The following is a 72,089-nucleotide window of genomic DNA, read 5'->3' on the forward strand; positions in this document are numbered from 1 at the left end:
AGTTAATTTAGTGTTGGATTATTAGATAAGCCTTTATTGATCCCCAGATGGGAAATTCAGTTGTTGCAGGATCACAAGGACAGAAATAAGTAGGCCTACAGATAAATAGAGAAATTAAAATAAGAAGAATATAAAACTAAAATAAGAATAAAAGTAAAAAAAAATAGAAACTATATATGAACAATTAAAGACAGAATCACAAGGTCAGCAGTCTGGTGTAGCAGCGTACCAGACTCGTGGTTGTATAAGGGTTTCAGTCATTTTTGGGATGCTTTTATCATTGGTCTCATTTTAACTCGCCATTTTAATTTAACTTACTGTATAATTGATTAATGTATCCAGTTATACGTTTGACTCGTATTACCTTTTACTGCCTTTTGTTGGTTACAGGCTTCCATAGATTTTGGTCAAGTCCTCCAAAGCCATACAACCATGGTTGCTTGTTCCTACCATAGACCGTATGAAATAGGGTTACTACCCTTTAATACGACCTAGGAGCGTTTCATAAATTAGAGCCCCTAGCAGTGGCATGAAGTCTCTCCTCATAATAACGGTCACGGTTTTAAACAACGTCGTTACCTTTGTGAAGCATTTGCAGTTGGTTACGTTTATGCACCAAAACTAGTTAGGTTTAGAAAAAGATTGTGGTTTGGGTTAAAACCAGTGCATTTGTTATGTTACTTTAATACCGTGAATACGTATGCGACGTCATTACACACGTGACATAAAATGTGATGTAGTTTGTTCCGTAAAGTTAAATTAATCCTCCATTTACTTTTATTTTCAAACAGAAACTCCCAAGTGAAAGACCTGTCATTGTTTGGCTCTCTTATTCTTCATCACCTTACTTTCTACTTTGCTCTCATCATACTTATTAAGGCCACTATAGAGGGCGCCTCCTAACAATAAACGTAATATAGCCTACGGGGCATAATTGCTGCTTGTAAAACTGACCTATGGGGTAGTTTTTCGGGGCAGGACAGTCTTGTTTTGGTGTTGTTATTGATAAGCACACTTCATGTTTAGATATATAAAACCATATTTAGATTTTTTCTTCCTTAATATAAGAAGGAATTCACCAGTATGTTTTCCTTCTTCTTTCCTCATCGGTGTGTAATATTATTTGAAGCAGTATTTTACTCACCTGAGGGCCATCAAACCAGGTAACATTAACTGCTTTTCTATCATACAAACAGTAACATTAATGACACACAGTGATGAAATGTCTGCTCATTGTTTATTGCTGCCAGTACGGCAGGTTAGTAGCACCAACGTTGGTACCACACATGTAGGTGTGGGTGAAGAAGTGAGATTCAGCCGTTTAAGGAAGTGGTTTGAATTTTGCACTTGAGAAATCCCAGAGCCGCTGCTCCTGTCCTCTTACATCACTGGGAAATTTGTTTGTCAAACTGGTTTTGCAGGATGTTAGCGAGTCATCAACAAGTGATACGGCGAGAGAAAAATATGGACATAATTTAGTATTAATTACACCGGATCTGATGAAACTTCCTTTTGTTTATGTATCTAGGGCCAGTACAATGTAGAAACCTGCTGTTAGAAAACAGAAAAGGTTTTATCTTGGGGTTCATTACTGTAATTCGACATCTCTCATCATATTGTTCTTATTGTATTAAATTACATTCACCACAACTCCCTGAAAGGGCTCAGCAGAGGATTTAGGGTGCCAGGGAACCACCACGCCCTCCAGTGCTCCAGCTCAGCTCACCCACACCGACGTTTGTATCGAGCCATAGGTTTTACTGTGATAGATATCCTTACAGTTACCCCAAATCGAACATTCATGTAGTCACAGATGACTGAAGAGATGTTGAGATCCAGTAGCAATACCTCAGTGTAAAAATATTCCTGCATTCATAATTTTACTTTCAGTAGAAGTTTTACCAGTAAAATGTACATAAATTGGACCAGTGAGGCTGTGGAGGATCTCCAGTCGTGTTTGGATTCTACTGACTGGGATGTGTTCAGGACTGCTGCCAACAGTCTGGATGAGTACACAGAGGCTGTGACGTCATACATCAGCTTCTGTGAGGACTGCTGTGTTCCATCAAGCACCAGGGTGAGCAACAATGACAAAACCCTGGTTCACAGCCAAACTCAGAAGGTTAAGGCTGGCTAAGGAAGAGGCGTTCAGGAGTGGGGACAAAGACAGATTTAAAGAGTCAAAGTACAAGTTTAGCAAGGCAGTGAAGGAGGCTAAACATCGGTACTCTGAGAAGCTCCAACGCCAGTTCTCAGCTAACGACTCTGTGACTGTCTGGAAAGGACTATAAGATCACCACCTATAAGCCTAAAACCCCCCACTCCTTCAATGACCGACACCTAGCCAACGACCTGAACGAGTTCTACTGTCGATTTGAAAGACAAAAGGACAGTCCTGACACCATCCCCCACGACACCTCCCTACAGCTACAGCCACTGTGCATCACCTCCACCTCCCCCACCTAAACAGGGTCCTGGGCCCCCCCACCAATGCCCTCCTTAAAGGTCCCCCCCTCCACCTCCATCCCCCTATCCACCTCAGTGACGACTCTCTCCATCCACGAGAGGGACATCAACAGACTCTTCAGGAGACAGAACCCCCGCAAAGCTGCTGGACCGGACGCTGTCTCCCCATCCAGCTTGAAGCACTGCGCTGACCAGCTGTCTCCAGTGTTCACAGACATTTTTAACACCTCACTGGAGACATGCCACGTGCCAGCCTGCTTCAAGACCTCAACCATAATCCCTGTCCCCAAGAAGCCAAGGACCACAGGACTTAATGACTTCAGACCCGTCGCCCTGACCTCTGTGGTTATGAAGTCCTTTGAGCGCCTTGTGCTTTCACACCTCAAAGCCATCACTGACCCCCTCCTGGACCCCCTGCAGTTTGCCTACAGAGCCAATAGGTCTGTAGACGATGCAGTCAACCTGGCCCTCCACTACATCCTCCGGCACCTGGACTCCGCAGGAATCTACGCCAGGATCCTGTTTGTGGACTTCAGCTCTGCCTTCAATACCATCATCCCGGCTCTGCTTCAGGAGAAACTCTCCCAGCTTGGTGTGCCTGACTCCACCTGCAGGTGGGTCACTGACTTCCTGTCTGACAGGAAGCAGCATGTAAAGCTGGGGAAAGATGTCTCCGACTCACAGTCCATCAGCACCGGATCGCCCCAGGGCTGTGTTCTTTCCCCCCCGCTCTTCTCCCTGTACACCAACAGCTGCACCTCCAGTCACCAGTCCATCAAGCTTCTGAAGTTCGCGGACGACACCTCCCTCATCGGACTCATCTCCGGACTCCTCAGCTCAGGCTGACCACCTGGTGACCTGGTGCAAGCAAAACAATCTAGAGCTCAACGCTCTAAAGACAGTGGAAATGGTTGTGGACTTCAGGAAGAACCCAGCCCCACCTGCCCCCATCACCCTCTGTGGCTCCACAATTGACACTGTGGAGTCTTTCCGCTTCCTAACTATCATCTCCCAGGATCTCAAGTGGGAGCTGAACATCAGCTCCCTCGTGAAGAAAGCACAACAGAGGATGTACTTCCTGCGACAGCTGAAGAAATTCAACCTGCCAAAGACAATGATGGTGTACTTCTACACAGCCATCATTGAGTCCATCCTCACTTCCTCCATCACCATCTGGTACGCTGCTAGCACAGTCAAGGACAAGGGCAGGCTGCAGCGTGTCATTTGGTCTGCAGAGAAGGTGATTGGCTGCAATCTGCCGCCACTCCAGGACCTATACGCCACCAGGACTCTGAAGCGAGCTGGAAAGATTGTGGCTGACCCCTCCCACCCCGGACACAAGCTCTTTGAGCCACTCCCCTCTGGCAGGAGGCTGAGGTCCATCAGGACCAAAACCTCACGTCACATGAACAGCTTTTTCCCCTCCGCCACTAGCCTTCTAAACAAAGCCCGGAAACCACCCTGGCTCTCCACCCCTGGCTCTTCATGCCACTGTTCTCTCTCTGCTGTAATGTTCTTTATTTTTTATTTATATCTTTATTTTTAATTTAATACATACTGTGTACATATACTTATACTTATATTGTTTATACATATACTTATATTGTTTAATATTCCATCTAGAGAAAGTGTGACGTGCACCAACAACACCAAAACAAATTCCTTGTATGTGTTTAAAAACGTACTTGGCAATAAAACCCTTTCTGATTCTGATTCTGAATTACCGAATGTTAAGTACTCAGACATCAGAATGGCCTCTGTCAAAGTGTTATATTATTGGATTATTAGATAACCAAAATTGAGTCATCCAAAATGTCTCACTTGCATCAATGAGTTCCTCTTTATTCTGTGGCTTGGCTTCACTTCGCATGAAGTTCTTCAGGGAATGACAGACCAGTTAAATTTAGTTCAGATCAGGCAACCTACAATAATTGGGCTCATGCTTGTGCATATGTTCTTATTCTGTATACTCTGATGCTCATTCAATTCTATATATATGTCACTTGTCATCTTCAAGAAATCCACAATATGACATGCAAAATTAGCCATAATAAGAAATTATTATTATATATTATATAATAAGTTTTCACACAAAAATGTCCCTGAATAAACTAAAGTTTGAACAGTCCAATCTAACTCAGAGATTCTCAATTTTCTTTCAGCTAAGGCCTCCTTACAACATCATGTATGTTCCTTGGAATAATATACCATATTACATTACATTACATGTCATTTAGCTGACGCTTTTATCCAAAGCGACTTACAATTAAGTGCTTTCAACTGTGAAGGTTCAAACTCCAGACCACAAGTAGTAAGTGCAAATACAGTAGCTTTAAATAGGCAAAGCTACAAAGAGACAAATGAAAGTGCAGGTTCGAAAGTGCAAGTTCAAGAATTTTTTTTTATCCGAGGTGTAGTCGGAAGAGATGCGTTTTTAGCCTTCGGCGGAAGATGTGTAGGCTTTCGGCCATCCTGATATCGATGGGGAGCTCGTTCCACCATTTGGGAGCCAGGACAGTGAACAGTCGGGATTTCGTTGAGTGATTAGTTCTCCCTCGCTGTGAGGGAGCAGCCAGCAGTTTGGCTGATGCAGAATGAAGTGGGCGGGTTGGGGTATATGGTTTGACCATGTTCTGGATGTAAGCGGGTGCTGATCCGTTCGTGGCCCTGTAGGTAAGTACTAGTGTCTTGAAGCGGATGCGGGCCGCAATTGGTAACCAGTGAAGAGAGCGGAGGAGCGGTGTAGTGTGAGAGAACTTGGGGAGGTTGAAGACAAGTCGAGCCGCTGCATTCTGAATGAGCTGCAGGGGTTGGATGGCACATGCAGGCAGGCCAATCAGGAGGGAGTTGCAATAGTCTAGACGTGAGATGACTAGAGCCTGAACCAGAACCTGAGCCGCCTTCTGCGTTAGAAGGGGACGTATCCTTCTGATGTTATGCAGCATGTATCTACACGATCGGGTGGTTGCAGCAATGTTAGCAGTGAAGGAGAGTTGGTCGTCAAGTGTTACACCCAGGTTTCTAGCAGTCTTGGTGGGGACTACTATAGAGTTGTCAATTGTTATAGTCAGGTCTTGGGTAGGAGAGCCCTTCCCTGGAAGGAAAAGGAGCTCAGTCTTGTCGAGGTTGAGTTTCAGATGGTGTGTGGACATCCAAGAAGAAATGTCAGTCAGACAGGCCGAGATACGTGCTGCTACCTGAGTTTCAGACTCAGGAAAGGAGAGAATTAGTTGGGTGTCATCTGCGTAGCTGTGATAAGAAAAGCCGTGCGACTGAATGACAGATCCGAGAGAGTTGGTGTACAGAGAGAAGAGGAGGGGACCCAGGACTGATCCCTGAGGAACCCCAGTTTTAAGTGGGCAAGGTTCTGAGCTAGACCCTCTCCAGGTTACCCGGTAGGTTCGGTCTGCCAGGTAAGATGTGAGTAATGAGAGCGCAGAGCCTGAGACACCCAGATTTCGGAGTGTCGAAATGAGGATCTGGTGGTTCACTGTGTCAAAGGCAGCAGAAAGATCCAGAAGGATGATGATGGACGAGAGAGAGGTTGTTCTAGCGATGTGAAGCTGCTCAGTGACAGCAAGGAGGGCAGTTTCTGTTGAGTGGCCAGCCTTGAAGCCAGACTGGTGGGGATCAAGAAGGTTGTTCTGGTGGAGATAGGTAGAGAGTTGATTATAAATGGCACGCTCAAGAGTTTTAGATAGGAATGGAAGAAGGGAGACGGGTCTATAGTTATTTACATCAGAGGAGTCGAGTGTTGGTTTTTTGAGCAGTGGGGTCACTCTTGCCTCTTTGAGAGCATCGGGGAAACAGCCAGTTGACATGGAGATGTTAATGAGATGGGTGAGGAAAGGAAGGAGGTCTGGAGCAATGGACTGGAGAAGGTGAGAAGGGATAGGATCCAGGGGGCAGGTGGTTGGGCGGGCAGAGGTAATCAAAGTAAGAATTTGGTTTGGAGATAAAGGGGTGAAAGAGGAAAGAGTACTGGAAGTGATGGATGGTAAGGTGATTTCAGGAGGTGTGGTTGAGAATGAAGAGCGTATGTCATCTATCTTTTTTACAAAGTAGTTGACAAAGTGGGTTGGTAGGAGGGAGGAGGGAGGAGGTGGACTGGGGGAATCTAGGAGGTTAGAGAAGATGGAAAAAAGTTTTTTGGGGTTCGAGAAAGAGGATTCAATTTTGGTTTGATAAAAAGAGCTTTTGGCTGCAGAAATAGAGGCAGTGAAGGAGGAAAGAAGAGACTGATAGGTAAGCAGATCATCTGGGTGTTTGGATTTCTGCCATTTCCTTTCCACTGCCCGTATAGTTGATCTTTCAGCACGTACTGAGTCAGATAACCACGGAGCTGGGGAGGATTTGCGAGCCTGTCGTGAAGTAAGAGGGCAGAGAGAGTCGAGAGAGGAGGATAGAGTAGAGAAGAGAGTGTCTGTGGCATCATTGGGAGACATGAGTAAGAAAGAGTCGGATGGAGGGAGGGTTGATAAAGTACATGCCGCCAGAGAAGAAGGAGAGAGTGAACGAATATTACGGTGGACAGGTATGGTGTCTCTTGAGATATGGTTGTGAGCTTGGGAGAGCGGGAGAGAGTAAGAGATGAAGAAATGGTCTGAGGTATGGAGTGGAGTAACAGTGAGGTTGGCTGTAGTGCAGTTTCTGGTGAATATGAGATCTAAGTGGTTGCCAGCTTTGTGAGTGGGTGGTGAAGGAGAGAGTGAGAGGGCAAAAGAAGAGAGAAGGTGAGAAAAGGCAGCTAACTTCTCTGTCTGGATGTTGAAGTCGCCCAGAAGTACCAGCGGAGGGCCAGTTTCAGGGATGTTTGAAAGAAGGACATCCAGCTCCTCCAAAAACTCTCCCAGAGGACCTGGTGGGCGGTAGATAACAATGATGACTAGTTGTACCGGATGGGTTATGGTGACAGCATGAAGTTCAAAAGATTGTGGAGTGAACTGTGGCAATGGGTAGAGAGAAAATCTCCACTTGGGGTTAATGAGTAGGCCTGTCCCCCCGCCTCTCCCAGTGGGTCTTTGTGTGTGGGTGAAAGAGTAGGCAGAAGAAAAGGCAGCAGGGGTGGATGTGTTGGTCGGTGTAATCCAGGTCTCAGTGAGAGCAAGGAAGTCAAGGGATTTCAGGCTGGCAAAGCCAGAAATGAACTCAGTCTTGCGAGTGGCAGACTGGCAGTTCCACAGGTCACCTGCAACAAGGTGTTGAATGTGTGTGGAACGGGTGGGATAGGTAAGAGAGGTGGGGTTGCGGAAATGTTGCGAGCTAATGCGTGGTTTGTAGTATCTCCGAGAGGAAACACGGACAGGAATGGAGAAGCAGCATATTTCCAGATGAAGACACCGAGCAGTTAAGTGAGATAAAGATAAGGTTAAGCCCACTTAGCCTCCCACGAAGACTCCCGCGTAGACTCCTTTTTTCTTTGTCCTCCGAGTCTTCGTCCGATGAGGCTGCCGCTTCACGCAAATACCCTTCATTAAATACAAGGAGGTGATTGGTGTTGGCTACAAGTGGGGAGGCCGCACCCTGGCTAATCAGTCAAAAGCACCTGAGAGTCGTTCCTGCGACAGCTGAAGAAATTCAACCTGCCAAAGACAATGATGGTGCACTTCTACACAGCCATCATTGAGTCCATCCTCACTTCCTCCATCACCATCTGGTACGCTGCTAGCACAGTCAAGGACAAGGGCAGGCTGCAGCGTGTCATTTGGTCTGCAGAGAAGGTGATTGGCTGCAATCTGCCGCCACTCCAGGACCTATACGCCACCAGGACTCTGAAGCGAGCTGGAAAGATTGTGGCTGACCCCTCCCACCCCGGACACAAGCTCTTTGAGCCACTCCCCTCTGGCAGGAGGCTGAGGTCCATCAGGACCAAAACCTCACGTCACATGAACAGCTTTTTCCCCTCCGCCACTAGCCTTCTAAACAAAGCCCGGAAACCACCCTGGCTCTCCACCCCTGGCTCTTCATGCCACTGTTCTCTCTCTGCTGTAATGTTCTTTATTTTTTATTTATATCTTTATTTTTAATTTAATACATACTGTGTACATATACTTATACTTATATTGTTTATACATATACTTATATTGTTTAATATTCCATCTAGAGAAAGTGTGACGTGCACCAACAACACCAAAACAAATTCCTTGTATGTGTTTAAAAACGTACTTGGCAATAAAACCCTTTCTGATTCTGATTCTGAATTACCGAATGTTAAGTACTCAGACATCAGAATGGCCTCTGTCAAAGTGTTATATTATTGGATTATTAGATAACCAAAATTGAGTCATCCAAAATGTCTCACTTGCATCAATGAGTTCCTCTTTATTCTGTGGCTTGGCTTCACTTCGCATGAAGTTCTTCAGGGAATGACAGACCAGTTAAATTTAGTTCAGATCAGGCAACCTACAATAATTGGGCTCATGCTTGTGCATATGTTCTTATTCTGTATACTCTGATGCTCATTCAATTCTATATATATGTCACTTGTCATCTTCAAGAAATCCACAATATGACATGCAAAATTAGCCATAATAAGAAATTATTATTATTATATATTATATAATAAGTTTTCACACAAAAATGTCCCTGAATAAACTAAAGTTTGAACAGTCCAATCTAACTCAGAGATTCTCAATTTTCTTTCAGCTAAGGCCTCCTTACAACATCATGTATGTTCCTTGGAATAATATACCATATTACATTACATTACATGTCATTTAGCTGACGCTTTTATCCAAAGCGACTTACAATTAAGTGCTTTCAACTGTGAAGGTTCAAACTCCAGACCACAAGTAGTAAGTGCAAATACAGTAGCTTTAAATAGGCAAAGCTACAAAGAGACAAATGAAAGTGCAGGTTCGAAAGTGCAAGTTCAAGAATTTTTTTTTTTATCCGAGGTGTAGTCGGAAGAGATGCGTTTTTAGCCTTCGGCGGAAGATGTGTAGGCTTTCGGCCATCCTGATATCGATGGGGAGCTCGTTCCACCATTTGGGAGCCAGGACAGTGAACAGTCGGGATTTCGTTGAGTGATTAGTTCTCCCTCGCTGTGAGGGAGCAGCCAGCAGTTTGGCTGATGCAGAATGAAGTGGGCGGGTTGGGGTATATGGTTTGACCATGTTCTGGATGTAAGCGGGTGCTGATCCGTTCGTGGCCCTGTAGGTAAGTACTAGTGTCTTGAAGCGGATGCGGGCCGCAATTGGTAACCAGTGAAGAGAGCGGAGGAGCGGTGTAGTGTGAGAGAACTTGGGGAGGTTGAAGACAAGTCGAGCCGCTGCATTCTGAATGAGCTGCAGGGGTTGGATGGCACATGCAGGCAGGCCAATCAGGAGGGAGTTGCAATAGTCTAGACGTGAGATGACTAGAGCCTGAACCAGAACCTGAGCCGCCTTCTGCGTTAGAAGGGGACGTATCCTTCTGATGTTATGCAGCATGTATCTACACGATCGGGTGGTTGCAGCAATGTTAGCAGTGAAGGAGAGTTGGTCGTCAAGTGTTACACCCAGGTTTCTAGCAGTCTTGGTGGGGACTACTATAGAGTTGTCAATTGTTATAGTCAGGTCTTGGGTAGGAGAGCCCTTCCCTGGAAGGAAAAGGAGCTCAGTCTTGTCGAGGTTGAGTTTCAGATGGTGTGTGGACATCCAAGAAGAAATGTCAGTCAGACAGGCCGAGATACGTGCTGCTACCTGAGTTTCAGACTCAGGAAAGGAGAGAATTAGTTGGGTGTCATCTGCGTAGCTGTGATAAGAAAAGCCGTGCGACTGAATGACAGATCCGAGAGAGTTGGTGTACAGAGAGAAGAGGAGGGGACCCAGGACTGATCCCTGAGGAACCCCAGTTTTAAGTGGGCAAGGTTCTGAGCTAGACCCTCTCCAGGTTACCCGGTAGGTTCGGTCTGCCAGGTAAGATGTGAGTAATGAGAGCGCAGAGCCTGAGACACCCAGATTTCGGAGTGTCGAAATGAGGATCTGGTGGTTCACTGTGTCAAAGGCAGCAGAAAGATCCAGAAGGATGATGATGGACGAGAGAGAGGTTGTTCTAGCGATGTGAAGCTGCTCAGTGACAGCAAGGAGGGCAGTTTCTGTTGAGTGGCCAGCCTTGAAGCCAGACTGGTGGGGATCAAGAAGGTTGTTCTGGTGGAGATAGGTAGAGAGTTGATTATAAATGGCACGCTCAAGAGTTTTAGATAGGAATGGAAGAAGGGAGACGGGTCTATAGTTATTTACATCAGAGGAGTCGAGTGTTGGTTTTTTGAGCAGTGGGGTCACTCTTGCCTCTTTGAGAGCATCGGGGAAACAGCCAGTTGACATGGAGATGTTAATGAGATGGGTGAGGAAAGGAAGGAGGTCTGGAGCAATGGACTGGAGAAGGTGAGAAGGGATAGGATCCAGGGGGCAGGTGGTTGGGCGGGCAGAGGTAATCAAAGTAAGAATTTGGTTTGGAGATAAAGGGGTGAAAGAGGAAAGAGTACTGGAAGTGATGGATGGTAAGGTGATTTCAGGAGGTGTGGTTGAGAATGAAGAGCGTATGTCATCTATCTTTTTTACAAAGTAGTTGACAAAGTGGGTTGGTAGGAGGGAGGAGGGAGGAGGTGGACTGGGGGAATCTAGGAGGTTAGAGAAGATGGAAAAAAGTTTTTTGGGGTTCGAGAAAGAGGATTCAATTTTGGTTTGATAAAAAGAGCTTTTGGCTGCAGAAATAGAGGCAGTGAAGGAGGAAAGAAGAGACTGATAGGTAAGCAGATCATCTGGGTGTTTGGATTTCTGCCATTTCCTTTCCACTGCCCGTATAGTTGATCTTTCAGCACGTACTGAGTCAGATAACCACGGAGCTGGGGAGGATTTGCGAGCCTGTCGTGAAGTAAGAGGGCAGAGAGAGTCGAGAGAGGAGGATAGAGTAGAGAAGAGAGTGTCTGTGGCATCATTGGGAGACATGAGTAAGAAAGAGTCGGATGGAGGGAGGGTTGATAAAGTACATGCCGCCAGAGAAGAAGGAGAGAGTGAACGAATATTACGGTGGACAGGTATGGTGTCTCTTGAGATATGGTTGTGAGCTTGGGAGAGCGGGAGAGAGTAAGAGATGAAGAAATGGTCTGAGGTATGGAGTGGAGTAACAGTGAGGTTGGCTGTAGTGCAGTTTCTGGTGAATATGAGATCTAAGTGGTTGCCAGCTTTGTGAGTGGGTGGTGAAGGAGAGAGTGAGAGGGCAAAAGAAGAGAGAAGGTGAGAAAAGGCAGCTAACTTCTCTGTCTGGATGTTGAAGTCGCCCAGAAGTACCAGCGGAGGGCCAGTTTCAGGGATGTTTGAAAGAAGGACATCCAGCTCCTCCAAAAACTCTCCCAGAGGACCTGGTGGGCGGTAGATAACAATGATGACTAGTTGTACCGGATGGGTTATGGTGACAGCATGAAGTTCAAAAGATTGTGGAGTGAACTGTGGCAATGGGTAGAGAGAAAATCTCCACTTGGGGTTAATGAGTAGGCCTGTCCCCCCGCCTCTCCCAGTGGGTCTTTGTGTGTGGGTGAAAGAGTAGGCAGAAGAAAAGGCAGCAGGGGTGGATGTGTTGGTCGGTGTAATCCAGGTCTCAGTGAGAGCAAGGAAGTCAAGGGATTTCAGGCTGGCAAAGCCAGAAATGAACTCAGTCTTGCGAGTGGCAGACTGGCAGTTCCACAGGTCACCTGCAACAAGGTGTTGAATGTGTGTGGAACGGGTGGGATAGGTAAGAGAGGTGGGGTTGCGGAAATGTTGCGAGCTAATGCGTGGTTTGTAGTATCTCCGAGAGGAAACACGGACAGGAATGGAGAAGCAGCATATTTCCAGATGAAGACACCGAGCAGTTAAGTGAGATAAAGATAAGGTTAAGCCCACTTAGCCTCCCACGAAGACTCCCGCGTAGACTCCTTTTTTCTTTGTCCTCCGAGTCTTCGTCCGATGAGGCTGCCGCTTCACGCAAATGCCCTTCATTAAATACAAGGAGGTGATTGGTGTTGGCTACAAGTGGGGAGGCCGCACCCTGGCTAATCAGTCAAAAGCACCTGAGAGTCGTTAACCTCCACTCCCCAAATTCACACTTTACACTAACTAGTTTCACTTTAAGAAAATCCTCTAAATTATGCCTAACAACACAACCAATCCAGCAAAGAACACACAGCAGCAGTAGAAAGTAGAAAAGTACAAGAAGCAGCAAAAACCCAAATAAAGTCTGTACTTAACTTAATATCTAGCAGTCCAGTAGTCAGTTCCTTCAGAAATCAAATGCACTCTAATAATCTAATACCCAGATTCTAAGAGGGTTAGATTTGTTGGGTTTGAACATTATCTAGGTAGGAATTTAAACTCTAACGTGTCTAGATTATCATTTAAATGATCATAATATAGTTTTTATTTTATTATTTTACAAGCGGTTTCATAGTTGAACGGATAATATTTTAAGTTTTGAATCTAGAATAGTTAAGTAACTGAGTAAGTAGGCCTACATGCTCTTTTACCTGAACTTTTAGTGTCTCCTGATTTAATTACATCTGTCTGCCTTTTATCTAGCTTAGTGTTAAGAGGAAGCATTTCACTATGGCCACTGAGTGAGACCTTTTTTTTAGAGCCCAGGTTGGCTACAACAGAGATTCACTAATTTAACTAATTAACTAATCAAAGCACTTTTGATAAGTTGGAGCAGACAGTATTGAGCCGATGCAAATCTACTCAGACAGACTTGTGAGTTGAATGTCTTCTCAGCTTTTGTTTATTCTGTTGTCTCCTGTAACCTTGTATAAAAACCCTGGCCAGAAACTCCTTCAGGTCAGAGAGAATATTATCTCTTCTTGTGAACTTTTGTCTCCACTGCGCAGTGAATAAAACTCATCTGAATCAGCCGCAGAATTGGACCTGAGAAAACTTTTTCTTCCACAGTATGTATCATCATCATCATCATCATCATCATCATCATCATATTCTTTATTCAGGACACAAAAAAACGGTCCATAGCACAATACAAAACATAGCAAAAGACAGACAAATACAAGAAAAAACACATACAATAAGAAATGACTACAAAAGGCCGAGTTCCACAGTATACAAAAAGAGCATATAGACTAAAGCGCCAATGGTTCCACAATCTCGAAGTGAACCTAACCGCACTCATTGCAGGGTTCACTAGTGTTGCAATTATGCTGTTGAATGACTCAGATAGTCTACACATACATCTGTACATGAGATTCCTCAGTACAGCAGGACAGGTGCTTAAAACACTTAAAAACATTTGGCTTGCACTGCTCCATCGTGGTATTTTAAGCAGCAGCCCCATGCCATCATTATATGCCACATTGAGTTTCTGCATACTGCTTTTTTTATAGCACTGCCACAAGTGGACAGTTGGGGTGCAAAAAGCTTTAAAAAGTGTGGTCTTCACAGACAATGAACACATACTAAATTTGCGATTCAGCATATTAGCCGGCATCAGGCCCTGTTTACACGATGACGCTCGCGGGTGAAAACAACAAAATATTTTATCAGATGTGCCTTTCGTTTATACGGCGACTGCGTTTTTGGGGCTTAAAAAAGCAAAAAAGTGAAACCACCCTCTAGAGTGGAAATCTTAAAAACGCTCCACTGTTGCATTCCTGTCTAAAGGGCAAAAACGCAAAAGTCTGAAGACAGCGGTTTGGAGAGAGACGAGAAAAAGGCTTTCAGGTAGTCTGTTGTTATAGGCTACAGAAAAAGGCTCCTGTTATCTAAAAGATTTTCAGTGTAATGGCTCAATATTTAACTGATTTCGACAATGTGGATAAGGTTGTTATAGTTCGATGACCATATGTAGGCTATTCATTTAAGCCAGAGTAGGCTACAACATGCGGATGAAGAGAAAGAGAGAGAGCGAGAGGCAGCGGCTGAAGGGCTGCGAGGCTCAGGATATTGGTAATGCTCCCATGGGTGCTGTGCTCTGGGCTTATCACCACCTAGCCACCTGGTGTGCATACTACATCGAATTTCACACACTTTTGCGTCACCATATGCATGCAGATTTCCATCCCAAAACTCTTGTCTAAACGCGGAATAAAAAGTGAGAACGCAATGCCACTTTTGCGTTTTCTCTTCAGATCGTTTCAGTCTAAACATAACCTCAAAAACTACAATCCAAAACTTTGTGTGAGCTACTGTTCAGGAGTTTATGCAGTGTTTTAAACCACGCTCCCAGGCCAACATCATGTCCTGCTGGCCAGCGATCAGACAGCGAGCAGGAAAGAGAGCGGGTTCCCAGATAAAACAGAGGGTTGCCAGTTTGTGTAGCAGCTTACATGCATGCAGGCTACAAAGAAGAAATCGCCCCATACATCCCCCGTAAAAAGAACACATAGACAAACATGCTCAATGGGGTTTTAAGCCCCCAACGTCGACTTCAAGGCAGCGCTGCGACCGTTGACTTCAAGGCACCATTGCCTAATCCTAGTGCCTCCCAGGCAGCGCTGCCTGAAAGACGACTTGGGGGCTTAAAACACCAAACACCGACAAACATGCGCTCAATAATTGTAGGTCGCCTCTGAACTCAGTTGAACTTGTCTGGCTTGCTATAGCGTAATGATATCATTATGTTTCCTCTTTAATTGTTTCATTTAGGCCAAATTTTGATTTGTAATTTAGAGTTTCCTCAAGAGTGACTTCATTGTTCTGCTCAAATTAAAATGGATTCTGGATCCGGCCCTGTTTCAGTCTAGATGATATGAAACACAATTAACTAAGTTCAATCAATGCTGACCGTTTCAGCTTTTAACGTTTTCCCGAGCAGTAAAAGTACAAAATTGTGAGCCATTTCTTTGTAGTAGGATAACAAAACTTCATATATTATACAATTTCAGCAACTCCATTATGGCATTTCTACATTTGATCACTTCCTCCAATTTAATAAAAAAAAAAAAAAAACTGTTATGGGATGTGAAAGTGCTGCTGAACACTGAAAGAAACTCAATTTCCTAATGCCAACATGAGTAAAACATTAGTCAGCAGCGATTAAAGAATGATTCACACAGAGGAAGGGCAATAACATGTCACTGTGGTTAAAGCACATCCTACCTATTATACACAGGGGGTTTATTTGTAGGTATATATATTCAACAAGGCAGTTTAAGTGTTTTAAATGTAACATTATAATCATTAAGACAAGATGTAAAAGAAGGATTTTTGAAAAGAATAAAAAGAAATAGTAGACTCAAATAAGCTAAAATTGAACAAATATTTCGAAGAGATAACAAGTACAATGTATAGTTACAGTGTAGTAAAATTTAATGCAATAACAAGAAGTGGCAAACAGAAAAGTTTTAAGTCTCAATTTAAAAAGAAACTCAGAGTTTTATGGGAGTTTGTAGCAGCAGATAAAGGGAAAAGGGGGAAAACAGGTAGCCTGCTGTCAAAAGCTAACAAATTCTGAAAAACATCTACTTGTTTAAGCCAATTCACCTTCTGAGGTATTTCTTTGTCTCTGTACAGGCAGAGTGAGTTCAGACACACTTAAAAGATACTTTGCAAATATATACTTTTACTATGCTTATAGGCCATTGTTTTGTTTAATTTTCATTCAGCACTCTCTGTGTGTAATGTACAAATCACATTACTTTAGCCCTTCCCTTCCAACCAGTGTGAATTCAATCAGGTTGATTCCAGACTGGATGACGCAGCTTCTTCCTGCATCATAGCACACAAGTGAAGAAATATCAGATTCAACCGCTGTTATGCAACTCTAAACAACGTGCAAGTATACTATAGCTGCTGGAATTTTTTTCACATCAAACTAACCTCAAAACCACAAAGGGCCTGCTCAGAGACGTGAAAACATTAGGTAATAGCAGATAAGAAAATTTTGCATTTCATATGATGGACTATTACATATTTACAGAAGGATATGTGTATTTTGTGGTATTACTCAGGGATAAAACAACTTTGACCCAGTTGTGACTAATCAAAATGCATTTTCAATCATTTTCAACAAGATATTATTATTGGTATTTTTAGACACTTCACAGTTTAAATATCTAATGCAGGGTCAGTAGATTGGTGGAAGACGCTTCCCTGATGTTGTTTGAACATTATCGTCAGCTTGTAACGCTATATAGCCACATGTTAAAAAAACAAAAAAAACAAAAAACTATTTCATATGACTTTAAATCTTATTTGACCAGACAGTAGTCTAAAAAATCTGAATCAGCTTTAAGTATGTGTACATAAAAAAGCAATTTCACTGTTGTAGGTCTCAATGTATACACACTAATAGACATTCAGCTAATGCAAAGACAGCAAGCTTAACAAAGCTAAACATATGACTGCAATGGTGCTGAGTGCACACTGTGCTGGAATAAAATATAGAATGATAAGTATAACAGGTTGCATATGAGGTAGGCCTAGGTTGATGAGACAGTGTAAACAATAAAATGGCCCATTATAAGATTTGCTGATGACCCAGTGATCGTCAGGCCTTAGCTGTAGTGGAGCAGGAACAGGAGCATGATGCTGCAGTGACTGCATTTCTTCACCTTCACCTTATTGTGATGAATCTGTGATACAGTTCAGAACTCTGCGATCACACAAGACACCCAAAAGCATCTTGAAACCTAAATACAATCAATGACTGAAAACTGTGTGTTTGAAATCTAACGTTGAATTTGTGTGAGAAAACCCAACAACGTCTTTATTTTCTTAGACAAATTCCTGAAACTAATCTATCATCTATTGTCTTTTGTGTTTTTTGGTGTGTGTGTGTGTGTGTGTGTGTGTGTGTGTACATGTGTATGTGTGTGTGCCAGCAGTGTGTAAGTACAGTATTTCATCACTGTGGATAACAGACTGCTGAAACTAAGACCATCCCACTTCCTGTCAACGACAGTAGGCTATAATATAAAAGCCGTGCAGGTCAGCACAGTCAGGCAGAGCAACACTGACAACAGGACAACTGCTGGGATCTTAACCAAGCACCCTAAAAACAACTTCTAATCTACTGACCTTAACAGGTAAATTGACCTTTCTAAGCCTGAATCTGGAGCAGATTTGAAACAGGATCTTTGCTTTGCTTACTTTGATAGTACACATTCAGTGTGGTTTTGTTACTGTTACATACTCTGCTGCCTTGTGTCAGTATAAACTGCTAGAAGGTTCATTATGTTGCTGTCAGATGTAAATATTTGCACTGCATCTACAATATGTCAACCTTATGTGTTTCTTTTTAACTTTTTTTAACATTTTAACAGTATAAGGGCTTTATAGTCAAGTGTTGATACAGTAGTGAGTCATAAATCACTGTAGCAGTAAATAGATATGTACTGTAGCAATTACAAAAGAGAGTAAAAGGGTAAATGATCATATTTAAGATATATATAAAGAAAAATAAATCCAGCTGTATGTTCCTAAATGTTTTGTGATTTAGTGACACTGGAAATCTCTTTCTGCAGATTCATTTTTAATTCAGAAAACGATGGAATCCAAAATGACATGCAATGTGAGCGACATGTGGAGCTCCAAGTTGCCCAAGGGACTGGACTTTGAGATTTCCCATCATCCACTGACAATGAGGCGTGTGGTCAACCTCATCGTCGCTATGGAGAAGTTCAAGGGCAGCAGCTCAACTTCAGTGCTGAGCACCGAATTCACAGATGAAAACCTGCTCAACATCATGCTGGAGAACTTAGTGGAAGGTAATCACACATGCATACTTTATTTCAACACTATCACATACAGTGCCACTCATGAGTACTGGAACCCCTGCTACAGTTGACTAAAAAGAGGAATAAAAAACCAAATAATTGCACCCATTTTATGCTGTGATTGGCCAGGTGTGCAGAAAAGATAAAAATCACAACAAAATTAATGAGGTCTGCCTCTTTTTCCCTCAGAGAAAATGGTGTGCGTGTGTGAATCAACTCCACCAACTCAGATCAGCAAGATACGCGACCAAACGTGCAGCGTGACTGACGGCGAGAAGAGGAGCTTAGTTCTAGTCCGAAACAGCATGGAGCTCCACGCAGTGACGCTGCAGGGAGGTACTGATACCACAAAAGGTAATTCAGTGTGAGAGTTAGATGGTTAGAAAATCGTTCTCTAGGTCATGGTAGATAATTAAATTTAAGGGTAAAAGGTTTGTTTTAGTTCATCTCACAACTGTTGGCTTAATATTTCAACTGAAGCTGTTTAAAGGTGATATTTTATAGTATTTCCTACTGCATTATTTGAACATGAGAACTACTGGTTTAATGTTTGTGTGCTACAGATATATTTTAAAAACGTATTGTATGCTTTTTTATTGTAAAATCTGAATTAGTAAAGTAACTAGTAACTATAGCTGTCAAACAAAGGTAGTGGAGTAGTACAATGTTTCGTGGAATAGAAGTATAAAGTAGCATCATCCCTGCACTGGTGTAACTGACGATATTGAGTACTAAATGTAACCTCAAATGTATATGACAACTTTCACACCAAACCTGTCTGATGCCTTTCCTTCCTCTTGTACAAATTCAGATGTGCCTCTATTAAAATGCACAGAACGTACCATTTGTCTGATCATCAGCTTTCATTGAAATAAACCTGTATACTCTGTTCTCTCCTCAGTTCACCTCAACATGTCGACCTACTTGCACCCTACATCCAGCGTTGAGGGCAAAACTGTGGCTCTGGGCATTAAGGAATCACCAAATCTTTACCTGTCTTGCCGCAAGGACGGTGCCGAGCCAACCTTGCATCTTGAGGTAAAACTCATGACTCATTACACAGATCACACACTTTGTAATACTAGTACAGGGTAATAGTGCAACAGGAGTGACCAAGTAGACGTGTTAGATCTGCCTGGTCATTTAAATTGTCATCATCTGAAAGAGACACTGCACATTTATAGATGAATTTACTTATGTATGAGCTAGTCATTTTGTCCAGTGTGATGGTCAAACCTTCTGACCTTTAATCTTCTCACACCTCAGGTTGTGGAGGCAGACCATCTGTCGAGGATCAGCTCGGACAGCGACATGGTGCGATTTCTCTTCTACAAACAGACCACCGGGGTGAACATCAGCACCCTCATGTCTGTTGCCTTCCCTGACTGGTACATCAGCACAGCAGAGCAAAACAACAAGCCAGTGGAAATGTGCTTGGAGTCTGCCAATCGCCACCGAACCTTCAACATCCGTGAGATTTAACATCTGCCAAACACACCCAACAGGGAATGTGCATCTGGGGGTCAAGTTAGACCTTCATAAGAAGAAAATTTGGATATTGAACAGAATGTAAAATATACTGCACTTCTGTTAATTTGATTCAAAAATGCAACAAATCATTTTTTGTTTTTACAAAAGCACAACCTGTCTGCTAGAAAGACTACTGCAGGTATTACAGAGCATCTATTTACTGTATGTACCAAGTACAGAAAGTGAAATACTTAATGTATTGACATAAGTCAAGTTTTTTTGTCATTATTGTGCTCCACTCTGTGTATTTATTTTGCTAAATGACATGAGACACTGTTAATGCTTTTATCTATTAATGTATTTATATATTTATGCACCATTTTAACATGTTTATTTATTTGTAAATCTGCTTAATAACAACTCTTTAAATTATGCACATTCAAATATTTAATAAAGCCTTATAATAACTTATTTGGATTTGTGTTTTGTATGTTCACTCAGGGTTTGGTAAATGTCAGAACTCAAACTCAGAAGGCATAAGGGACACAAAAGACATTAGCTCTAGCCCAATTCCTGGCAGATTTTGAGCTGTAGTACTGCAGTACTAGCCTGGGAAAACCCATGTCAATGGGAAAACCCTGACGAACTTCCGGCAAATTTGAGATTTGCTCTGCCACTCACAACTGACAAGGGTCTGGTGTCACGGGTTGTACTTGTTTACATTCTCTTCTCCAATCAGCGCAGAGTTTTGGGGCATGCGTGCTGCTGTTTCGAAATTTCAAATCGCCCAATCAGAGAAGAGGAGGCGTTCACCCCGGCAATTTCAAACCCGGATGGGCTGGGCGAGGCGAGCTCAGTTGTTGTTATTGAGTTAACGTTACGTGTCGTAATCCACCACAATTCCAACGAGCCATTTTAATAACTAATCTGGACAAAGTCGAGAGAAGAAATTGAAGTCTGATAGATATGGAAGAAGCAGAGATCGTATCGATACTTTCCAGAAAAGGTTAGCGAGCTTGTTAAATTGCATATGAGCTATCTTGCTAGCTAGCTAAGTTAGTGAGCGAGTACCTTGTGATAACGTAGCTGGCTAAGCTAATGTTAACGCTAACCCATGTTAGCGCTAACGCTAGATATCAGTTAGCAAGATTAACGCTACCATAGAACGTTACGTGTTAGTAACAGCCGTTCTCTTAATACATCCATGGTAACAGCGAGGAAACATGTTCATGTCGTTCGTAATAAATTAACGCTGTGGTTAGTGATGGCAAGATAAAGCTTCATGAAGCATTGACGTTTTCCAGCAAATTGGTTCACAAAAGGGTTCATTTCTCGACGCTTCATGTTCACACAAAACCACCTATTGGTCAAAGAGAGTACAAAAGGCAGATATATCACAGATGATCTCAACCATCAGTGATCAACTGTATTTTATAGACTTGGTAATAATGGCTGTCGACAATGGGGGGGAAAATCCATTTCGATGTAATCCGTAATAGACTAACAATATCAATAGTGTCTTTTTTCTGATAAGTAGCTAGGCCTATGGTTGTATAATTTAGGCTAACGTTAACCGTATTGCATCAAAATGTGTGTAATCCTTTGGTAAATATTTTTTTATATATATTAATTGCAGAAGGGGTAATATTAGCAGGGCTGCAGTAACGTTAAAGACTATTCGTTTATTTAGAAATAATCATGTTTTTGTTGCAGAAAATTGTCCGTCGATCAACTAATCAATTCAATAACTAATCGTTTAAGCTCTAGTACGCAGTCCCTTTTCCAAATTTAGATTTTCTGCATGAGTACACATGCATCACCAACTTGCAGCCAGATGGCAGCAAGTGTCTGTGTAATCGTCTACTCAGTTATTCAGTAACTTCAGAAGTCCCCTACATCAGATAGATATCTTAATCTGAATGGTTGGTGAAAGTTAAGTGTCAGTTAAGGTGACTCAACGGTTACATTTGGATAAACATCATTTCCTCTATAATTTCCTCTATTCTGTTCGTCACAGTTTAGCAGATTAGAAGCTTCTGACCTCATTTGCTGCATCCAATAAGTTGAACTGAACTGTAGTCATGTATTGGCTGTAATTAACATACATGTTGACATGAATGTTTGTTTAGTTAACCTAAAGAGCGGTTCCACATCTTTTGGTGTAGTAGAGTTCTGCATCTACACTGTAGATGTATGCTCTGCAGACACATTGTAAAGTGATACATCAGTGTATGGGGTTTACAATTACATATAATAGAAAGTTACCAGTGCTGAATTCCTGTGATTTTCTGTCGCAGAGTTGCATAAGCAAAAGTTGATGGAATACTTGGCAGAAAAAGGAAAGCTGAAACTGCCCAACCCTAAGTAAGAACAAGAACTCTCTGCATAACAACTCACAAACAATGTGTTTAAAAACATTTTGTTGTACCTAGGATAAATTAAGTTAACTCAATTTGACTCCTCAGGCCATACCTCCGTGACGACTGCCAGGTTAAGAAGCATGTGACGTCTACACTAAAGGTGGGTCTTTCTGTTAAACAGGTGTGTGTGTTAGTGAGAGTGCATATTTACCATCATGGGAATACCAGAGCTAAGGGTGTTGAAATTAATCGATGCATCGCAATGCGGACCTAGACGATTCTGCAACGACGCAGTGACAGACCAAAATCGATAATTGCTTACTGATGTTACTTTTTGCTTTTTTTAGTTTTTGTCTTTTCTCTGTCTGTTTTTTTTAAGAGCAGATACAATAAAAAGGGGGAGATCATATATTTCTGACTGCTTAAATTTGTTGATGAAAACCATATGTAGCAATACAGTATATGATAATATTGATGAGGTGACGCATTGTAACGCATCGGGATATTGAATCGATTTGAATCGTTGACAGGATAATTGTAATCGAATCGTGAAACCAGTGAAGATTCACACCAGTAAGACTACGTTCCAAGTAAGTGCGTCAGGCTTCGAAGCAAATTAAACATAATGGCCAAACTAGTGCTGTTGCGGTTTACTACATTATCACAATCACGTCACTCCCCATGCAGAGTCAAGCTTGTCACCACTGTTTTTTTTCCTTCCCGTTCTTGCAAGCATGTAACTGTCACAGTGTTCAGGAGCCTATCTGTCTGTGTTTCAGTGACTAATGCATTCCTGCCAAATGCATTTACACCTACACCTTAAACCTGAGTGGGGTTTCGGACATGCTTTGAACTCATGGTGTGAGCGGTACCAGAGCGAGAGATAACAGCTGAGATTCAAATATCTTTTTTATGGTGGTATCCCCAGCGGTTTGAATAAGTTGACAAAATGTGTGCAGTACAAAAAAATCAACACCGCGACAGCCCTAGGCCAAATAGGAACTACAACTACTGGTCCGTCTTGTGATGCCCTCTGGCCCAAAAAGACTTTCCCCCATAGACTTACATGGCGAAAGAGACGTCTGAAAATCAGTGGATACATTTTCTTTGACTCGTTTCACTATCAGAATTCGGTCAATCCCACCAAAGAGTCAGAATGCCGAAATCTGGATCTGATTTGCACAGTTAGAGTGTAAAAAAACTAAGTGAATTAAAAAAAAAAAAAAAATGTCAGTCTTAACTTGGTGCTGAGTTGGCCTGATAATCAGACCAAATTGTCTTTTTTTTTTTGTCTCACTCATTTTTTTCCAATTTATGTTTTTGTTTTTACAGGTTGTTAAGGGAAAAGAGAACCAGGCTCCGGCTGACAGATTCAGATACGAAAGCACAAAAATTCAAACTCTGGCTGCTCAATCCACAAAACACCCTGCCAGAGGAGCATTTGGTGTCAGTAACAAATTAAATGTTTTAGGCAGCATGCTGACTGGACGGCAGAATACCAATCGTCCATCTGCAACCAGTGGCCCAGCACAGCCAAAGCTTGACAAGACAAGAACGTACACCATTGTGTCCTCCAAATCCAACCCGAATGCAGCTAGCCGTCTCACAAAAAAGCCAAACGCAGGAGAACCATCTTCAGGCAGAGCCCCTTCAAATGCAGCTCGTACAGCTGTAACTAAATCGAGCAGCAGATTCAGCAGTGGCTCAAATGCAACCTGGTCGTGTTCAATGAAGACGATCAGTGTCAGGATAAGTCTCGGCCCCATGGTCAAAACAAAAACAGGACTCACTCCTGCAGTGACCCAGCCAAGAAACAGTCAAAGTCAAAACTCAACACACACCTCTGCCACAGCAGCTGATACCACCACCGCCACCACTATGTCTGTTGCTAACAAGGTGCGATCCAGCACCTCGTCATCTGTTTCCCAGAGGTCTGCCATGGCTCAGAGGAAAACATTACCTACCCCTGCTCTAAACTACCATGAGAGAACAAGAGCTGGGATTAAAGTTCCAGATCAGAACAAGTCTAACCCTAAACCACTTTTGGGTAAACATTCTCAGCCATCTTGTAAGAGTCAGCTATCAAGTGAAATGAAATCAATGTCCATCTCCTCCAAGTGCACAGCTGCACCTATAAAGCCAGAGGGGAAAGCAGGGATGTCAAAAACTAATAAATCAGCTAGTCAGCCCACAGACAGGTCCACAAAGCAGAGATCTGATGGGGCAGGGATTAAAAATGGCCCACCATGCAAAGTTGCCTCCCGAACATCCTCGAGGCCAGTGAGCAGGTGCATTTCCAGAGCAATCACTGGGGTTGTGGGAGCTGCTGTGGCTGAGCTGGGAGGGAAAACCAAGACATGTGAAGAGACAGGTGGTACGAAGGGACACAGTTCAGCAAATGCTCCTCCACCACAAAGTGGTATAAAAAGAACAAGCTCTCCTGTGATGTCCCAGACAGTGCCACGGCCTGGCAAGACCATCAGCCATACCGGTCATGCCGTAGACACAAAGACATCAAAGGTCCCAGTCAGAGTTTTCCCCCAGACTGAAGTTAAGAAACTGACTGCCGCCCAAGAGGAAAGAATGTAAGTAGAACAGTACAACTACCGGTAAAAGTATAACATTAAACTGCCATGGAACCTTGTGACTTTTGAACTTGCCTGCTGCAGAATAATGCAATACCTAATATCTTCCTATCTGTGACTCACAAGGAAAGTTTACATTGGGGCTGGGTGATAATTCAATATTTTTTATTTGATTTCAACTTAATCATTTGTCAAGTCATTGACTAGTTTGCCTGACCGTTTTTGTTATTTAACAAAACAAGCAAGGCAAGATAATGGATGTGGCCACACATCCATTAAGTGTTCTGTTAAAGTGTTCTGTAGAAAGATACAAGGTACTTTGATGATGATGCTGATGATGAATAATTTTTGTTTGGTTAACATACATGAAAGAAACAATTATATCCCACAATTTGCCATCGTGGCTTACCGAAAAAGGAATATGCTTAAGCCAAGGCTTATTTTGCCTATCCTTTAAGCCCCATATAATCACTCAGAAATCCAACAAAACTAAATGAAACTAAATACTTCAGGACTTTGACTGATTAAATTTCTGGGCTTGGTTCACCACCCCTGACAATGATTGACAGTGAAATCTGTGTGGGTGGACTATGCACATGCCATCTTCTGGCAGGTGCAAGACAAATGAGAAATACTAAAGTGAAAAAAATGTAATGTCCGCAACACTGCTTTAAGCTCCCATACATTTTTTGCACTTTTGGAAAAGTTTCACCCACACATATTAATTTACACCCACCGGTGATGGTTCTTTTGGATTTTACGAAAATGACTAATAGGATAAATGTTCTTAAAGGAGTTTCAGTTTGGCTTTTAACATACCTCCAGTTGGGTGGCTTTATCAGTTTTAAGTCAATCAATTTGTTTGTGTCCCAACCCAATATGAGAGAGTGATGATTGAGAAACGATTATGGCGATAAGGATACTCACACATTGCACGTACAAGATACAAGCAGACTCAGGTCTGAAAATGTGCAATGGTTGGTGAAACAAGGAAATGAAGGTTTGGTCTGTCCCTTTTAATTATTAAGTAGAAACCACGAGTTGTTTATCCAAAATAAAATGTTAAAGGCGTTAACCCCAGTTTGTCCTAGGACCTATGTCATTTTACTTCTTCTCCCCTTGTTTGCTGTGTCTCTTTGCTGTGCTGTCCAGTTAAGTAACATTAAAAAAAGTCAACTAAAATGTTGACTTTTAACTGTACCCTCTGCTCTACTGTTTGGTCTCAAGGAGAAAACTACAGGAATGGCGGGAAGCCAAGGGTATTTCCTACAAGCGTCCTCCAATGCCAGTGAAACCTCAGGTCAGGCGCACTGTGGCTGTACCCCAGCCTTTCTGGGGCACCATGAAGGAGGAAGACGACGCCCACTCTCTCACCTGTGCAGTGGACAGATCCCTGGCTGACTGCATCAAATTGGTTGAAGAGGTAAATGGTGTGGAGTAATGAATTACTTTGTTTGGGTATTTCTATTTTGATTCTGATGTAATTAGATAATTTAACCTCCCAGTGGATATTACATTTCACTAAAACTATCTGGGAGTGTGGGAGTATCCATGGACATTGTTGGATCAGATCTGTGTAATCCGAGAATAAATGAAGAGAAATCAATTCCATTTAAAGTAGGGCTGGGTGTCTAAAAAATAACTAGTTTGCATGACCATGTTGGAAGGCATATAGTGACACTCATAAGTTTATGAACCCATGCTAAAGTTGACTAAAAAGATTTGGCATGGGGTGCTTTCCATAAAATCATATCTCAATGCAAATCAAACCAGCTATTAGGCTGAAAATAACTGAAATTAACTGAAATAAAACCTTGCCAATCTCTAGGTATGGTGAATGGTATGTGATGATGTGGGGCTATTTTAATTCCAAAGGCCAAGGGAACTTTATCAGGATGCATAGTATCCTGGATCCATGAAATAACTGGCCTTTAAAAATAAAAATCTGCCTGCCTCTATGGGACTTTAACATAGGTGTGTACTTACTTATGCCCCCTGTATTTTAAGGAAGAAAATTTTATTTATTTACGATACATTATTCATTCACAAAGAAAATTGGTGTCCTTAAAGGTTGTATTTTTCCTAATTTTTTTAATTAAGGCATTAAGATCAATTTCCAAAAGATGATTTTTTTTATTCCTCTTTTTAGTCAACTTGAGCATGGGTTCATAAACTTACGAGTGCCACAGTATGTCTTAAGACCTTTCCTGAAAGGCCTGGCCTGCCGTTATGCAAGGGGCTGAGATGTGATAATCGTTTAAAGGAACACGCCGACTTATTGGGAATTTAGCTTATTCACCGTAACCCCCAGAGTTAGACAAGTCCATACACGGTTCCAGCAGCAGCAGGCCAGCACAGAACATGCAGGTGAATGGTTCCAGTAATCCTACTGCTCCGAATAAGTGACAAAATAACGCCAACATGTTCCTATTTACATGTTGTGATTTGTAGAGTCACAGCGTGTACAAAAAACAATGTAACATGAGACACAGCCGTCTTCTAACCGTAAACAAACCGGGAACTATATTCTTAGAAGGCGAAGCTCTGCTACTTCTGCTACTTGGGCAGAGTGATTTGCTTTGCAGCAAACCTGTCTGAGAATATAGTTCCCGGTTTGTTTACAGTTAGAAGATGGCTGTGTCTCATGTTACGTTGTTTTTTGTACACGCTGTGACTCTACAAATCACAACATGTAAATAGGAACATGTTGGCGTTATTTTGTCACTTTTGTCACAATTCGGAGCAGTAGGATTGCTGGAACCATTCACCTGCATTTTCTGTGATGGGCTGCTGCTGCTGGGGCCGTCAGACAGCGTTACAGCACGTACGGAGATGAGAAGGGTATGTATGGACTTATCTAACTCTTGGGGTTACGGTGAATAAGCTAAATTCCCAATAAGTCGGCGTGTTCCTTTAAATATGCACACTTTTACACTGTTTTTCCTTGAAAGCATTCATAGTGTTCCACTTGTTTGTGTAAATAATGAAAAAAGAGAGGTTCTAAGAAGTTCAAACCCCAGCTTACTTTCTTTTTTCTGCACACCTGGCCAATCACGGCATGAAATGGGTGCAATCATTGGTTTTTCAGCCACCTCAATTTATCACTTTAGTTGTAGCGTACTGATGCCCTTTGTTTTAGTGTATGAGGTTAATGTGAGCCTACCTCGCACCCTCAGGGTTGCGCTCCAGACCAGGTGAAGGAGGTTCTCTCACGACTGCCAGCTGTGTCCCAGAAGTTTGCCAAATACTGGATCTGTCAGGCCCGCCTCATGGAACAAGAGGGCAACCTGGATGTCCTGCCCATGTTTGAAGAGGCTGTTGGTGTTGTGTTGGAGGTACGTCATCCATGATATTCAAACTTTGGAAATATTTTATGTAAGAATTTTGTACAGTTCCTAAATGTGCCCTGTGGAGTTTTCTTGTAAACAAACAGAAGCCTCCAATCAGTGTTGCTAAATAAAATCAGTGAGCGGGCCTGGCTTCAGGAAGTATTGCATTTACATTTGTATTAGTGTGATGAAATACTTTGAACATGTGTCATCATGTGACAGTGTTTAATTCATTCAATTAGCCAGAAACAAATTTTATCTAAAACAGTTTCTTAATTGAGAAAAAAATTGTTTTTCCAAGGTTTGGCAATATGACAGTATATACCATGAGATGATCGACATTTGTCAACTGACCGATAAATCACCAGAGCTGATATACCTGCTGATATTAACTTATCACAGCTGTAGTATTTGAGTATTGGCTTGTATGTCGTTTGAATAATAATAAGAAATGCCAAAGATATACCTAATAAAATGTTACGTTTATGTAATTTAGAAACAGTGACGCCATTCCACAGTTTTTTCCTCTAGAGAGCACTGACAACTGGAAAATGTCCCACTCAGTTCATATATTACATTAGAGGGCTTTATTTAATTCACCAACCTCCACTTAGTACATATAAGATATATTAGGAAAAAAGTCATTTAAAAAGATTATCAAGGGTGGTATGTTTTACAACAAATGGGTCTTACCAGCACTTACTAAATAAAACTGTTGGTCATATACAAATTCAGACTTTTGTTATGGAAACATTTGCTTTGTAATCATATGTGACACAGAATTCAACAAAAACATCCAATTTAGTGACCCTATTGTAATTATTGAGCAGCTTGAGCACCAATACTAGCATTTTGTTTGACCTCGCAGTGCCTGACCGCTCAGTGTCATTAACTCTCATTAGTGACAGACCAGAACAGCAGAAAATTTAGTTTGTGCTAAATGCTGTTCAGCTCTGATAGCTGATGTGGTTTCCGTTTCAGTGTGTCTTATCTCGGCCGACCTTTCGCTTTCTGTAAATGGTAGATATCACAGGCAAACATGGCTGCTACAGCTGGCTACAGCGATACACAATCATACATCAGGAATTAAGGATGTTATTGACATGCTCTCATGTTTTTATTTATTTTCATCTAAAAGGGACCATGTACAATTTATAAAAAAAAAAAAAAAAAGTCACCATTTGATGCACCTTACCTGATCATAGCTATAAGCTAATTTGTCTCTGTAGTCACTTTACTACTGCTACTGTCTTTTTTTTGTTTTACAAAATCCAGGAGGTTCTCATTGTTCTAATATAACAACATGTATTTTGCTTTATAATAGTTTGTGTTTGTCTTGTGTTGGACCTCAGGAAGAATAGTCTTCACTAGTGATGACTAATGGGGATTCTTAATAAACAAACACCTGGAAGCACCCACCATTTACCGTCAAATGCTCAGAGCCCATGCTCTCAGCATTTTAATGTCTGTAGAATAAATACAAATTTTAGTTTTAATATAGAACATGATTATTGATCCACCCTTCACTGCATAGTTCAGGTTTTTACATTATTCCTGACGGCTTGATGTTTTATGTGTTGGTATGTTTAAGTTTCTGTGCTTCTATTTTATTGTAGCCAGTGGACGAGCTGCGGACTGTGGTGTTTGAGATTCTGAAGAAGAAGGACGAGATCCAAGGTAGGACTCATTTTTCCACAGTACCACAGGTACCGTAGTAGGGGTGCAAGATATATTGACTCAATATCGTTATCGCAATATATCGAAAGTGTCGCAATAAGTTTGTGATATTTTGTTTATTTTGTGGAGTGCTGCGTCCCGTCCGTTGGCTGTGTGGCTTAGTTGTTTGATTTAGAGCTCGCTTGAAACGCTATAATGATCATGTTTCATTGGCCAGTTACCGTGCCACCTGCACGTTAGTGCACGTCAGCCTACGGGTCCACTACGTGACAAACCCTATGGAACATACCATGTGACGTGTGTGCATATTTCAACAGAGTGACAGCGTAAGTGAAGAAATAGAGACAACAAAATGGAACGAATCGGAGAAGAGAAAGAAAAGTTGTGTCCTGTTCTCTTTTATATATTTTATACTGTCCAACCAGTAGAACATGTCCTGTTCTGTAGACATGGTCCTTATTTATTTATTCATGTTGGACCAGTCCAATATGACATCAATATGATGTCAGTTGAAATAAACCTTGTGTTGTATTTGTTATGAATCTATTTTGATGCGTTTTCCCATAACTTTTGTAATTTTACATGTTTAAAAGTATTGAAATTAATATCGATATCGCAATATTCATAATCGATATCGCAATATCACATTTTGTCAATATCGTGCAACCCTATACCGTAGGTATTGTAGATACCCGGGATGCAATTTTTCCTGATCTCATGAGGGTAGCATATACGCCTAAGTGTTCTAGTCTGCCGTTAAATGCCAAAGAAGAAGAACACTACCAGCGCGGTTGTTAAAGGTCCCATGGCATGAAAATTTCACTTTATGAGGTTTTTTAACATTAATATGAGTTCCCACAGCCTGCCTATGGTCCCCCAGTGGCTAGAAATGGCGATAGGTATAAACCGAGCCCTGGGTATCTTGCTCTGCCTTTGAGAAAATGAAAGCTCAGATGGGCCAATCTGGACTCTGCTCCTTATGACCAAGGGGGTAAGCGTCTGTCAACAACCCGTAGATCCTATGGCGCCATTCACCCGCCGTTAGCATTCCATTGACTGCCATTCATTTTGACGTCACTTTGACAACAAATAACTTTACATGTGAAGCATTTAAAGCGTAACTCTCGCCAAAATGCAACCTAGGTTCTTTTTGTGAATGTACACGAGTCAAACTTTCGTTTAAAAACATATTTAGGACGAAAGCGTCACTATTAAGATTTACCGTATTCTCGTTTTTTGGTCAAATGGCCTGAGGGGCACTTTTATGCTAGCCTCAACATAGCTATTTTTAAAACACTAAGAAGGCTCGACACAATACTTTGCTTGAAGTATCGCCAGGGGCTCTACACCTTAACGAAAGCATTGACAACATTGTTTGTGTACACAGAGTTTACTAAAAAGAAAGGTTTTGAGCAACTCACGTTAGCGTATGAATAGAGGACAAGAGGTAAAGGGTGGAGACGGGAAGCTGTTTTAGCACTTGGTGCCTCAAATTGAGGGAGCCGGGTGCTTGCATTTGCAGCGCATGTTCAAGGAAGACAGTGTACGACAGCAGCGGTAAGAAAGTGCTTGCTAGTCACAAAGCTTTGGTCCGTGCACTCTGTAATACGAGTAAGTTACCGGCAACAACGGCTACCATGCGACTGCGCCTTCACTGACCGAACGTGTTTGTGATTAAAAACAATATGTGTGTGCACGTTCATAGTGGAACACGATTTGTCATTAGCGATGGCCACTGTGTAAAAGCTATCTGAAGCCCAAACTGCCTTGACAAAGCTGTCTGTTTGTAATCAGCATGGCAGGTATTTAAACATAACGGCCTTATCCCAGAGTTTAGACGTTTAGATATATGAAAAGCTATACAATGCGACGTTTTTAATAATGTACGTTGAAGCAAACAATGTACATGAAGCAACTATCATCAACATGGACAAAATCATGAATGTACCAATTCGCTTTTTTGATGATGACCTGGCCAAAGTAACAACACAACATCTAGAACGTTTTGTTTTCACAATGATTCATTGTAGGATTATGATATTATTGCAATATGTAAATCTACATTGATTCTTAATTTAACATATGGTTGGAAGAAGTAAAAATTGATCCAAAACTTTAGTTTTTAAAAATTGACTTGTTATTGTGTAATGTAAGAAGGACTTCATTCAAAAATTCTTTTGTTCATTGACCCCGTTCAAAAAAACGTTTAAGGCTCAGGATTTTTTTTCACTTTAAAGCCCTGTAACTAGTATTTTAGTTAGCAATAATTAGCCTGTGCCCATGTTATCTCCTTACATATACCTACGCTCTCCGTCTCTGCAAGATTGGGAATGATTGAGATTTCTCTTGGCACAGCTACCAGAAAACTTACAATGTTCAGACAGGTTGCTCACGTCACATTTACGTCGTCTCTCTCAGTTGGAGGCTGTGCAGTAACACTCAGCCGTCACCGGAAAAGTGCTTCTAACACCCACTGGTCTCCGTCCAGAGCAACGGGATCTGTTGGTCCAGTTTATATACTGTCTATGCTTATGATGTCATAAGCAGGAAGGTTACCTCCCCTTTCTCTGCTTTGCCTGCCCAGAGAATTTGGCCCACCCATGAGAAAGAGAGAGAGACATCATGGCTTGAAAACAAGCGAAGCATGGCATTTCAAGGCCACACCCCCACCCTCCAACGTCGGTCTGTTTCTCTCTGCCATTGTTTTTCACATAGAGCCCAACTTTAGCTACGATAGCTGACATCAGCTAACGTTAGCGCTTGTTCCAGCAGACTTTAGCATAATATTAAATTAACTCTAACCAGCCCTGTTCTATGTGAAAAACCAATGGCAGAGAGAAACAGACTTTACATAACATACTTGCTGTTTGGGAGTTTTAAAGGCCTCAAAGCAGTGACAAAAGCTCCTAAATTTAATTATTTTCTGGAGCAGAACACATGGAGGCTTTCTTTCATATCTGCGTCTGAGGATTAGGGATAATGCAGTTAGTCGGTTGCCCCATATACCAATTAGTGTGGACGAGATATTATACAATGCCTATAAAAAGTATTCACCCCCCTTGGATGTTTCACCCTTTTGTTTTTTTAATACATGAAATCATGGTCAATATAATTTGGCTTTTTTGACAAGAATTTGTAAAAATAAAAAAAACTCTTTAGTATCAAAGTGAAGATGTTTTTTTACAAACTAATCAATTAATTAAAAATATATAAGGTAAGCATATAAGGTAAAGAAGATGATTGCATAAATATTCACCCCCTTCAGTATTTAGTAGATGCACCTTTTGGCTGCAATTACAGCACTGAGTCTGTGTGGATATATTTCAATCAGGCTGGCACATCTAGACACTGCTAGTTTTCTCCATTCTTCCTTGCAAAACAGCTCAAGCTCTGTCAGGTTGCTCGGGGGTCGGGCGTGAACAGCTCTTTTCAAGTCCAGCCACAAATTCTCGATTGGATTAAGATCTGGGCTTTGACTTGGTCACATTCACCTTGTTGTCTTTGAACCATTTCTGGTTAGCTTTTGCTATATGCTTGGGGTTGTTGTCTTGCTGGAAAATAAATCTTCTCCCAAGTTGTAGTTGTCTTGCAGACCGAGTCAGATTATCCTCCAGGATTTGGCGATATTTTTCTGCATTCATGTTCCCCTCTACCTTTACAAGCCTTCCAGGGCTTGCTGCTGCGAAGCATCCCCAGAGCATGATGCTGCCACAACCATGCTTCACGGTGGCGATGGTGCGTTTGTGGTGATGTGCAGTGTTTGGTGTTCGCCAAACATAGCGTCTAGTCTGATGGCCAAAAAGCTAAATTTTTGTCTCATCAGACCAAAGAACCTTCTTCCAGTTGACCTTGGAGTCTAGCACATGCCTTTGGGCGAATTCCAGGCGAGATTTCATATGAGCTTTTTTCAACAGTGGCTTTCTCTTTGCCACTCTCCCATACAGCTTAGACTGGTGAAGAACCTGGGCAACAGTTGTTGTATGTACAGTCTGTCCCATCTGAGCCACTGAAGCTTTTAACTCCTTCAGAGTGGTCGTAGGTGTCTTGGTGGCCTCCCTCACCAGTCTTCTTCTTGCCCGGTTTGTGAGGACGGCCAGCTCTAGGCAAATTTAAACAAGTGCCATACTCCATCCATTTCTGAATGATGGATTTAACTGAACTCCGTGGGATGTCCAGTGAGTTGGAAATCTTTTTGTAGCCATCTCCTGACTTGTACTTTTCAATGATCTTTTCTCTGAGTTGCTTGGAGTGTTCTTTTTTTCTTCATGTTGCAATTGTAGTAGGAATACTGATGAACCAGAGACTGGACCTCCCAGACACAGGTGTTTTTTCTACTACAATCACTTGACACACATCAGCTGAACTCAGGTGATCTCCATTTCACTAATTGTGACACTGCTGGCATCAACTAGCTGCACTTCTGTTGAATTAGGTCAGTCACTTTAAAGGGGGTGAATATTTATGCAATCATCTTCTTTACCTTATATATATTTTTAATTAATTGACATTAGTTTGTAAAAATCGGTTTTCACTTTGATATTAAAGAGATGTTTTTTTTTTTTGTTGCAAATTCTTGTCAAAAAGCCAAATTATATTGACCATGATTTCATGTATAAAAGAAACAAAAGGATGAAACATCCAAGGGGGGTGAATACTTTTTATAGGCATTGTAAACACCTCTTAGTACATCACATCAACATGTTTACAAAAACCATTAGATTCTTTCTTAGGATTTATTGCAGGATTACACATCCTTATTTTTAACCAGGTTTACTTAATAACCTGGCAACTGAATGTATATTGCAATATTTAATGTACTGTAGACTTGACTTGCTGTTTTTAAATTATTTTGTGTGTGATTATGTGCCCCCCTCCCCCCTCAGTTTAATCCTACTACTATAATCGGTATTTTTATATTAATAACTCAAATCACTGTCATGTAAAAGGTGTCGCTTGTAGAGACAAACCAACAAAGAATTATCACCCAACACACTGCAGTTCATTACAACTCTATGGAGGGTTTTGACTTATTATTTTTGTTTCACAGCTTGCAGGTTTACTGTTTTGGATCAATCTCACAGCTTTCTTCGGTGTAGTTGTAGTAGGAGAGAAGAAGATTGAATATTGGGCGTACATTTATCAGGCAGACACAAACACGACGACACATAAATGAAAGCTAATGTTGCTCCGTAGATGTGTAAATAAGCCAGTGTTTGCGAACACATTGATGAGAGTGAACCGTTTTGCGCGCTGCTTTTGTGTTACTGAGCGTCTCGTGATTTTTATGCCGGCACACCACGAACGCCTCATCTTGAGAAAGCTTCAACTCCCGAGCAGCAAAATGCCCAGTGTGGCTGAAGATGAGTGATTCGATGGTTGCCTGTCAAGAATAACACGACGACGCAACTGGTCTGATCAAGGAGTTATCAACGAGAAAAGCAGTGCAGTGAGCCTCGCGTTTTGCAACCTGCAAACACATTTTGTCTGATCGCGGCCTTGAAGTTTAATTGAATTTTGTAGGGGTGGGACGAGACACCCAGCTCACGAGACGAGACACAAGATTGGGTTCACAAGATCGAGGCGAGATTTTAACACTGTTTTACAGAAAACTTCAATGAAGATATAAGAAAAATAGTCCTTTTTATTCAATCGAAAGTCACAAAATGTATGGTGGAGAGATAGGAGTCTCTTCACTCAGAGAACCAAGGTTACAACATAACCAACCGTTTTCTGGCAGTAGTTTAGACCGATGAGACCAAATGTTTTGTACTTGAATTTGTCATTGTACAGTTGACCGAGAGAAATAAAGCTTATTTTACTATTGTTTCATATTGATTACGTTCTAAAGCACAAATAAATTACTATCAAACACTCAACAGATGATTTTTGCAAAGATGGATGCTCTTTTCTCCTCCTCTGCATTTTATTTATTGCAGCACTAACCAAGGAAGTAGGCTACTCTAGTATCGATTTATGACCATTATAGGACGAACGGAGAACATTTCTCTTTTGTTTAATATCATTAAAAGTAAAGTTAGGTTTTGCTGTCCACTTCCCGACTCATTTTAACAGAGAAAGAGTGGTCTGCACGCTGCAGACGCATGTGTCTCGGCGAGGGAGAGAGAGCTGCGGTACTCTAACATTCTAACGCTGGGTTTTACAGGCAGCTTTTTTCTTCGAGTCAACTTTGGAAAACGGGCGGGGGATTTTCAATGCTAATTTCAAGGCTGCTGCTCTGCACTTGTGTACTGATATCACAAGACACTTTTTACCTTGACGAGAAATCTTGTCACGTTTAATCTCACGAGATCTCGTCACACCTCTAGAATTTTGTAATTTCAACAGTGGAATCTAAATAAAATGCTAATAAGGTTTACAAAATACTTGTTTTTGTCGTCATCTGCAGAAAACGAGAAAGAGGACCAAATTCCAACAGGTGAAGGCACCCCAGAGAGTATCAACAACCCAATGATGACTCCTAAACCTGTCAGAGCTCTCATTTGTGGAGAGAAAGGAGACTCATCTGTAGTCAAGTACAAGATCACAGCAACTCCTGGGTATGTTTGAGTCATTATTACACCTTCCAGCAATTATAGCCTATAGGGGTGGGAATCGATTGGCACCTCACGATTCGATTCCGATTCAGAGGCCAACGATTCGATTCTAAACCGATTATCGATGCATCTCGATGCAACAATTTATTTATGTAAATTTCCATGCGTGATTTTTCTGCTACTCAGTTTGCTAATCACTTCCTAGACAAAGCAGCTAGACAAAGCTTAGATTTTGACATATATTTGTCACACACAAGTTTTAATGAAATGTTTTGTCTACTGAGGTTTTTGTTTGGTAGTTGTTCCATGCTTAAGCCTTAAACATGCTTGTGAAAGTCACCTTCTCTCACAGTAATCTTCTAGGTCAGAGGCTCAGTCATGTTTAAAGGTGGAGAATTGGCTTCTTAGAACATGAAACATGAGGTGGTCAGATGTAATGTGATAAAGTAGATGAACAGCCTATATGTGTTTTGCCTAATTATTTTATGTCTTATTAGATCATGTGTATATATACACCTAAACTCTAAGTTGTTGTCCATTATCCCATCCTCTTTCAGTCACTCTGTTTTCTGATTTGTACTTGTCTGGAGACAGTAACTTTTAAATAAAAATCAACACATTTAAAAAGAAAAATAAATAAATAAAATAATATATACCGTATTTTCCGGACTATAAGTCGCACTTTTTTCAGTTTGGCTGGTCCTGCGACTTATAGTCAGGTGCGACTTATATATCAAAATATATATAATTTAACATGTTTTTAAATGTTAATTCATACGGAAAACATTATCGTCTAAAGTCGCGAGAGGCTGCTCTAGGCTTGTGACAACTATATGCTGCTCCTAAAGACAACTGAGAAAGAAAAGAAAATCCTATTCTGCAGATTACAAACTGCAGGTAGTGAAATATGCAGCCGAAAACGGTAATTGAGCAGCACAAAGAAAGTTTGGAGTGAGAGAGAAACTTGAGTGAGGGACTGGCGAAAAGGTGACTCTTACTGCAATGAAGAAAACAAAGAAAGCTAATCGGCTAATCGCGGGCTGAAAGCAAGATGGCCAGAGCTGGAGGAACGAGTCCACAGATGGGTGCTTGAACAGTGTGCTGCCGGGAGAGGCTTGTCAACGATGCAGTTACGTCTCCACCGTTATCAATCTATCTATATATATATATATAGATAGATAGATAGATAGATAGATAGATGGATGGATAGAGAGATATATATATATATATAGATATATACAGAAAGAGATAGATAGATAGATAGATAGATAGATAGATATATATATTATTTTTTTAAATCGATTATTAACTTATCAGAATTGATAATCGAATCATTCTAGAGAGAATCGCGATGCATCTAAGAATCGATTATTTTTCCCACCCCTAATAGCCTATATGTTTAACTTTTTTTTTCTGCTGGCCAGTTTGTTTTTGGTTATGTACTTCCGTTTACTTTGTTGAGAATTGCTCTCTAAACCCTGCCTCTTGTAAAGTAAGTAAGTCAAGTTTATTTCTTATAATTAAGTGTTAAGCCCAGTCTGCTCTGATTGGCCAGTGCTTCCTGGCTGGAAACTCCGGAGCCTTCACTCCGTGTTTCACTAGTGGAAGCTGGAGCTACTGCAACGGAGTATATAGCAGGACTTGAAAAAGCACCAATAAAGGCTTCTAAACCAAATATTACACAACCGAACATGTCCCAGCAGTAAAGTTACCGGAATTTGGGGAGAAAATGGCTATGTCTCATTCCGCATACTTCCGCCAGTACACTGCTAATGTGCACTGACCACTGCGGTAGTGCCCACTTTCGATGGTTATTATTGTCCCAAAAGGAACACTTACCGGAAATGACGAGCGGTCGGCTCGGCACGCCGCCTCTCAAAATCTGACGAAAATCTTTTAAACTGACTTTTGTCAATCAAAAAAACTGACAGACTCGGCAACTGCATGGCCTATTTCTCGCTTAAAATGTTTTCAGAAACACGTTTCGGTGAACTATTTTCGTAAAATACGAGATCGTATTCTGAACGAGCTGCCATTATGCTCGATTGTGAAATCCGGGAGAAGCCAGAGCCACGTGACGCGATTGTCCAATCAGCTGCCGGTCGACGTCCCTGGTCCCTCCCCTTTCCACTTTGAAGTCAAGATGGCGCCCATTTAGTGCGCGTAGTGTCCATCGTTATACTTTCCGGGTACTTTCAGTGCACTGACTTTTTGCGTTAGCTACACTATATACTTAAAACAAAGTGTTTGAAGTGTGCAAGTAGGCGGTTTGAGACACAGCCAATGTAAAAAAGATTACAGCTATGTCGCGTTAGCATGTAGCAACTCAGGGCTGGATTAACATTTTCATATGCCCTGGGCAACAAGACTCAGGGGCAAAACTAATCAAAGGGCAGAATGCTCTTACAAGTCACGAGGGAGCGTTTTGACTTTTGGCCAACGTAATAGACGCGCTGTTGATGCTGACTCGCCTTTAGCATACATTACATTCATTACAAATTTAACTTTAGATTAAACGTGTGTTTAAACTTCACCTGGGGAAACTGACTTCAATTTCAGAGGCTCGGGGTGCAGCTCAGTCGCTCCAGTCTTTGCCGGGATGCATTGCCACCACACCGCAGCAGACTCGCTGGTTTTATATTGGACGTTGGATATTCGACACATTCGAAAAATCTATTATGCAGCTTGGCCTTCCAATATAAAACCAATTTTACCACGGTCTGTGACAGCTCGTCTTCGCTCGCTGCACAGGAAGCTACAGACTCTGTTTTTGACGGGATTTAACATAATATTTTGATTAAACGGGTTGCGAAAAATCCGCATAAAATTAGGAAAGTGAGGACTGTGTTTATAATGTGATCTAACATAATATTTGACGGAGCCCAGGGCCCCTTAGATGTCCTGTGCCCCTGGGCAAGTGACCAGTTGCCCTAATGGTTAATCCGGCTCTGTAGCTATTTATTAGTTAGCAGTATGCTAACATTAGATTGTAATGGAACGAAGCAGCACTTTCTACTGTCAAACACTACCCAATCGAACATGTTTCAGCAGTAATGCAACCCAGAATTGGGGAGAATTTAACAACGTTGGCAGCCCAGATGACATTGTTTACTGCCGTTAGCCCTGTAGCTACTATAGTTAGCAGTGGACAATAATAGCATATAGCAGCAAATAAAGGCGTTTAAACCAGATACTACATAAACAGAAAATGTTTCAGGAGAAATATGACCTGGAATTGGGAAAAATTTAACGACACTGGCAACCAAGATGACATATTTTACTGCCGTTAGCATGTAGTTACATGCAACAATATTAACACCGCAGTGGCTTAAAAAAATTAAACACTCCAGTCATGCCTACTTGGAGCAGATTACCAATCATAGAAGGCCGGCTTAGAATTGCGACTACTACTAAAGACTACCGAGAGTAGAAAAAAACTGTTGAAACTGGAGCGTTCAGAATAGTTGGAAACGTTTTAGCTCACAGGGGATTGGTCTAAAATATGTTTTACGGCAGCTGAGTTGACATTGATGGAGAAAATTCTGGCATTGGTGTTCTTTTTTCAGGTGTGTCAAGTCTAGGTGTAGTGCTGAGCAGTTTCCCATTTCAGTCAATCTGTTTTTAGAACGGCTAAATTGTGTCAGTGATGGATGACTTGCTTTGTGGCAAGATGAGCCTCTCAAAAAACATGGCAATACGAGTAGGGATGGATATTGTTAGGATAACAGAAATAAGTTAATTTGTTTCCTGATTTTAGTGTGTGTGTGTGTGTGTGTGTGTGTGTGTGTATATATATATATATATATATATATATATATATATATATATATATATATATATATATATATATATATAATAAGGAAGGAGTTTATTAACAATACAAAATGTATTTTTATCTGGTTGTCAGAACAGCTCCCACTAAGTTCAGCTGAGCAGCTTGTCACTAAAATGAGAATAGCTGGTCCACCTTAATGGTCAGCCCACCTTACGTAAGTGAGCCTGGACTGCTTTCAAATCAAATAACTTTATTTATCCCCTGGGAGAAAAGTACAAGCACGAGGAGTAGTTCTGACAAGTAAAAAATATAATAAATACACACATTGCCGTATACCATAATACATGAAGGGCAATAAGAGAAGAGCAGCAGCAACGCACATGCTTTAGCTTGTCGCTAACATTGGGACTAACCCCGTTCACCTAGGACAACGGGTGGAACTTGTCTTGGATCTTGAGGAGTTGCATTTATTCGCCAACAGATAGCTTGTACACACTGCACTGCTACATTGACAACTAACTGACACACACGCTCTCTCTCTTTTTCTCTTTCTCTGCCGCTCACACGTTTACATTATACACACATACACGCTGAGTTATTCCTCAAATGAGTTTGCAACATAGCCTAACACATTTTAGTTTAAAAAATACCCCCACATGCTTAGGCCCGACAGGCGCACGGCGGCATTGCATAAAAACCAATATACCGAGCAGTATTGTTTGTCCAGGAACATAGTGATATTTCTTTACTGAACAGTCCGGAAGCGTTACCAGTTAAGTACCAGTTCTCTATACCCATCCTTAAGTAGAAGTGAATGCCTGGGGTCTACAGTCATTTTGAGAACCAACGCATGTCTTTTTTTTAGGCGTCCCATATGATGGTAGTGGTTTTGAGACTGGTGTAGACTAAGGTTGTGCTGATGGACGACATCATCAACTGTCAACTGCCAATTTAGGGGACATCACCCAACCCTAGTGTAGACGACAGTTTCGTCCAGGATACGTTCCAGACATTGCTCACCAAAAGCATGTTGCTGATGGCCAAATACCAATACCAAGGTGGAGAAATATTGTTTTGATCTGATCTAATTTAGGACCTGTGAGAAGTTACAGGAATGTCTGTCACAGACTTTTAACATTAGTCATTTCATGCCTGAAAGACAGAGTGAGTGTCTCATCTTTCTTCCGCACAGATGTGTTAAGATAACACTTTATTGTCGGGAATTTACAAGCTCCAACAATTAAAAAGTAGGGCTGTCAAACGATTCATTTTTTTAATCGCTGAATTTCTATAGTTAATCGCGATTAATCACATATTTTATCACATGATTAAAATTCTATTATTTTGCATTTCAGAACTGTTTTTAAGTACATATAAACAATGGAAAGCAATTATTACCAGTCTATATTGATTGGGAATCAAATGAATGCAAAGAAAGTTACTTTATGAACTTTACTTTAAGATTTGTATGTGTTGTTGTTATTTATTTACTGTAAACAAAAGAAAAATGTATGAATCTGTCATTATTGCACAATTCCTCCAAGTACCTAACTAAAAAACTAAAAATCCCTATCCTTACCAGAGTCAATATAGTGTTTAGTAATTTTGATTACTCACTGACGTCCAGTGATCACCAGTTAATGAGACAGCGTTTGCAGCACCTTGCAGCAGTTCCACTGTGGCTGCTTTCTCCGTGTCATACAGGCTGTGTGGGGGACTGCTGTCCCCCTCAACGGCAATGAGACGGGTCAGAACACGCCAACCGTAGTACATCTTTAAGACCCGAGTCTTCTACGATGCTGACAGGTCTGCAGTTAGTTGCCAACCGTTTTGCAAGAGCTGTAGTAATTTTTAGGGATTTGGTTTCATCCACAGGTCGGCAAGTAGCACTCTCCAAAATACTGCTTTGCCTGAGTGGGTAGCATCCACCTGAGTCACGTTAATTAGCTTGTAGGTGGTAACTCAAGCTTGACGTGCTTCGGTGATATTTTAATTTGGCTTTACACAATGTGCATATGGCTTTCGACTTGTCTACGAGCCGTCCGGGAGTTTTGGAAAATAAAAAGCGCCATTCAGAACTGTGTTGCTGCTGTCTTTCTCCATCATGTCTGCAGCCTGCAGCAGGAGGAAGTATGGCAGCTTGATGATTTTAGTAAAGGTGTGGCAAAGGGTCAAAATAGTAGCCTGTTAGGCACGACGAGTAGCCGAGTGAAGTGTAAAATAAATTAATAAATGCCGGCATGCGATTTAAAAAAATTAATGCTGACAGCCCTATTAAAAAGATAACACAACAACAACATGACAAAAGTTAAAAACATATCAGGCATCATTAAAAACAAGAAATGGATATGATGGGGTCCCAGCCCTGTAAGAGTGTTGATTAATTATATTGTTTAATAGTAAGAGGAGGAAAAGAATAAAAGTAAAAGTTTAAAAGAGTGAGTGAATGATATGCAGACTCTGGTAAGGGGAAAGGTCTGAGGAGGGAGAATAGACGATACATGGCTTTCTGTACTCAATAAAATCACGATTATTTCTTGGAGGCTAGATGAAGTTGAAAATTATGATTTTTTTTTAAAAAAAAATCTTGCTTTTCCTCAGTGGCCCACCAAGCCAACAGACAGAACCGGTGCGGGTCAACGGCCAGGAGGTTCGCTTCTTTACACCTGTCAGACGCTCCGTGCGAATCGAGAGATCCTCACTCCGATACCCCGTGTCCCTCCAGGACCACGATCTCTGTGTGGCCTCCTACAATGACCTGATCTCTGAGGAGGATGACCAGGGAACTGAAGAGCGGAAGCACAAGGAAACCAGCCTGTCTGCTCACAACACGCCCATGTACATCTACAGACAGAACGAAGCACTTCAAGACAAAGTGTTCGTCCAGCTCGTCTACGATGAAGGCGTTTAGCTGTCTGTGCCGACATCATCCCCACCAGTTTGTAGTTGAGACCAAATTTAGATGTGCAGGATTCACTGTTCACATGGCAGGGAGAACAAAGTCAAATGTATGTGCATACTTTGTGGTTTAAGATCTCGCCCTGTTCACTAAAAAAGGTGAGTTTTATCCTTGTAAAGGTAGAACCTGATATATGATGAATTAAGTTTAATAAGTATTTCATAAAGTTTCTGGGTTTATCATTTTAGTCCATGTATTTTATTCCATTAAATGTGTACATAGTAATGTGAAATAAATGGCTGTTTTTTTTAACCTATGTATACACGTGCTTTATTGACTCTGGAGTTGCTGCTGTTGCATTTTTGCCGTTTATTGTTTTATTGTTTTTTGTTTGTGTTGTCCCTATCTGTTGAGCACTTTTTTTTTTTTTTTTTTAAACTCTTGTGGTAGGAATGTCTTGTCTTATCTGTTGTGCATTTTCTCTTCTTCACCGTGGGATGGTGAGAAACGAACATTCGATGCCTCTGCATGTCTAGTATATGTGAAGACATTGACAAATAAAGATGACTTGAGGTAGTGTCACAAAGTAGGCTACACAGACGCTTCCAGAATCACTTGATTGTTTCGTGTATGAGTTGGTAGTGACGGACAGGTTGCTGTCTATATGATGACAGCATGACAAACATTCGTTTAAAAGGGTTTCGGCACACCCATAAATTACGTGCAGAAGTACACTTGGAGCGATTTGCCTTCGGTCGGTTTGATTTGGTTTGGTTTGGTTTCACACCTGGAAAAACTCAAGCGTCGGCTATTAAAATGCGTAATTACAAATCAGGCAAGAACGTCCAGCCCTCTTATTGGTCGGATATGTCTGGGGGCGGGAGCAAGAAAGTAAATACAGGAAGAAGGTCCTGTGTTCTGGTCTATAGTGGTGGTCAAACCGGCTCATTTTATTAAAATGATCAGACATTGTTTCGCAAGAGACGTGACTACGTCTGCCCTGGTCACCGAGACTTCGCTCTGCTCTGCCGGTGTCTGTCTCCGATTTTAGCGGCAGCTGCCTTGACCACGGAGATACGAGTGACGGACGGCGAGCTTGACCGCAGTCTATTTCTGTGACAGAAACACTGCAAGCTGCTACAGTTTGCTGCTCTGCTGCATCGCAGATTGCTAAACACACCTGACTACAGGAGACATTAGTCTGAGCTATGAGTGAAAATGCTTTTACTAAAACGGATGTGATGATAATTTACTAAAACAGATGTAAATCAAATACAGATATTGTGTTAGCCAATCCAACATGACTTAACCCCACTGAGTTTAAGAAAGTGGCATTAAAGGTAGTAGCCTATATGTAAGGAGTCTCGGTTTACTATTGTAAACAGGGTGGTAAAAGTTCAAAGTCCGCGCGCAGCACTGCTCGAGAAAGAGTGATTCCAAAAAAAGGGAGCGCCAAGCAAAACCGTGAATCAGAGAAATAAAACGATCTTGTGATTGTCTCATGGCGATTAGGCCTACGCACAAATGAAAACACCCACACATCCGTTGGAAAGCGCAAATGTTTTCGAAATAGTGGGAAAATGCATGGCGCTCTGCATTTTGCATATTCCCACTACCTGGATTGACAGACCGTGACGTCTGTCAATCCAGGTGACTGTGACCATATGTCACGGTCTGTCAATCCAGGTGCTGATGACACACCAAGCAGGACGCCACCTTTCGTGCAGAAAAATTAAGTGTGGGTGGCGTGCCAGCGGCGGTTGTGGAATTCCAGAAACACCATGTTGTGATGAAACTAAAGGAAAGCTCACATCAGGTCCATCATAGGTCACAGGTCAGGGGACAAGAATATTCGGCCAGTCTCTACAGCTGCAGGATAAGGGAATGTTTTGTTTCAGGACTGTCTCCTTTTGGAGGTCGGTGGTCTATATCCACGACGTTCCACTTCCGGGATTGCTCCGCTGGATGCATGTCTTTTCAGCAGATGTCCGTTTCCTCGCGCTTTCTTTGTGTTGGCATTTTAAACTCCGGTCGATTTATGAGCACTATGGTTAACTGCTCCTCAGATCTCTGCAGGGTAAATTGAGATCTGTCCAATCTGAGTTTTCTGTTGCACGACTAAAACAACTTTTGAACGTACATGTTTCACCAAAAAAGTTCCTTCCCGAGGCTATTTTGCAGCTGCACGGTGGCTCCATGCGGAGCTTAGCGCCGCCCAAGACGATTGTGATTGGTTTAAAGAAATGCCAATAAACCATAGCATGCGCTGTGGAGGAAGGTCTGGTAATGCGAGACTACACTTTTGCATACTTCCCAGAGAGCCCCGTGCTTTATTACCAACAGACATAAGAAATAAGTTCAATGGCTAACTTCTTAGTTATAAACTCCTATTGGTATAGACATTACTGACAGGCTTCTCTAGTGGTGTATTGTCATAGCATCATACATAAGCCATTACATAAAGTCTGACAGAGAGACCACAATAAATTAGACTTTTGGAAAAACGTGAGACGCGAAAAACATATATTGCCTATATACTACTCACATTTAACAGCGCATAATAAACTTCATACAGACTTTCAATAAATAATAATTATGTAAACACAAAACCTTAGTACAAAGGCAGATACAGGCATATGCACATATTCATGTATGCATGATGAAATGCACATTACACTGTTACACTTTAACAAATTACCTTAAACTTCAGGAAATTAACTTAAGTGATCCATTAATCCTTATTTATAAATTAAACAAATGCTTTGATACTCGAAAAAATATAGTGCAAGAAAACAGATGGACTTTTACAAAGGAATAATCGTTAAAAAAATTACATCTCAGGATGGTGATGCTCCTTATGCCACCACAACAAGAGTTTTCATATTTTAAGGTCCTTTATGTGTCCTATTTCTCCAAAAATGCAAGAACATCAACACAAATTCTGGGCGTGCAAATAACAATTTATGAAACTGTTTAACATTCCTTCTTCTCTTTTTAGAGAGTCCAAAACAAATTTCCCTTCGGGGGCAATAAAGTATATCTTATCTTAACATCTATCTTTCTTGAACATGACTTTCCCATGAACAGTCATCAGTTCAATAAAGTTTTCTTTATTTGTGGAGCAGTAGACCAAGGTCAACAGCTCCATAGTTTTTTTGTGATGGTGGAAACAGTCTATGGAACACTAACAATGTTTGGCCACTTACAGACATAATGTACACAACTAGATGTTCCAATAGTTTGAACCTGTGTTTTTTTAGAAGGAAAGTTCAAACTTCATCTTTCATCTGTGTGTGTTGTCTAAAATAAATAAATCTGCGGAATATAGGCTATGTAGACTAAATTCCAGGGCATAAAAATAATCAATGTCATGTGTAATGTGCTGTGTGCACTGAACTGAATAGGTGCTAAAACCAACATGACTCATACACAGTGCACAGAGAGTGGGGATATTTGGGCCAACATTTTCTGCCCCAGAGAACCCTTGTTAATCCAGCTCTGTCTGTTGACTATCCGGAGCAAACTGTGGAATACTTATCAGTTTACAGCCACTTCACTCTTCATATCTGGTGCTGATAATCTCGGGTCAATTCAAGGCTACAATACAAGATGTATTGAGTCTTTTAACCAGACCTATACCTTAGGCCAATGCGGTGCATAAAAGGGAGAACTTGTTTGGACTGCCAATAAATCAATGTCCATAGGCTAAATATCTAATCTAATAAATTAAAACACAAGAAAAGGTAAAGTAAATAAACTACAAAACACCGATTTAATGCATCTTCATGGAAAATACGATTCAGCTTAGTTTGTGGATATCACGATTTGTGCTTTAACCCTTGTGTTGTCTTCGGGTCAAATTTGACCCATTTTCTAAATGTCTATATCAGAAATACGGATTTCTTTTTAACTTCCTAATTTTAATTAACCAAAAATAACATAGGCTATGATTCCATACAACGCACTTTGCAAGTAAAACAAAAGATTGGATCTCTAATTTCATTGGATTTGGGGTGTTTTGTTACATTTTTTAGCATTTGAAAAAGAAATTGAAACGTTTCGAAACAGTATCCCAACTGAACGTTGACATACCAGTCTGTGATTATCCTTCCTTTAATATTAGTCTAAATAATTCATCATTTCTGCTTTTTTAACGGATTAGGTAGCCTATAATTTCCTATAAATGAGGTTTATTGACCATTAATTCCAAAAATAAATGTAAAACTAGTAATAAATTGGTGTTAGTGGTGTTTATACATGGTAGTGAAAAGAAATGTAAAACGGCAACCCAAAAAAAGCGCAAAAAACATTGAAAAAAGCACCAAAAGTGTCGAAAAAGAGGGACAAAAACGTCAGAAAAAGTGTGGATTGTTTTTTTTTTGGCACGGGAGGACGACAAATTCCAATGGACTACAACACAAGGATTAAGTTTCGTTCCGAGAAGTATGTTTTCGGTCCATCCCATCTTGACGTTCTGAATAGGATCAAATCTACGTGTGCAGCGCCTGCGTCAGTCAGCATTGTAGCCTATTTAAAGGATCCCCGTCCCTGCAGTTAGGCTACTGCTGCTGCTCGGACTTCAGACAGCAAGTTGCACAAGACTTTATCGCTGAGGGTAAGTGACTATTTCTTTGTTTCACACATTCACATTCCCTTTGCATTCTTTTTCCCTGTGATATATCCAGGCTTTAACATCGCGAGGTCTTATGGGCAGCACTGTTATAAAGTGATTTAATGCACGACTTGTTGCCTGCATGCAGCTCACATTTCATTTTGCAGCAGAGTTATAGGCATAATAATTTCAGTCTGCAGGAGAAGTTTTCGTGAGGAATCTACTTTGTTAATGCGAAATAGAAAGCATCTAACTTTTTTTTTGAACTTATCAAGTTTTCCCATGTGTCTCAGTTGGTTGTTCCAACCTGTTTTGTTTTGCTGCACCAATCCTTAATAGGTAGCTTATACCTCATCTTTTTTTGGTAATCTATTAAAGAGATGATTTGTGCACTGATAATAGCGATCTAAATAATGTTTATAGAGGCTTTACAATGTATTTATTAACCATTAACAAGGTATTATAATCATAATAATGCAACTTAATAGCCATTCAAATGGTTTACAAACTTAATATAATGTATAAAATGTCATGCTGTGTGCAACAATAAACTGTTAAAATAACATTAATTATAACATTACTAATAATTAGTACATTATTAGTTACCATATATAGTAGTTACATACACAGAGGGGAGGCTGAAATGCAACTAGAGCTAAAACAATTAGTCGATAAGTTGATCGAATGACAAATTCTTGCAACTATTTAGAACATCTATTGATAATTTAGGTCATTTTGTTTACCAAAAATTACATATTCTCTGCTTCCATCTCCTTAAATGTGAGGATGCACTGCTTTTATCTATCATTCAAATTTTAACATATTCAGGTTTTGAACTGTTGGTTGGACAAAACAAGACATTTGAAAACGTTGCCATAGATTCTGGAAAACTGTGATGGACTTTTCCTACCATTTTATGACATTTTATACAATTGGAATAATTGATTAATCAAGATTAACTAGTAATAACCTATAGTTGCTGCCCTTACATTCAACAAAGGTCCCAAGCTGAAATTGAACTGGAGATATTGTGTTTGCACGTACACATCTTAACCACTAGGCTTCTAAGATGTCCCTAATAATGTGTTTTGTATGTAAAATGTTAATCTACAGTAGTATATACTAGAGTATTTATAGCAATTGTAGCTGTCCAAACTGTCCTAAAAATGTAGAGGAGTAAAAGTTTAAAAGCGTATAAACTATAAACAAATGTATTTAGTTACATTTAACCACTGAATTTAGCTTTGACTAAACAGTCAAACATTTACAAAGTGTAATGGCAGAAATTGTATTTTAATATATGTCGACGCTTTGATTCATTGCTGAAAATCCATATACTCAATTATAGTGGACACATTAAAAGAAACGTCTGTATGTGTTACACGATCTAGATACTGTAGTAGGAGGGTAGAGGGGATGTCCGGAGGAGTGGATGTGTACACCATGCATGGTATGCAGAAATGCACAGAGTATGTGCAAGCAATCACATCCAATCCAGTCATAAGAGCAGAAAGACAGTACATACAACATACTGGAGCGAAACATATTGTTTCTGCTGCTCTGTGATGACTACAGGTAAATCAACTGAAAATGAAGGAATTTAAAATGAAACTGCTGCAGATGGTATTACTGACAGTAAGAGAAGACTGATAAAATTCAGACTGAGCAGGTGGAAACAGAAGCCATTACCAAACTGAGCATCAAAATACATGTAAGGCAAATTGTAAAGAAAAAAAGTATTTTTTCCAGTTATATTCCCTTGGAAAACTGGAGTTTGTAAAGTTTCTGAAGTACTGCAGATTGTGTTTCTTAATATTAAAGATATTTCTATCCTTCCCTACTTGTCAGAACGCCACTGAAGAGACAACATGGTGCAATGCAAAAGATGTCTTCTGTGGATTGAGGGAAAGAAATATGTGACAGTCACTAGCGATAAGAATGGACCGAAGCTGGTTACTAAAGACTGTCAAGAAAACCAAGGTACCACTGTTTTCTAATGACCAGTACTATTTCAAAGTAAAAGATGAACTGCTTTGCAAATGTATTATTTTGATGCCCCATTGATCTGTACACTCCATCCTAACTGTGCCATTAAAAGTCTTCATATTAAGACCTCTTGCAGTGAGTTGCAACGTTTGATTTTAATCTGATTTGGAATGATTGTTATTTGAAGGATTATTATGGAAAATGTATTGACTCTGACACAAAGTAAATATGTTGTCTTGCTCTTATCCATAGAACCTGTGGTGTACATACATGAAAAGGACACACCAGTTGCAAATGTCACAACAAAACAGATTGCTTTCCATTTAGTGTGTGGCAATTCTTACTATTCCATAAAGGTGGATGGAACAGACCTGAAGGTAAAAATAAACCTTTATCAATAGCAATAGTATATATATATATATATATATATATATGTGTGTGTGTGTGTGTTTTTAGTATAAATAATTAAATGGTGGTGAATCAAAGCATGTATTTTGTGTGTTCACAGGTGGAAGAAATTACAAATTCCTCTAATCATTCATTCACCACTGCTCATTGGTTTACGAAAACTGCTCTGGGAGGAGGGGAATATTTTTACTTGGAGTCGATGGGAAACCCCAAGTATTACCTGGCTTGTACAATCGATTATACAGTCTGCCTCCGTCCAAACACAACGGACTGTGTTCCATTCAATTACACCGAAAAGTAAGCGTATAGAGGTATTTTTTCATTGTTCAAAGTTGTTTTGTATTGTACTTATACATGTTCTGAACATGTTTCCCCAGAACGTATCACTTCTCTTTAGCTTGTGACAGTCTGTAAGAACTTCTTACTGATTTATTTCTGAACACAATTGACGTTTACAAATTTACAATCACACTGAGCCAACTTCTCCATTTCATCCATCACTATCTGAATTTTCTGTTTTCTATTTCTATTTCTGATTCACTGTTATAGCTCTATTTATTCATTAAACTGGCACTTATCCTCCTCCACTCCGTTGTTTGTTTCTGCAGACCTTAACCACCATCTCACCTTCTCCTTCTACCACGTAACTCAAGATTTCCCTGCTGGGGTAGATGTCTTCCTTTGGACCAAGCAAACAGTGGAGTTATTAAGATAATTTGTCATTCTTGGGTGGCTATGTGTCTTCTTTTTTATCTTGTTTAACTTAATTAAAGGGATACTCTTGCAATTAAGTACTGTATTTCCATAAAGGTGGGGGACTTAAAAATGAAGGCAGCAGTATGGGTCAAACTCCAAAAACACTGGGTCCCAAACTATCTATACTGTAATTTGACTTAATTTGTCTTTTTTAAATTAACCTTTTCTCCTGGTAAATTCCGTTTCAAAGTTGACGCCCCAGTTTGTAACATCCTGTTAAAAGTTTGAAGTCTCCTATCCCAAGCTGAGATCCCTGTCAATATGACCACATGACAAGTAAACTTATCTTTGTGTAATGTTGGTTGTGTTTCCCTTCAATGTGAAAATGTTCTTCAAATGGTTTTGATGTGTTATTTAAAGGGGGAAAGGTTTATGTATTACTGTATGTGTGTGAAGCGGATTGATTTCTTTTGTTTTGACTAATCTCTACTGCAACAGACTGTTTGGGGTTCTTTAATGCAACCATTTTTATGATCCAGTTTACTGATTCGCTGGCAGTAATGCTGACCCTTCTTGATCAAAACCTTACTTAGTTAAATATGATTCCTTTTTTTTAGCAGCAGCAGGACCAATTGGGCAGTGTCATGATGTTAAAAAACGTGGTTCAACAGTTGAAGCAATTTAACTTATGCTTAGCATTTACAGCATTAAGTTAACACAAGCAACTGCTAAATCCATCCAAATTATTAGAATTAACGTTGAATGCACATCAACAGTTGCCACATGCCTTTTCATGTTTTGTCTTGCTAGTGTTGGAAATAAAAGCTTTATACATATATATTTCTTTGTAATTGTTATACTAACACTGCAACTGTAAATGTAAGAACACATTTTAATAAAATGTTGTATATATTGATGTTGTGGAAATTGTCTGCAAAGCCCTTAAATACACATCAAATAATGCACAAACACTGAAGAGTTAAAGTAACATATATTATAATTACAAGGAGACAAACCTTCCAGATGTCAGGTACAGCAATCTCAAAATCATTTGCATTGTAAACTACACTTTTATAGTTATTATAGTTCTCTAAGCGATGTTGGGTGATGTCACTTCTTGTTGACGTTTGAAGTATTGTCAAAAAAAACGGAGGCTAGCTCGCCCCTCCCTCTCCCTCATCCCGTCCCCTCTCCCTCCCTTCCGCGCACTAATTCCTTCCAGCCAAAATCCTTCTTGTCGGTTATTGGCTGGAACACTGTTTGTCATGTTTGGTGGTGCAGGTTGGCGCAATTTGTTTTTGTTGCCGTTTGTGGAGCCTGTGCTGTCCACAGAGACTGTGTTTTTTTACAGTGTGTTCAGGGGACAGGCAGCTAGCGGATAGTGAGGAGATGTTTACTGTATGTGACAAAAAAATGTTGTAGCCTAAAAAACACGTGACATCTAAACCCTAAAATTGTAAGCTAGGTGTAAGAAACAATGTAGTTAAAACTATGGTATGAAATCTAATTTAATCTAACCTAGCTTTATTGCTTAATGCCTTTAACACCACTTCACACTTGTTTCTTAAGACTTGTAAGACCTAAGACATACTCTATTCAATAGACCTACAGTATTAGGTCTATTGAATGGAATAATGAGTGCTCTCATAAACATGCTGGTAGGACAGACTAATGCAGATAAGTTTTCAGTCAACTGAGGCTTATCTGTGTCTGACTCATATCAAGTATATTTAATTATTAAACATCAGCTTGGAGTGTTCTTCGACTCTTAGTGCTCGTTCCTCCTTGAAAACAGCTGAATAAAAATCATCTGTGAACAAAACAATCACTTTACTTGTTGAGCCATTTACCTCTTTTTGCCTGGATTCAAACGAAACACATGTACAACTCAGGCCCAACTTTATTTTTTATTTAAAGGTTGTGTGAAATGATGCCCTCTCTGCCACAGAATAGGTGTGGTGGATCTATCTGCAGAACAAAGTTTTAATGTCCCATTTCCACCCCAAACAACAATAAAAAAATAAATCCAAGGGAGATAATACATTCTTTCGATGAATCACTGCCTTGGCGGTTAACTGCTTGATGATAACCAAACAATAGTTATTGTGTTTATTATATTTCATATCACTTATGCACTCCTGTAACTTTCACCAGCAATACAAAAGAAATCCCAAAAAATTAAAATGCGGTGGTGATTATGGTAATGATGATGTCATTACAGAGAGAGCATCACGTCACCATGGTATTGCGTTGATGTGGTTATCGTCACAGCCCTATAGCTCAGTAGTTTATCTTTGCTTTTACACAACAGGTTACAGTAATGACAGATTACAGCACAGCTGTTGATATGCCAGAGCTCCACACATCAGCACCACCTGCAGCTATTGTTGCCTCACCTTCATTCTAATATCAAGTTACATAACACCTCCTCAAATGGAGAGAAAAAAGGCAACATGAGCAACACGTAACATAAACCATTAGAGATATTACATGAGCACTGAAAGCTTTCCAGTGTTTATGCTGTGGGAACATACTTTCTTGTGCATGTTTCATATATTGTTTTGTCACTTTCGCATTCCACATAATGTGAGGACTGGCACAATACACTGCTGTGACGTGTAAACAAAACCCCACTGAAAACATGATCTCTTTCTTTCTTACTTAACAAGAGACTTTATTTTCTAAAGGAAGAGTGGCACTTTAGAAAGTGGCCTATAGGCCAAATGAAGCAGAGAAAGATAAAGAGGAGGTAGGGGTGTGGGACAGGTGTGCAGGGTGGCATCCTTGATTGAAGTTATCATCCTTGTGAATGTGAGTCACATTCAAGTAAAAAAAAAAAGAAAAATGAAGAAAAACAATCATCAGGTCAAAACTTCAGTTCAATACTGTCTTTGGTTTATAAACAAATACCTGCAAATCTAAACACATTCCGCCTCAGCTGTACCAAATTCATACTACATACTGATTTTATACAGTATTTACATACTAATCATTATAGTATATTCTTTTTAAGCCGTTAAATATATCAGCATACTTAACCACTTTATACTAACAAGAGATGACACCTGACGTAAGTATTTTATTTCTTACTAGGTGTAAACTGCTTCTCGTTCATTTCTGCATTGCATTGTGGGAGAATAGTGTGCATCAACAGCACACTCAACACTCAATGTTAGTATGCTTGCTGTCTGCTTGGAGTACACTTTATTTATATACATATACACTATATACATATAGGCCTACTAACTGCTTAGAAGTTAGCAGGCTAATTTTAGCATTTAGCTCTAAGCCCTGCTGTGTCTAAGTGCAGCATCACAGAGCTGCTAGCATAACAAAACAATCACTTAACTTGTTGAGCCATGCTTTTTTTAATTGACATTTACCTTAATTTGCCTGGATTCAAACTAAAACACATACAACTCAGGCCCAACTTTATTTTTTATTTGAAGGTTGTGGGAATAACGCCCTGCCTGCCACAGAATAGGTGTGGTGGATTTATTTATAGTTTTAGTGTCTCATTTACAGCCCCAACAACATACTTTTGATGAATCATTAAGGCTGGCTGTTAACTGCTTGATGATAATTAAACACGGCTTATGCACTCCTGTAACTTTCATCCAAAAAAATAAGAACGCGGAAACCATGGTATTGCGTAAATGCGGTTATCCTCACAGCCCAATAACTCACTAGTTTATCTTTGCTTTTACAGGTTACAGTACGATTGCTCAAATGTTGGTCCGTGTTGACAGACGTCGAAATTCCAGAGCTCCACACCTTAGCACTACCTGCAGCTACTGTTGCCTCACCTTCATTGTATTAATATCAAGGCAGATAACAACTTCTTATATGAAAACCTCATTTGTTTGATTCAAGAAGTGTTGATTGACATTTACTCTAAACATTGTTAACACCTCAGTACCTATAATTATTCCTACTAGTTTTGTTTCATGGCTTTATTTTTTTTTTTTTTTACTATGTCGTATTTTTATATTAATCGATGAAATGACTTGAGTTAATTGAATTTGGAAGTCACTACAATGAACAAGTAACTTAAATGAGTCTAAAACCTCTAATTGTTCTTTGGGTACAGTAAATTCTGGGAGAGAAAATAGACACACTTCATGGAACCATGCCACCAAATGCTATCCAAAGGCAATAAAGTTAAGGCGTGTTTTAAACACTTCAGAAGTAATTTATTTCTTATGCCTGAGGAAATTTTACTGTTCCGAGTGAACAGTTCCAGTTTCACAAACTTCTTGTTCTATGATGCTGGTCCAAGTATTTACTCGCTTGATTGTGCATTAATGTTCACATGCTCTGTCTTGAAAGTCTTTCGAAATTTTCAGATGGTGGTACGGCATGGAGGTTCCTGCCCCTGAGGGGAAATGCTGATGGGAGTTCATGTAGACTATTCCAGCTCTTTGTAGTGCATCTTTCTAAAAATGATAAAAGTCTGGAATCAATCAGTGATTGACGTCAGCAAAACAAACATTTACGGAGAAAGTTGCAGGTTTACACCCCAGTGTACGGTGCACTTGAAAGAAATTGAATGTTTATTCCCGTCAGAGACATGAAAATGAGTTGGCTTCTACATGCTCCTGTATGTGAGACTGTGCTCTCATGGAATGCCTCCACAGTGGAAACACCTGACAGGTTCTGAGGTCCCTGAATCAATCATAGTCCTCACCTTCAGTGGCTTCGCTCACTGCAGGTGAGATGAACAGGTTGTGTGATGCAAGCTGCCTGTTAGCTCCACAGTCACTTGATCTCTGCTGCTGACATGTGGCATTCATCAGACATTGCCACTCTTGACTTGGCTAATGATTGATAAATAATGTAATGTGGGTGCAAAAAAGGAGGTTACATACTAGGGTTTTGCAATGAATTACCAGTGTTGGGAGTAACGCGTTACAAAAGTAACGCAATTACAGTAATGTATTCCTTTTTGCTGTAACGCAGTAATATAACGCATTACTAATTAAATTTCGGTAATATTATACTCGTTACAATCTCAGTAACGCGAGTTACAACGCATTTTAACGCAACATTTAGTGGTGTATTGTTTTTTTAAAGAATTCACCAACAACGCACATTTCTTCACAGGAAAAAAAATCCGTATTATTTTCCTGTCGCTGTATTCGATGGTTGAGATGACTGCAGAGACAGATACATTTGCGAGATGGATATTATTTTCAGGAGTTATTACGCTGCGTTGAAGTGAGCTGTCCTGTTTCTGTTCCCGTGGTCAGAGCCAGAACCAGAGACGGTACGGACAGCATGTATGTCCCAACAGGTGACGGTACGGACAGCATGTATGTCCCAACAGGTGACGGTACGGACAGCATGTATGTCCCAACAGGTGACGGTACGGACAGCATGTATGTCCCAACAGGTGACGGTACGGACAGCATGTATGTCCCAACAGGTGACGGTACGGACAGCATGTATGTCCCAACAGGTGACGGTACGGACAGCATGTATGTCCCAACAGGTGACGGTACGGACAGCATGTATGTCCCAACAGGTGACGGTACGGACAGCATGTATGTCCCAACAGGTGACGGTACGTCAGCGGCTGACAGATATAAACATGTCGGGAATTAATGTTGAGGCTTGCTACACGTAAATATCATTGCATTTTATCAGCCGTGGAGAGTAACTATGCCTGTAGTGGAATGGCTTCTAATGACGACCAAAAACGCTTGTCTTTTACTGTGACCATTTACTGTTCAATATGTTGCAGTTTTACAAACAAGAAAGTGAACAACTGGAGCCTGACGGACATGTTGCATCTTAGTAAGCTAGCAAGTGTAACCTACTTCAAAATAAAAGCACTTCCGGTGACGTTTCGCAGTAAAACTAAATTACTGTTAAATAAGGTTGTGTAGGCTACCTTTTCACAAATCAGCTGTAAATCAAGTACTGTAAATAATGTAAATAGTGAGTTTTAATCACACTATAATTGAACATTTCCTTTAGAGTGTTTTAAACTAAACAACATGAATTTCTTATTCAAGTGCTATAAACAAATATTTTACAACAATGTCGTACTTTTAATTGAGTATTTTCATTTTCTCCTACTTGCCTGTTATACGTTTTACTTATCTATTTTTTATAGCTTTAGTTACTTTGCATATTTATATTGATTATACAAAACATGAATAATCTATGATGTATTAAAGTGGATAAAGAGGAGACTTTATTGATCCGGTGGTGAAATTCACAAGCTAGCTGCAAAATCAAATTTCCCCTGTTATTTTGGTGAAAGTAACTCAAAAGTAATGCAAAAGTAGTGTAACGCATTACAATTCAGAGACAGTAATATTGTAATATAACTAATTACTCTCAAATGACAGTAACTAGTAATCTATAATGTATTACATTTTGGAAGTAACTTGCCCAACACTGTGAATTACCAGTTATTACTGACTATATATACAAGTTTAAAATAGATCGTGATGTGAAGGGGATGCTGAAAAATTTGACATGTCGTGGTTGAAATAACTTGCTCTCGAGACCACAACTTAACTATTGTGTTATCACAGAATAACCGAAATGTGTTTTCCTTATGGATACAGGATCACTTTGTAAAATAAATATATGGTTATTTCAATGTTTGTTTAAATAAAAAAATGTAAATACAAAGAGAGACTAGCTTCAAAATGACTTGTCTTCAGCTGTCATGCCAGAAAAGCACATTTGCGAGGATTGAATTGTCATTGATAGCTAGAATGAAAGGGAGGAAGAAATGTTAGGGAGAAGAGACAAGAAAATGGTGATTGTGTGTGTATCAGGCACTGTGTTGCATCTTTAAGCAGTTCAGTTGAGCTGATTATTTCCTCCATTCATGCATGGGATTGAGATGACGCTGTGTCATGTGTGTACATAATGTAGTTTGCCTGAATGTGCAGCAGAGAGCATTTCTCACACATGGCAACCCAGACTAAAAATAGCTCAGATGCTCTTCATTCACCACTTTTGGATATTTGCTCGGCAGGCGTGGGATCCGAGGCTGCTCTGGTCCAGATATGTATGCAATAATCTTGGTTATCTCACACTTTCTTGTCCATATATCTTCCCCAATCCTCCTCTCATTATCAGTCATCTTTGACCCTTTCTGCCTATCTCTTTTGGGTTTTGCAATCCAGCTGCTGATGGGTTTCATCAGGCAGGCTAAGAAGGAAACCATAGACAGAAAACCTTTTCGCCAACCCAGAGAGTCACCATTCTCACTCCTACACACTCTTCATAAACACGTCGGAGTCATTCTCAGTGAAGTTCTTTTTTCCTGATAGGTTTCTGCTGAGTATTTCACTTTTCTTTGTATAAACACTACTTAGCACGTCATTATTTTGTGCTGGATTTCCATTATGACATTCTGATGAATAGCATTCCATATTAGTCAAGCGCCAGATCACAGATGCATCTTGGGTATGTTTGACTGAACCTTATAACAACAACCTGCAATGCTAAAGATCACAATACTGTAGGTTAATGCTACGCTTGTCCACGCTTGAGTCATATTGGATGGATGGACTTGTGAGAGTTTCAAGATTGTTATATGAATGCAGAGTTGGTTGTGAGGGTTAAAAATACTACATTATAGCACTTTATACTGTACCGTAACAAGTCAAAATGTTGGGAACAAGCAGCAACATCCTGTCACAACAGACCCAATTTTTCACTGAACCAAAGTTTAGTGAAAGATGGGTAATGAAACTATCAGCAAAGGTCATAACAAAATCAGCATTTGGTGTTGGTTGTGTTTTATGTCTCTCCTTTAAACTAGATTTCTGTCACATTCTGCCTCTCTGTCCCTCATTTGGGCCACATTTCCTCCTCCCCAAACCTGTTCATTGCCATTCTCTACCTTTACGCTAGATGCCCTCAGACTTTTACACCTGCTACTGTCACAGAACTCACCTGTTTCCACTTCCCCACATCTGCATTGCAGTAACCTGTAGTATATTTACCAGCCCATTTTTACCTAGAGTCACTTTTCCTGAGCTGTCCTTAAAACATGAGGACCTCATTTACTGTAAAGTGTGACGATCACCGTGTTCTTGCAGTGGGAAACATAAAGACTGGATGTGTTGGAACATGTGAAAATGGGTTTAAGCCGAAAACAATGAGCCTTTGTGTTTCTTACTCCATTTACCGTACCCACTAACATCTTGCTTTATCATGCATTATTCTGAGGGGCAGCATGGATGCATTTAGCTAAGTGTGTGGCATTGGGCACCGGGTTCATTCAACACCCCACTACCTGATAGAGATCCAATCCTCAGCCTTCGCTACCTCTCACTCCTCGCCTGTTCAGAATGATGGATTGGCAGCTTAGCATGGCCATCAGGACACCAGGCCCATGTGAAATAAACCCCTCTCTCACTGGCTCCCAGCTCAGCATGGTATTATGTGCCCTTGCGATGTCCTCTCTACACACACACGCAGGGAGGAGGGTGGTGCTTGTTTATATGGATGAAAATGTGTTCATGCTTGTGCACATACGTAGGGGGAAATGAACAGCTTACAGAGGAATTACAATGCTCAGAAGAGGAAACGGAGTACGCAGCAGAGGATTTAGCATCATCCTCACAGGGCACAGTGGACCATGGAATGAACTCATGTGGTGAAACATCATACAGACAATACGCCTTTTAAAAAGATGCCAACACTTTGTCAGAGAGGCAGTCATGTTATCAGCTAGCCTGGTGCTACTGGCTCAGAGATTCATATTGTAGCTTTATTGCAAGGTTGACACGTTAATGAGTCTAGAAGGTCATTCATTTGCTCCGAGTTTTCTGTTGATGCCAAAAGCAGCCACTTGCTAACATGATAAAAAGCATGGGTGTTTTTCATCATTCTACACAAGATTGTGAAACTGTAGATTTTTTGAGGTATCAGCTCGGTGTCAGCCGTTTCCCCCCCAGCTCTGCCATCATGTTGGCCATGATCCTTCCAGTTCCCTGAGAAGTTTTGTCTGCGCAAGGCTGTATTGTGAAACAGTGTCACAGTGCACGATGAACATTTGCATGTTTGCAAGTTCAGCATTAATCTGAGCACAACTAAACGTTTTCTTACAGCTATGGCTCTACTGCATAAGCATCACCTACTGGTGGAAAGCAACTAAGTACATGTACTCATATACTGTACTTAAGTACAATTACGATACAATTTGAGTAATTCCTTGTTCTTTATACTCAACTACGTTTTGGAGGCAAATGTACTTTTTACTCCACTACATTGATTTCCAAGCCTTGACCACAGTCTCTCTACTCTTAACCATAGTGCAGTTGCAATGCATGGATATTGTAGATTTAAATTTAAACATGGCACTCCATATAAATCTGTGTGGAATCGTCCAAGTCCAAGCAAACATTAGATTTATATCCATCACGTGGAATGCAGACAAGGGCGAAATGTTGTTTATCAAAATAAACATTTTTGAAGGCTGTGCTGCATGCTGACAGTTTGTTCTGCCCCATATTGGCCAATTAGTTTAAGGTTTAAATTCTTTAAGGGAACAGAATTTAAAGGTTTTGTTTTATTGAAAATGTTCAGTTTTGATTTGTGAATTTGATCCAAAGATGAACCATAACAGTGGGGACTCGGGACTAATTGCCCAGTGTCGGCCAGTTGATTGCAGCTCAGACCGGCCAACTGTTCATTTTGTTTGCCTTGGGGTGGTCTCGTGGTTTCATCCAGACTGGTACAGATGACGTCGTCCGGAAACAAATCCTTTAGCTGCTCAATAGACTAAATAATAGACTATAACATTGCATATATTTTTGTATATAAATCATATAAGTATTTTGAGGTATGCTTTGCCTTTGATAAAGAACTAAGGTTCCATTTAACACCAGGACACTGATACAACAGTCATAAGGGCTTTTACTAATATATGTACACATTTTGGGATTTAATGATGGTAGTCCTGCATTCAACTAAAACTGATTTTGCTGAAACATCTCCAAGAAAAACATTCAATTTAGGCCACAGTGGCAGTGAAGTCAGTGAGAGTCAGTGGTGCAACTCCACATGATTGCATCACAGGACTTATAAATGTTCTGATTTCCAGCTCATAGAAACAGACACTTTGTATATATTTACTTCTATGTCCTACTTTTTTTTTTAATTTAATTTTTTACTTTAAAAAGTTAAATTGGATTAGATTTAATAATTGAGGTAGGCCTACAAGTACTGAGACAACTGAATGCAGTTTAGCATCCAATCAGTCAAGTGCATAGTAATGTATAGAAGATATAGAATAAATAAAGTATAGAATAAACAATAAGGGGTACATGTGAATATGCTAGATATATACAGTACTTGGCAGCAGTTACAGTAGGCAAAATATACAGTGCAGGTATAAGTATGAGTAATAGCAAAAGTAAGACATTGTATAGAGAATAAATAGCTGGAGGTATGATATGAATATGATATATAGATCAAATATATACAGTAGTATAAATATGTATGGGTGTGAGAGCATAAGAAATGCAACTGAACACATCAAATTGTCTTTTACTTGTTTTTTGTGATAGAGCAGGGTCATTTAGAGTGCACTATGCAATAAATTGTGTACGTCATCACCTGAAATCTTGGCCTGTGCTTTATTAAGTATTCAGCAGATTTTTCTGTGACTCATCCTTCCTCTGTCTGGGGGGGCGCTGAGAGATTGCAGACAGCTGGGTTACTTTGAGTAACTCTAAAGTAAACCGCACACTATTAACCAGCCCTGTCAGGCCTTTCACATGTTGCCCTGTTGACCTGCACTATGTAGGCCTACTATATACGGCAGGGTTTTTTTTAGGTTTCAGGCAAATCTCCATGGATACACCGGCCTCTAGTTGGAACTGCTTCTTGTAGGTTTGGGTTAACGTAGTAGCAGTAGGTGTTGCAATACTCCACTTATTCAATTTAAAGACCCAGTGTGTAACGTGTTTAGTTGTTCATTATCTAAATCTGTGTTGCCCGTTCACAAACTTGTCCTTTTTCATGAATATTCACCACCACCATCAATTCCAAGTATTCCTCTTGGCTTGAAATTTTACATTTGCATTCGCATGAACTGGGGTATCATATTCATGCGCCATCTTGAAATACGTTAGCCAGTAAGGGACATACAGGACATACTGCTCCGCCTTTCGCGTTTTCGCTGTTACATGATAAACTCACAGGTGCTGCTAATGCTGCTAATGGGTATTGTGGGTAGCATATAATGGGAGCAAGTTTGAAGAAGGAAACATGGAGGACCACACATATTCAAAATCAAAATTTCAGGAACAGGAGTCTTCTTCTTCACCCAGAAAAAAGAAAATGGATATTGAAAAGAGCAAGAGACCAGCATCATCAGAAAAAAAGAGTGAAGGCTACCGTAGCTGTAATACGTACTTTGAACTGCGTTGCGCGAGAGAGTTGATTGCGATATATGATCTCAACGCTAGATGGGAGAAATTCCAACACATTGGACCTTTAAGACAAGGGCTTTTAGATTGTCAGGTGCCTTTTATCTATTTTACTTAAGAGTAGCAATACTACAGTTTACAAGTAAAAGCCCTGCATTGAAAATGTTACTTTAGTAAAATTACAAAAAGCATTAATGTGTTCATCACTTTAATGTTGCAGCTGTTAAAGGTAGAGCTAATTTAAAAGGTGTGTAAATGTTACATTCCATCACTGTCTTGTTTAGAGGTACATTTTCAGGGCAAATTCAGCACTGGCAAAGTATATGCACTTTTTTTTTAAATTTAAACTCATATTTTTCAATCAGGTGTTTTGATGCACGTACTGCACACACTTTCAATCTTTTTAATGTTTTTTCATGTTTTCATCTTGTAATTTTTCTGTTTATACAGTTTATACATACGATCAGCATTGTTGTAGATTAAACTACCCAACAGTTTGTGAAGTAGTCAAAATTAACTCTCTCAACAACATTAAAAAGCTACTTAAATGTTAGTAATTCAGTAATGTGTCTCTATGATAAATATAACACTCTGAATGGGGCCATTTTGCATTATGACTACTTTTAGTTTTTATACTTGAAGTACAATTTGCTTATTATTCTTTTACTTAAGAAAGGTTTTGTATACAGGACTTTTACTTGTAAAAAGAGCACTGCGGTATTGCTACTTTTACTTTAGTAAGTCTTTTTCACTGTATTCCTCAGTATCTGAAACATAAGCAGATATTTCTATGCCTCTGTTGAGTACTAACAAATTGTATCAGGACCAAAACAGATGATATAATATTGGAGCCATTCTGCATTTTACCTTATCAGTAAGGTGTCTTACATGTAATCTTGGAAAGGTGACAATGTGCGACAGAGGGCCAACAGAAATAAGATTACAGCAAGTGATTTCACTGATACACTTCAAACCAGACAGGAGGATCTTATCTGTAATATTGCCAGTTGTTATCTTTTACTTGAATAAGATGAATGTTAGGATTTACATGCTGTCTTACGTAAATGTCTTTGTTTTCAGTGACACACTGGAAATACAGGCGTCTGTCATTCTTCCCCTTTTAACCCTCAGTGTCGTGAAAAGCCCTGAAAACACTGAGCTTGTGTAAACTGTCTTCGCAAAAAAAAAAGAAAAAAAATGATGTCCAAGTCTGAAATGAAAAGAAACATGATCTTATTAATAGTTGAGCATGAAAGTTAACTCTTGACGTTGTACAGTCATTTTATAAAGAAAATCTTAACTCATGTGGTTGAAAGCTCTGGAAAAAGCTAATACTGAACGTTGACCCAAGGGTGTTTTTAAATCAAACTACTTCCAATGTTTACTTGCCAGCAGTGGAAAGTAACTAATTACATTTACTTAAGTAGGAGGTGCTGTTGCTTTATACTGCTACTCAATTACATTTCAGAGTGAAATATTGTAGCCTACTTTTTACGCTACTACCTTTATACAAAAAAAGGTTTACTGACTATTCTATGATTGTAAATTGAATATATTTTGTTTTTAACTGTTGGTAAGACAAATCAAGCAATTTAAACATGTCTCCTTGTCCGTTGTGATGAGTATTTTCCACTATTTTTTGGACATTATGAAATAATTGCAACCGGCTGGTTAATCAATAACTTTTGCCTTAAAAATATCAAGAAAAAAATCACAACTTTGTTGCACTGATCCTCTAAAGATAGAGTGAGCTCCTCTCTGAAGTGGGGAGGACAAAAAAACACACCTCTCCTGAGCAAAATCCTTTTTTATTTCTTGTTGAAAGGAACTTGGTATATTACAGCAGAACACACATGACTGAAACAGCTGCCATTTCACATAACACAGTACAGGAAGAAGGATGTAGTTCAATCTCACGTGTAATATTATATATAGTATATTTATATCAATAGAAAATAAAATGAAACTATTGCTCCTATGTGTTTATTTTTTTCATATGGCATTTTTCTGCTGTGTAAATGGGTAAAGTAAAATTCAACGAGAGGTTTACACACCAAAGGAAATGAATGACAATGAATGTGACATTCCTCAAAGCACGGAACTTTGTGGCTTTTTTTTTTTTTTTTATTAGGCTGAGAAGTAAACTTTTAAACCTTTTCCATTGCAAGAAATAAAACTTGAAACCGCTCTCAAAAATGGATAAATACCATCATACAGCAATCAGAATATGCAAAACAAAAGAACACAAGGCAGCTCCGCGTAAGAGCAGGCATGCAAAAATTCATATTTTTTAAAAAGGAGCACTAAAGACAAAATGTTGATGATTGCAGGTGTTTGTGTGCGTCGTATGGCAACTGATGGAAAGCCAGTTTGTGACAAAAATGGTAACGGGTGGACTGAAACGAGGGGACAACTTGATGCTATGTAAAGTGAACTGGAGTGCTTAGTGTTTGCTGACAAACTTCTTCAATGAAGTTGTTTCTAGAAATTGCTATAACATACTTTATCAATTTGTTGTAATCTTCTTAATTTCCTCTAAGGAATAACAGAAATGTTAGGAAAAAAAGCAGGTATGAAATATCATCTTGGACAGTTGCATCCAAGTTTAGTGTTTTAAATAAGCCACTTTAGGCAGCATTAGCTAATAAATGTCTCATATTTCGAAGACACATTTCAATATATCTTTTTTGAAAAATAAGTTCTATCTATACTTGATCTTTTTAGTAAGTAAATCTCTTCCAGTATATTTTTTTTCTTTTTTCTTCTTATGCACCCTAAATAAGCCAACAAGGTCAATTCCCTTAAGACCATAGCTTAAGTTCGGCAATATTAACTTTAATTCGAAAAATCGTGACCAGTGCTAGAGGCCTGAGCTCGCCCCGTCCCCTTTGACAAAAAGGTAACAGGGGTCAAACATGGGACTGCATCATATGAGACATCATCAGTTGCCAAAGACGTCTCGACTGCAGCTACTGGCTGACCAGCTCTGCACCCAGAACCTCTAAAAAGATGATGCACAGGCACAGGTAATGCTGATATACCCAAAAATACAGATTGGACCAGCCAGCCCTGAGACAAAACAAGCCACGTGTGAGGAGGCCTCACCACGTTTCAGCTATCGGAGCAGGTGGTTAGCACCTAAGGGATGCCCAGGAAGGAGAGAGGGAGGGAAGAGGTCATTTGGACTCGTTTGGATTGTCCAGAGGATCCAAATGAGTCATGTGCTTGTAAAGATCACCTTATAAGACCTCGCTGGGCTGAGTGGATGTCCTGAGATGCCAAGGATGCCCCCTATAGCTGAGACAGTGACTCTTGGTGTGGGTCTGTGGGCAAGCCGTTCGTTACAGGTCATTATAGACAAAAACACACACAGCCATGGTGAGTGATGCAAGTGCTCAGTCTCACTCCCACTCTGCACCTGTTGGTATGAATATGTCACACGTTTCACACTTATCCTTATTATCATCACACAGACTACAGGTCAGCACCAGGTGAGCTCTGCAGGGATATCAAGCAGGAAGTGGGTCTGGTAACCTATTGGTGTATCTTGAGCACTGTCAAACTTAATTAGTTGGGCTACATGGGAGGTTATCAAATAGAAAAATCAATATATATATATATATTTATCAATGGGGAATCTCATACAGGAGCTGACTATGCAGTTCGCACTCATTTAGCTATAACATCGACCTAAACTTTAGGACATGATTCCTTATGTAGACAGTGATTTATCAGTCAAATATACACATTTTTAATTTTACTCCGTTGTTTTAGCATTGTAAAGTTCGATTCGTCATGCACAGAATAGTCGTTCATCTCTCTTTGTTTAACGCCAGGCTTTGCATCATGTTGTCAGCTTCATCACATGTAACCACCTCTCCATCAATCGTCGTCCACGTCGTCGCCCTCCGACTCCTCTCCGACTCTCCTCTCGTACATCTTATCCCGGTGCCGCTCCTGGATCTCTTTCATTTCCTCGGCGTAGCGGCTGAACGCTCCCCCGAACTTGCTCCACGCCTTGAAGGGGATTGTTATAGAGTTTCTGTAACTGGGCTTCACTTCGCTCACCCGTAAGAAAACTCCGTACTTGTTGGACCCAACGTCAAAGAAGAACCGCTTGGAGTCCACCATGATCGAGGTGCCCTCCGGAAGCTCGCTGTAGCCCCCGGCCCCTCCACCGCCGGCCAGCTCCTCCTCATCTCCCCCGTAGTCGTCTATCAACTTGGCCAAAGCGTCACGAAACTCTATTAAGCCTTGAGCCGGTAGTGCAATGGTTTGTCCGGCCTGCAGACCAGCCCCGGGGATGCCACCCACTCCAACTCCGAAACCGGGGCCTCGGTTGACGGTCTGCCGTATCCGGAGAAACCGACCCCGCTGGTTCTCCTTCAGGTCGAGGTAGTATTTTCGGTTCTCACGCACCAGGAACTCGCTCTTTAGGGCCCGTCTAGGCCCGCTGTCATCCCCACCGGATGATTGAGCGATCTGCTCCGGGGTGCTAGGCCCAAGCTGGGCGTAGTGCTCTATGAAATCCCCCAGGTAGTCGCGGAACTCTGCCGCAACTGACATGGAGAGGGTCAGCCGACTTTTCGAGCCCCCAGCGCCAACCTCGGCGATTTTGATGAACCGGCCTTTGGCGTTCTGCTTTACATCAAGGTAGAAGCGTTTGTTCTGAATGTCCAGCCGCTTCGAGGCCAGCTCCTGGGTCTCCACTTCCCGCTGGTATTGCTGAAATCCGCTGCCGCCTCCTCCTCCTCCCCCTCCGCCGCTGCTGCTGCCTCCACCACCGCGCTCACTGCCACTGTCCCCATCCGCCATCTTCGCCACCAGCAGCCCGTTTCTCTGCGTATCTTTGACCCCCCACCGCCCCTTGCTTTCCGAGCTCGCTGAGGAAACCGGACGCTGGTTACTGGGCTCTGATTGGCAGCTGTTGTTGCCAATTACAACATCAGATAGAGGGCTTGCATTTTTATTGGACAAGTATCCTGCCTGTCTATTAAAACACATCCGCCTTCTGGATGACATTCAAGTATATATTGTATTTAGTCCATAACCGCTCTCCACCTCAGTATTTAAAACAATGTTTAACGAACATCTACGACGGAAAATGTGTCCGTTGGTGAGTTTACTGTTTGCATAACCAGTTCTAATGCGATTAGTGCAACACTATTAGTATTTGAAGAAGTTATGAGTGTCCTTGTGCTGAAAGTCAAGAGTTAATTCCAAATACGGCCCCCTGATTATGTATTTAGTACATTTTTGGGACAGATGCCTCTCTGGAAGGAGGGCACTTCACTGTCCCGCCTGCAAGATCTTTTTTCCCAGGATGGCGAAGGCATTTCCCGCCCTACTCCGCATCTTAATGGCTTAACCTAACATTTTTACCCTACATTTACCCAATCCCACTCTTCTTGCCTAAAACTAACCAACCCACCCAGAGTGGACAGGGACTACTAGCCAATCAGAGTGACAGTAGAGTGAGTCGTGACTTCGCCATCCTAAGAAGTAAAAACGTTGCGTCCCGCCTACTTGTTGGTTTCGTGCGCAAAGGCAGGCACGATGATCGTAGGGTGGGGGATGGGTGAATGTTCTGCAAGCCTTTTGGCAATTGGTCGAAACAGAGATTCGAAGTAACAAAACACAATCTGATTGGCTGTGTAGACTTCCACGAGGGGTCGCATGCAAACGATTTGCGAAAGGGTTTATTGTTTCTTTGCTTTCGGGAGCCAAAATTGTTTGCTATCTACTCAGTTCTACAATCAAATAACGAGACGGAAAAATGGTATGTGCGCTTCGGCTAGTGCTAAATGCTTTACCGGGGATGTCGGTACATTTGTATTGCAATTAATGTGCAACTGTAGAAAGTGCTGTTTTCAATTTGAACTGAGGAAATTCGACCAGAACGTGTGTGGTTAAAAAAGCTTGATAAAGAGCTAACTGTCAGCTAACACGTTAGCATTCATGTCAGCGTGAAAAGTCGAGTTTTGTTGTTTTTACGTTAAAGGTGGCATTACTACGTGGTGTGGGAGGTAGTTCCTATTTTGCAGAAGTGGAGCGGTTAATTAAAAGTGTAAACTTGGATTCAACGCAAAGTGCTTCCTCTCTGAAAGGTGGATTAACGTTAGCAGCCATTAGCAAGCTAGCTAAGTTTAACGCTAGCTAGCTAGCTAGCTGTTTCATTAGCTGACCATTAGCTAGTTAACCCGTAAGTCTTTCAAAAATAAGGAGAATAGCGTAAAACGACTGTGTGATATGCGCATTTCGTCAGAAGACTCTGTGAGGTAGCTATTTAAAAAAAAAAATAAGGACAACTTAAGATCTAAAAGCTGTGTTTGTCGCGGGGTCCCTGCAGCATCCTGCTGACAGCTTCCCATGTTTTTGTGAGAATTTCTCTATATTATTTTTTTTCAACTCAATCGGTTTATTTCTAGGTGTTGTGCATTTAAATTCCGATAATCGTTATCGTTACCCGCGCTGATTTGTTGTGTTTTACTTGTCAAAGGCGGGAAGGCGGTAACAGTTTAACCGGGCATCTTCACGGGCAGCTTTAAAGCGAAACGTTATTAACGTTAACGTTACACATTGTAGCGCTAATACGGTGCGTTTAGTGTTGACTTTCTCATTGTTTTCTTTTTCTGCTTTAACGTTAACCACTTCATGCGCTTATATTTGTAAACTCCCTTGCCAACAAATTGAAAATATGATCCATACCCTTTTTTATACCCCAGTTTTGCTTCTCTTACTTTTACTCTAATGTCATGCCCTCTATTGTTTCCTGTTTAAAAAAAATGTCCTGAAATCACCCTTACAGGCTGGTGGCAAGGCAGGAAAAGACAGTGGCAAAGCCAAGGCAAAAGCAGTGTCTCGCTCCCAGAGGGCTGGGCTGCAGGTAATCTCTTTCAATCTTTGTATGTCTGTTTGTGGCTTAACTGCATATGTTTTGTGGCACCCACCTTGATCAGAGAAAGTTTTTCTCAAACCACCGTTTCGTTACTTGTTTCCTGACAGTTCCCAGTGGGTCGTATCCACAGGCACTTGAAGACTCGCACAACCAGCCACGGTCGTGTAGGAGCCACAGCAGCTGTGTACAGTGCAGCTATCCTCGAGTACCTCACCGCTGAAGTAAGCCTTTCTCTTTGTGTGCATGTTTGTGATTAACAGTGGCACTTGCTGCATCATGCAGTGTTTCTGTGTGAAATGGTGCTTTTTGCCTTAATGTCTGTTTATGTTTGTTCTCAGGTACTAGAGTTGGCGGGCAATGCCTCCAAAGACTTGAAGGTGAAGCGTATCACTCCCCGTCACTTGCAGCTGGCCATCCGTGGTGACGAGGAGTTGGACTCCCTTATCAAGGCAACAATTGCTGGAGGAGGTAAGCTGACAGCTTCACAAAGACATCAATTACGTTTATTTTTTCCACGTTCTATCAAAAGTCTTGATGTATGTCCATAACTTGCTTCCTAGTATCTGTGTGTTCTAAATCTAAACTATGATTCTCTAGAAATGTTTAATGTCCAACTTTGCATGAAATATTTAATCTCACCATTGTTTTTTGTTTTCAGGTGTCATTCCCCACATCCACAAATCCCTCATTGGGAAGAAGGGCCAGCAGAAGACTGCATAGATGTCATGTTAACCAGAAATTTCGGGGCTTGGGCTTTGAATGGACCAGGAGTTCACATTTGTTCTTTTTTACTATTAATATTATAGCAAACGAAGAGTGATTGTTAGAATTTGTGTTGTAATATTTCCCCATAACTAGAAAAAAGTACAGAAAACCTCTTAACGACAAAACCCTTTGTATGTTATTGTAGAACGTTTGACTGGGGAGATCATTATTATTTCAAATGGTGACCGTGAATTTGTTTGATTGGCCTGGGACTATGTAATGTTTTATACTGAAAAAAGAAGTTGTTAAAACCGTTTTTATATAAAAAAAAAAAAAAAAAACTTGTGTTGTGGTTATTTTCTTGAAGTTACAGTATTTACTATAATACAAGTCTTTTTTTTTTTTTTTTTTTTTTTTTCAGACAGAAAATTAAGTAACAGCTAAATGTAAGATGGTGCTTCTTTTCCCCCTTTTGACTTGCTGTAATATTTTAAACTGCACATGGATAGTGATGTATTAAAAGTTGGGGTTTTTTACATCAAAATGAAAAGTCATTGAAAACAAGTTATTGCAACCTGCTACACTGTTTTGTGTTTATAGCACTTCATATGTGTTAAACTTTTAAGTGTGATCCTCAGCTGCAGTGATCAGGCAACACTAATCCTGCAGTTTCTGCCTCACTGTGGTGCCGTATGTCAAATACATATCACTACTATATAGTTGGTACCCTAATGTATGGAGAAGATGGATTAAAGATCTGGCATGAAAATTTAGCACATCTGAACCATATCAGTGCTTTAAAAAAGTACTCACAGTTTAAATGTATGCACAAACTGAAATGTTCAACTCTAAGTCCATTATGTTTTTCCAAGTAAAGAAGTCAGGTTTTAAAAGCTGTGTTTAGGGAAATTATGTGTTTTATCTTTGAGTGACTACCCACTGCATGTTATTCTTGGCTTGGTTTGAAATGACTACTTGAAATTATTTTTTGCAGTTATCAATATAAGTCTTATGTAAGGTGCTACAACTGTCCAAAAATACATAAACAGCTTCAATATTTTTTCTTTGTTTTTTAAATACATATTTACATTTGAGATATTTTAGGAAGCTATTCTGCAAGAGAAGTTGCACCAAGTGGTTTTCTGAATTTTACAGTATTGAAAGGTCAGTTTTGTGTGTATTTACATTTCTTTTGTGGAGTTTAGTAAAGTAGCCTCTACATAGTTTCACTAAGCAAGTCATAACTTGATTTACATTTTGGTCTCCTGACCAAACATAAATCTCATCACATGATTTGTTCTGCAGGTTCACAGCCTGCCAGCAGGGGGAGGCACCAACATTCACAATAACATCTTTCTTTTCTAAATGATTAATAAGTACTTTTAACATTGAGATATACAGCATATAATAGTCTTTCAAATATGTCTTCTGCCAATCCGATCCGCACCATACATCCATCACATGGTACAAAGATGAAAACATTTGCAGAAATAGTATAAAACATTAAGTGGTGTTTGTAGTGTTAATATTGTGGGTTACAGCAATTTTCTAAAACAGTGAGCATGTTTAAAATTCATGTGGCATTAGTTTTTCAGGCTGCAAAGAAAATACACATAAATAAGATGGATATAAAATCAAATAAATGTAGCATACATGACACAAGATCAGGGTTTTTTTTTTTAACCTAATCTTTTTTTCCCTACGTGTTTACAATATTCCACTGAGATGGCTCAATATATAAAGACATTTTTCATCTCCTTCAGATTGTAATCTGTATTAGCTACTTCCAACACTTCACTGAAGCTGGAGAACGCTTATAATTTACATTTAATTAATCCAAGATTCCAACATTTATTGGCTACACTATTTCATACAAATATGATTCCTTTTGTTTTTAAAAACAAATATGTATACATCACACAAATGCCCTTTTTCTGCTATTCAACATGACTGCATATTTTAACGAATTTTTAAGTCGATGGGGTTAAATCTGTAGGAGGGCTACGTTAAAATAGTCTGCAAATGGTCAAAATTATCCATAATTTGCACATTCATTTTAATTTAGGTGATGTCCTGTTGGGTTTAGTGTATGGCTCTAGTGTAAGCTTTTTGTAAGTCTGGTCATGATACATAGGCCTACCAAATTTCATACATCTACGTGAAACACACTGCAGGGGCTACTTCTTTAAAATTTTGTAGCCTGAAACCCATGCACGTCTTCAGGCCTGGACTGTTATCATATATGTAAGGTTTGGGGCAGGTCGGACAATGTACGTTCAAGTTATCACAACTTTCTCTAAGACAAAAAATAAAAATCTTCAAATTGAAGCATCATCAAGCTTTCCTGAACACTTTTGAGGTGGATCTGGTAAACCCATTAGGTAGAGGACATCAAAGTGTAACGACTGTAACTTCCTGTTGCCAGTAGGGGGGCGCTATCATTATAATTCAATATTGATAGCCTATGTACTTGTCTTCAGGCCAGGACCCTTATTATGCCTGAGTAGTTTGGGGCAGATTAGACAACGTAGAGGCTAGTTACAAACCAGTTCCTGTTTGGCGAGGGAACATAGAAATTTGCCGCC

At 40.4% G+C, this 72,089-nt stretch overlaps 5 protein-coding genes across 5 annotated transcripts in view; 4 read left to right on the forward strand and 1 right to left on the reverse strand.

The window, feature by feature from the left end:
• Positions 1-7,194, forward strand: part of LOC116054384 (metal transporter CNNM4) — a 55,654-nt gene extending 48,460 nt beyond the window's left edge. Inside the window, exon 9 of the transcript XR_004106055.2 lies at positions 7,169-7,194. The gene's annotated coding sequence lies outside the window, so the exon portion shown is untranslated. The remainder of the gene's footprint in view (positions 1-7,168) is intronic.
• Positions 7,195-17,350: 10,156 nt separating this feature from the next.
• On the forward strand, positions 17,351-20,081 carry LOC116054171 (interleukin-1 beta). Its single transcript, XM_031305537.1, has 5 exons — positions 17,351-17,452; positions 17,891-18,133; positions 18,332-18,496; positions 19,044-19,180; positions 19,409-20,081. Exons 2-5 carry the CDS (start codon positions 17,914-17,916, stop codon positions 19,622-19,624), a joined length of 738 nt encoding a protein of 245 aa, XP_031161397.1. The 5' UTR covers positions 17,351-17,452; positions 17,891-17,913; the 3' UTR covers positions 19,625-20,081.
• Positions 20,082-20,415: 334 nt separating this feature from the next.
• ckap2l (cytoskeleton associated protein 2-like) lies at positions 20,416-43,038 on the forward strand. Its single transcript, XM_031305536.2, has 9 exons — positions 20,416-20,618; positions 21,910-21,976; positions 22,078-22,132; positions 23,305-24,557; positions 25,785-25,980; positions 27,734-27,892; positions 29,503-29,563; positions 35,970-36,120; positions 42,494-43,038. Exons 1-9 carry the CDS (start codon positions 20,579-20,581, stop codon positions 42,801-42,803), a joined length of 2,292 nt encoding a protein of 763 aa, XP_031161396.1. The 5' UTR covers positions 20,416-20,578; the 3' UTR covers positions 42,804-43,038.
• Positions 43,039-63,690: 20,652 nt separating this feature from the next.
• Positions 63,691-66,900, reverse strand: LOC116054008 (transcriptional activator protein Pur-beta-like). The gene has a single exon (XM_035996110.1). It carries the CDS (start codon positions 66,714-66,716, stop codon positions 65,784-65,786), a length of 933 nt encoding a protein of 310 aa, XP_035852003.1. The 5' UTR covers positions 66,717-66,900; the 3' UTR covers positions 63,691-65,783.
• Positions 66,901-67,428: 528 nt separating this feature from the next.
• Positions 67,429-70,054, forward strand: LOC116054009 (histone H2A.V). Its single transcript, XM_031305270.2, has 5 exons — positions 67,429-67,680; positions 68,710-68,787; positions 68,907-69,020; positions 69,138-69,267; positions 69,458-70,054. The coding sequence occupies exons 1-5, from the start codon at positions 67,678-67,680 to the stop codon at positions 69,517-69,519; spliced, it is 387 nt and encodes a 128-aa protein (XP_031161130.1). The 5' UTR covers positions 67,429-67,677; the 3' UTR covers positions 69,520-70,054.
• Positions 70,055-72,089: the final 2,035 nt, after the last annotated feature.

Source organism: Sander lucioperca, chromosome 2 (genome assembly GCF_008315115.2).
Source record: "Sander lucioperca isolate FBNREF2018 chromosome 2, SLUC_FBN_1.2, whole genome shotgun sequence".
NCBI classification, from domain to species: domain Eukaryota; kingdom Metazoa; phylum Chordata; class Actinopteri; order Perciformes; family Percidae; genus Sander; species Sander lucioperca.

Bases quoted from the DNA above. Each gene is read 5' to 3' on its own strand.
- LOC116054009 (XM_031305270.2), top strand. The intron at 68,788-68,906 runs GTAATCTCTTTC...GTTTCCTGACAG, and splicing joins CCCAGAGGGCTGGGCTGCAG to TTCCCAGTGGGTCGTATCCA. The intron at 69,268-69,457 runs GTAAGCTGACAG...TTTTGTTTTCAG, and splicing joins GGCAACAATTGCTGGAGGAG to GTGTCATTCCCCACATCCAC.
- LOC116054008 (XM_035996110.1), bottom strand. From the start codon at position 66,716: ATGGCGGATGGGGACAGTGGCAGTGAGCGCGGTGGTGGAGGCAGCAGC.
- LOC116054171 (XM_031305537.1), top strand. From the start codon at position 17,914: ATGGAATCCAAAATGACATGCAATGTGAGCGACATGTGGAGCTCCAAG. The intron at 18,134-18,331 runs GTAATCACACAT...TTTTTCCCTCAG, and splicing joins GCTGGAGAACTTAGTGGAAG to AGAAAATGGTGTGCGTGTGT. The intron at 18,497-19,043 runs GTAATTCAGTGT...TTCTCTCCTCAG, and splicing joins AGGTACTGATACCACAAAAG to TTCACCTCAACATGTCGACC.
- ckap2l (XM_031305536.2), top strand. From the start codon at position 20,579: ATGGAAGAAGCAGAGATCGTATCGATACTTTCCAGAAAAG. The intron at 20,619-21,909 runs GTTAGCGAGCTT...TTTCTGTCGCAG, and splicing joins ATCGATACTTTCCAGAAAAG to AGTTGCATAAGCAAAAGTTG. The intron at 21,977-22,077 runs GTAAGAACAAGA...TTGACTCCTCAG, and splicing joins CTGAAACTGCCCAACCCTAA to GCCATACCTCCGTGACGACT.